The following is a 60,948-nucleotide window of genomic DNA, read 5'->3' on the forward strand; positions in this document are numbered from 1 at the left end:
CCATCAGAAATGACGATTAGATTCCCAGCGTAAATGCTGCTTTACCAAACTGAATTAATCACAGTGAGGGGGGGCCGGCTCTGCAGCTCAGTTGAGGAGCAGACAATAACTGTGTGTCCTCATGGAGTGGCCCCTGCCCTCACAGAGGTGGGAGACAGGCTCCGAGTCCTCTCTGGATGCCCCCCTTGTGGAACCTCAGTGGAGGTCACCGGCCTCACAGCTCTCTGCCCCCTGCAGCCTCACCCTTGTCCAGGGTCTAAGGAAGGAGGCAGCCGAGGGTCACTGCCTGTTAGAGCAAAATCAGGGACACAAGCCTGGCTCCTTCAGTTTGCAGAACGTCCAACCCAAAGTCTGACACTTTCTGGTCTACATGCAGGGCCAAAGCTCCTTCAGACTTGAGGCTTCAGAGCCCGGTGGACAGGGACCCTGGACCCATCCCCAACAAGGCCACCAAGAACCCAGGGCCATACGGCAGCTAAGACCACCTCTCTGTCCTTCCTCTCCCTTCCCCCACCCAACTACACCCAGTACCCCCTCCCCCATCCTCACAGCTGCTCTATGCCCTGCCCACACCCACGCCTGCTCCCAGCCCTCACAGCAAAGCTCAGATACAAACACAGCCACAGAGCCACCCCCCTGCTCTCACCTGACACCACTAAGCCTGGAGTGGTGGAGGGATGCCCTGCATGTAGACCAGAAACTGCCAAACTTTGGGTTGGACCCTCTGCAAACTGAAGGAGCCAGGCTTGTGTCCCTGATTTTGCTCTAACAGGCAGTGACCCTCGGCTGCCTCCTTCCTTAGGCCCGGGACAAGGGTAAGGCGGTCCCACCAGATTTCACCTCCCAGGCTCCACACCTCCAAGACTCTCTGCCCTTTCCCCTCAAGTTGTCCTCCCACTGGAAAGCCCACCCTGTCTTGACATCAAATTAGATGTCACCTCCTTAGAGAACCTTCTCTGGCCTCTGGCCTTCAGCCTAATTTATCTTCTTCCCCACAGGATTCTCACTCCAATCCTTTCCTTTCCATCAGAGCACTTAAGAGTAGTTACCCTACGTGAGACACATCCATACATCAGACCCAGTGGTCACACACTACAGTGCTGGCAATGGACGTTCAGGGACCCTCATATGCATAGATGTGGTCCTAGGACTAATCAGCCAAGATCTTGAATTCGACATCTCTGACTTAGTGCGCTGCATGAGACTACAAAGGCATGGCATGGTGCAGACAGAGGGTCAGTATGTTTTCTGCTATTAAGTTATCCTGTATGTCCTGACTCATCTTCAGGCTGAAGAGCAGAAGACACAGCCAAGGCTCCCACAGTGACAGGAGCAGCCTCCCATGTGCCTCCCTCCTTGCCTCCAGCTGACTCCTGCTCCACTCAGACAAGAGCAACCAAGCCAAGCAGTCACAGCCTTGCTGCTGAGTCCCTCATCCTTAGAGGAGGGCGCTCCTGGAAGACATATGTATGTATCAGGATGTGATACTTTTATAGCTGCTTTGACCTCTGATAATTATCAAAACTCATTTAACCTGACCTGAACACCGCAGGTCTTAGGGCTGGAGGCAGCATTTGATCAGAGTGGCATTGTTACAAAGACACACTGAGTCTATTTTTAATGTACCAAATCTTGTTTATAGCAAATTTTTCCATTATTTTAATAAAGTAGATTTATTTTATAGAAGATACTTGAAGCCAGTATTTAAGCTTTTAATGACAGTAATATTGGCATAGAAAAGAAATTAGCAATGTTTACTGTATCGGTTTCTAATGTTTACTCTATACAACTTCCTGTAATATATTTATATACTTTTCATGAAAATGGAGTTATCACATACCCATTTGTACCTCTGTCATCTCTTTTTAATACATCATCTCACTTGGTAAATAAAACTACACCTTAAATTTGGACAGCCAAAAAAAAAGAGTAGTTAGAACTATGTTTTTTATTCGTGGTTTTGAACAGACTGGTAAACAGTGAAGGGATTATTGACTCAGGTCTGGGATGTGATACCTAGGTGCTACAGACAATGAATGAATGAATGAGTGAATGAATGATGAATTAATGGTGAATAAATGAATGATGAGTGAATAAATGACAAATTCTTCCAGGTCCCAGACTAGACTCTAGAGCCAGGGAAGCCTCGGCTCCCGGAGGCTGGCAGACATAAACTCAGTGACAGGTGAGCTGGGCACACTGAACAGGGCAGAGGACGCAGAGGACTTGCCCCAGCTTCAAGGAGAACACAAAAACTTTGGTAGAAGGAACTGTGCAAAGGCTGGGATTCAAGTGGGAATGACAAGCTGAGTGAGGCTGAGCTATGGGGCAAGAGGCCTCTACCGTGTTAGGAAGGTTGGCAGAGGGCCAGCGAGACGGCTCAGTGGGTAAAGGGACTGGATACTAAGCCTGAGTTCAATACCCAGAACCCACATGGTGGGAAAGGAGAACTGATTCTTGCAAGCTGACTTCCACACATACACTGTGGTACCCTGCACACAAACACAGAGAGAGAGAGAGAGAGAGAGAGAGAGAGAGAGAGAGAGAGAGAGAGAGAGAGAGAGAGAGAGAACAAACAAATGTAATAAAATAAAACATTGGCAAGACCAGACCTGGAGGTCCCTAGAACTCCAGTCTAAGGCTTCCGGATGATGATGATGGTGGGGTGGTGATGATAATGATGATGATGATGACAGAGGAAGGGGTCTTTGGAGAATTTTAGGCAGGAGGATGTTCAGTTGACAGAGGGATGGTCAAGATGGAAAGATAAGGAGCAGGCCACTCTAGTGTCCTCTCCCTACCTGGAACCCATCTACATCACTGTCCAGAGCACTAGAGTCAATCCAAATGCCACTTGAAGCTAGGCAGCACTTTCCCGGACACAGTGGGAAGCCACCCCTCCCCCACCACCATCCAAAGTGCCTCTTTCAGCAGCTTGGATAGATCTGTTCTATAGACTTCAGAAGCCCAGGCCTTAAGGCGCATGGAAAGCCTGGTCCTCCGTTCATGCTGTGACCTTTTGCTGACTTCCCTGGTCCAGTCTGGGATAACACCCATGAACATTCCTGAACCCATGGTACCCAACACAGCCAGACTCAGGAGTGTCCTAGGAGAGGGGCAGAGGGAGAAACCCTGGAGCCCACATCAGGAAGCACGAGGACTCTGGAGACCACACTCATATCCTTGGGAGCTAGGAGTGCAGGACTTCAGCACACTTGCCCCAGGTGAGAATTGACAGCTAACCATGTCTCTGCCTGAAGACCAAGAATCTGGCAAGATGGGCATGGACCATGCTCAACCACTGTGGTATGTCAGGGAGACTTCTGGAAGGAGGTGGTGACTCTCCATCTCTGTCTCTGTGCCCAGCACAGGGTGTTTACTATGGTGGAAGTGGGGTTGGGGATGGGACAACCCACGCAGGTCCCTTTCCTTGCTCAACAGCTGAATTGGTCATTAACACCGCCATGCTGCAGACTATGTTCCAAAGCACCTACTGTGTGTTCTGCTTCATAAATTGTAACAAACAGGAGCTGGAGAGATGGCTCAGTGGCTAAAGACACTGGTTGTTCTTCCAGAAGATCCAAATTCCGTTCCCAGCACCCAGTTAGTGGCTCACAATCATCTGTAACTCCAGTTCTAGGGGATCCCACACCATCTTCTGACCCTCTTGGGCACTACACAGATATGGTACAGGCAGAACACACACATAAAATTGAAAGTGAAAAAAATTATAACAGCCAATGCTTGGCTCCTACTGGGCACTGGGCACAGGCTGAGCACCTTCCAGGCAAGATCTCATTTGTCTTCCACAGTGTCCCTAGGAACAGAGGCCCCCAGCAAACCCACTTCAGGGCCTAAGGTGTGGATAGAGGAGGGGTGCACCCAAGGTCCTCCTCAGCAGGCTCTGTGTACAGACCAACCTCAGAGCCTGTCCCTAACCCCTGAACCTATCTTCTGCAGATGGAGTAAGTCCCAGGTGGAAAGGAGGAAGACCGCAGTGCTCTTGATGACAAGAATACCTCATGCCACCCACCACCAGAAATGAAGTAGACATTAGCACCAGGGACACTTTAGGGACCTCTCCACCCTCCAAGGACAGAGCCAGCCCCTCACGATCTCTAGACTACAAGGCCAACAGCTGCCAGCAGAAGCAATGAGCAAGGGGCTGTCCCACTCATCCTAGGTGTCACTTTCCGCCTTGATTTGACTCTTCGCACTGTCCTTACCTGCATGACTCTCATGGGGAACATGAGCACTGGCTGGAGCCAGAAACTGAGGGTAAAGCAGGAAAAAAATAGACATCCCATGGGCATCCTCTGAACTGGAACCAAAACTTGGCATGCTAGTGAGCTCTCCAGGTGAGTCTATGTCCCAGGGGTGGGGAGCCCTGTCAGAAGGACCAGAAAGTCCCAGGCACCATTCCTGCTGGGTTATGGCCTTGGAAAACAGCTTCACACCTCTAAGCCTCAGTTTACCCCTTGGTACAATGAATGGCTTAGGCTTTCCCGGAACGTAGATGAGAAGGACCGAGTGATGATTTGATTGATGTCTCTCCCCTTGCTAGACTCTTACCTCCAGAGGGCTGCGACCATGCCACTGTCCATGGTAGCACAGCTTCCAGCATAGCGCAAAGAACATCGCTGGTGTCAGATGTTAGCTGAATGAATGAAGTCGGTGTTGAGACAAATAGACACATTCCTTATAGAAGATGAGCTTTCCCAGGGGCTCAGCAGTGAGGCAGAGTGACTACCCCTGCTGGTGCCGCTCTGGGTCCCTGTGTGCCCCACGGGGTCCTGCTGAGTCATTCACCCTGAAGCAGGAGTTAACTACCCAGCTATGCTCCTGGCTTCTCAAGGTCTCCCTGTTGACTGAACTCCACAATGAAGTCCTGCACAGATGCACAGGCTGGTGGACGATAAATGGGACCAGTCCTCACTCCCACCATCTTCAAAGTGACACAGGGCACGATGCTGTCTTATATGAGAAGGGGCCTGGCAGGGGAGGCAACAGCCCCAAGGCCACATAGAAGTTTGGTGATAGAGCTGAACTGAGTCCAGCTGAGGGTCGTGGCTCCATATTTCATAGCCTGAGCATTTCCTGTCCTTACTCCCACCCCTGGGGGAGTGCTGCCTGAACGACAGACCACCTCAGACTCAGCAGGTCAGCCCAGGCCCCACCTGCAGCCTCCTCTCAGGCCTGTGAATGACAGTGATCTTGGAAGAATCTGCAGAACACCTATAACCCAGCCTGCAGGGAGGAAGTGTGGACAGGTGTCTGAGCTCCTGCGGTTCACAATTCTCTGTTGACTCCTTACCCTGCCTCCCCACCTCCCACCATCCCCTGGATGCAGCAATGGAGAGAAAAGACACTGTCCTGTCTGCAGAGCCCACACATCGAGAAGGGTGATGACAGTGACATAAACAACTGGCCACTGGAGCAAGGATTCTTTGACTTCTTTGGTCATCACCCCCTCTGCCAATAAGTCTATTAAAATAAGCAAGCAACTGCAGGGGGCGGGGCGTCGTAGAAGCCAGAGGGGTGGAGGACACCAGGAGAACATGGCCCACAGAATCAACTAAGTAGGGCTCATAGGGGCTCACGAAGATTGAAGTAGCAATCATGGAGCCTGCATGGGTCTGCACTAGGTCCTCTGCATATACGTTATGGGTGTTAGCCCGTATCTATGACTCTTTCACCTGCGCTTGGAACCCTTTCCCTCCTACTGAGTTGCCCTGAGCAGCCTCGATATGAGGGCTTGTGCCTAATTTTATTGTAACTCACTATGCCATGTTTGGTTGATATCCCTGGGAGGCCTGCTCTTTTCTGAAGGGAAACGGAGGAGCACTGCATATGGGGGGGGGCAGGGGGATGGACAATGCTGGGAGGAGGGGAGGGAGGGGAATCTGTGGTCAGGATGTATTGTATGAGAGAAGTATAAAAAATTAGACATGATAGTGAGATGGGCATGCACATTTGTTATATAAAGAATTACATCTTGGCTGAATATTTGATGCTGCAGAACACAGAAAGTGTTCAGAGTTGATCGATATTTTGATACTATCATAGTCGATGCTGGGAATATTTTCTATTGTATATTTGTATCACAAAATGGCAGACATATGTTTATGGCCATTTCAGAAATTGTTAGAAATTTTGTTCCAATCTCAAACCAAAATTTATTTGATGACTGTGGTAGTTTGACTGTAATTGGCCCCCATAGTCTCATAGGGAGTGGCACTGTTAGGAGATGTGGCTTTGTTGGAATGGGTGTGGCCTTGTTGGAGGAAGTGAGTCACTGTGGGGGCAGGCTTTGAGGTGTCCTATGCTCAGGATACCGCCCAGTGTGTCAGTCGACTTCCTGTTGCCTGCAGAATGAGCACTCTCAGTCCCAGCACTACATTTGCCTGTACACCACCATGCTCCCTGTCATGATGATAGTGGACTGAACCTCTGAAACTACAAGCCACACCAATTAAATGTTTTCTTTTCTAGAGTTGTCATGGTCATGATATCTTTTCACAGCAATGGAAATCCTAACTAAGACAATGACTTTTTTTAAAACCTAAGTCAACCCCTCCAAGAGCAATTATTAGCATCAGCATTCTAGTACAATCCAATTCAAAATACACTAATGTGATGTTTGTGGGGTGAAAAATGATGGTAGGAAAATATTGTCTTTGTTTTCTGGAATTGAACACTGTGTTTCTGTAAGAGCAGATGGCTTTTATGTGGATGGTAGGACACACTGCCATTAATAACAGAATAGTCCCAAATCTGTGCTGGGGGCACTCAGTGTTCATTGATGCTGCATGGAGAGATGGTATGTGTTGCCCAAAGTGCCCATGTCGTGTGTTCAGGGCTGCAGTGAAGTCACACAATACAACATGGGAAAGTGCTACGGAAATGTCTCAGACTCATTATGTGCTTGAACTTGAATTTAACTTTTGATTATTTCATATTCAGAAACCCTTGTCCCTTGCCAAATTTTTCACACCCCTCACACTCAGTTAACTAACCTTATGTGGGCCCATGACCAACGTTGCAGAAGCTGTGAACTACAGGGTGAACATAGAGAAGACACGGATGATGCACAGTGATGGACAGTGAAGCAGGAACACTATGGGGAGGGACACTTTGGAGAGGTGACATCTGAACAGAGGTGGAGGAGCAAAGATGTCCAAAGCCCTGGGTGGGGTCAGGGCAGTGTGCCCATCACCCTCTGAAGGACTCCGGGTGGGAGAGCAGTCATAGGGTCATCTGTGTTAAGGATGTTATCTTGGTTCATATTAACGAATCTTAACTCAGATACTCAGCACAATGAGAGGTACCACCACCATCATCACTATTATCACCATCACCATCATTATCATGATCACTATTGTCCTAGTTAGCCTCAATAGTTAACTTGATACAGCCTAGAGTCATCCAAGAGGAAAGTCTCAATTGAGTAATTGCCCAGATCAGACTAATCCATGGGCATGTCTGTAGGGACTGTCTTAACTGTTCATTGATGTGGGACCAGCCTACTAAGGCAGCACCATTCACTAGGTAAGTAGCCCTGGACTTTGTAGGAAAGCTAGCTAAGCTTGAGTCTGGGAGCTAGACAGCAATCATTCCTCCATGACTTCTGCTGTACTTCCTTGGCTGTGAGTATGTCCTCTGATTGAAGGTAATGCTGCATGGAATAGCAATAGTGATCCTGCCTTCAAGTTCCTGCTTGAGTTCCTGCCCTGACTTTCCTGGATGATGAGCTGCAACCTGTATGCTGAAATAAACCCTTTCCTCTTTAAATTACTTTTGGTCAGAGTGTTTTATCACAGCAACAGAAATTAAACTACAACCACCACCACCATTGTCGGGATCAGCACAGCATCACCACCACCATCATCATCAAAACCATCACCACCTTCACCATCACCACCTTCACCATCAACACTTTAATCATCACCATCATCAAAACCATCACCACCTTCACCATCAACACTTTCATCATCATCACCATCATCACCATTACCATGACCACCATCATTATTATTTCCAGCGGCAGCAGCACTACACTTATAGATGTCATTCTCAACAGAGTGCCTCCCACTCACCTGTCCCCAGGTCTTCACCAAGAGGTGTAGAGATGAGCAATGCTTCTCCAATGGAGCTGCCCACACAAGGATCCCAGGACCAAGAAGCACCTGAGCTTCCAGTGGAAAGGGTTACACAATGTGGGGTCCGTCCAACCCCCTGACCTTCCCCCCATCCCTTTACAAAATCTCCACATGTGCCTCTGAAAGGACTTGGCAGCTCCTGCTGACAGACCATGTGTCAGGAACCTGAGGACGGTCTAATTAATTATAATTGTCCCCTTTGCAGATGTCTGCCATATGACGCCAACTCTGGTGACAAAAGGTTCCAGTAATTCTGTTTGAACAGTCCTTTCCAAGCATATGTTTGTCATTTGAGCCACTAGGAAAACAGTTCATTTCTGAGGCCACTGTGTGGAGTGGGCTGGCCGGGCTCAGAGGGAGCCAGAGTGAGGGACACAATGTAGAATCAGATCTTTGGAGCCAGAGTGAGGGACACAACCTTGGATCAGGTCTGTCTCTTCCGGGGTGTCTACCCAGAGCCAGCTCTCAGAGCCTGGGGCAGTTCATCTCACAATCCTCTTACCTCTGCCCTGATTTCCTCAGGCTCTGTGAATTCGCATCACTGGAGAGGAACCTCACCAGAATATAGTCCTACTCACCCCATTCCTTCTGCCCCATGCTTCCATCAAGCACGGCTCTTGGATCATTTTGTTCCTGATGTGACTCAAGCTGAGCCCTTCACGGGGTGAGACTCAAGTTTATGCTGATCAGTCAGAGCTAATGGCAGCACCCTGCTACGCTGTTCCCCAACATACCCCAACGGGATCAACTCACTGCTCACACAGCCCAGAGACACGGATGCTCAGCCTAACCGCTATCTTGAAGATGATTGAAGTCCTTGACCAAGGACACTTGAAGAATTGTAGATCTGAACCTGGAGCCAGGTGGCATTGTTTGGACTGGCTGGAGGTTGTCCCATGGAGCACAGCTTGTGTCTCAGCATCACGCTTGCCCTGGTGACTGGCAGGCCTGCAGATAGCAGGTGCACAGGCTCAGTTCTCATTGTCTCCTGGTTCCTGGGTTCTTTCCTATTACCCCTACAGAGCTCCCGTGTCCAAGATGCCTCCTCCACTCACATGGAGGAACCTGGGCTGGCAGGGCTTGGGTTGGTGGCCATCTCGCTGGCTGAGAAGTTTCTCTGGTGGCTTTAGGCTTCTTCATAGCTAGACACCGTGGAGCTGGCCCAGAGTGTCCCCAGAGATACGTAACACACCCTGGTTTGCATCCCATTGCTATGATAAATCCAGGACCAGAAGCAACTTGGGGAAGAAAGGGTTTATTTTATCTCATAGCTCCCAGGTCATAGTCTGTCACTGGGGCAAGAACTCAAACAGGGACAGGAACCTGGAGGCAGGAATTGAAGCAGAGGCCGTGGAAGCGTGCTGCTGACTGGCTTACTTGCTGTGGCTTGCTCAGCCTGATTTCTTATATACTCCAGGACCACTTACCCAAGGGTGGTACTACCCATAATTAGTCATTAACCAAGACAGTGCCCCACAGACTTGTCTATGGCTCCATCTGATGGAAGGATGTTCTCAATTGAAGATCAGATGACCTTGTGTCAAGTTGACAAAAAAAATATCTAACCAGGCTGGGCGGTGGTGGCGCACGCCTTTAATCCCAGCACTCGGGAGGCAGAGCCAGGCGGATCTCTGTGAGTTCGAGGCCAGCCTGGGCTACCAAGTGAGTTCCAGGAAAGGCGCAAAGCTACACAGAGAAACCCTGTCTCGAAAAACCAAAAAAAAAAAAAATCTAACCAGACCAAGGAGGCATAGACCCCCTCCCCTCTAGCCTGGAGGGGATCAGTCACACTGAGTCATCCGATATAAAACATGTGAATTAAACATTATCGGGAAATCAGTTTCCCCACCTGTCCCACTCTGCCTTCTTGATGGAAGTCTGTTCTCTCCACTTAATGATCTCCCATCTCCACACCTTGACCATCACCTCCTGGACACTTGGCCCACAGTGTCCTCCAGCTCCAGCCATCATCGATCCCCTGCCCTGCCCCCACTTGCTGAGATCCTGAGAGCCTACCTCTGGATTCCCAAAGTGGGGTCAGCAGCCACATGTAGCTCTCCTCCTTCTCTACTTCTCCAGACCCTCACTCAGAGTTTCCAGTCTCTCCAAGACCCGGACTGCACCCTCACTCACATCAGCTGCCTCTGAAGCCCTCAGCCCCATCCATGGAAGGTGGGTGAGACTCCAGGGCTCTGCTCTGGGAGTCCATGCATGGCTCCCTGTCCTTGTCCTGGACCCCATCCAGAGCCAAGGACACAGACAGCACAACCCCTGGAGGGTCCAGTGACCCTGACAAATCTCTCACACAGGTGCCCAGAAGCACCTAGAAACTGGGCTGTGGGTCCTTAGCCTCAGCTTTGGGAAGATTTCTCAGTCCTGATGTTTGCTGACCAGATCAGGCATTCATCACTCTGTCCACAGCCTCTCCATCCTCAGCAGGCTTTGATTTGAGTCACAGGATCTGTGTGAGTTCCGGCCACTCAGGCCAGACCAGTGACTTCCATTACTACTGCGCCCTCACTGTTGGGATGGACAGGTTCCATGTGTGGTTCTGTGAGAGGTAGAAAATTGCTGCAAATTTGTCTCTTACCTTTCCACTGCCAGACTAGAGTGTTGGAAAATTCCAGAACACCTGAGCCCAAGGTCTCTGAATAAGGTTGGGGTTTATTGAAAGCTAACTTTGTGCCAGGCACATGCCCATCATCTCCCTCACCCACCTTAACACTCAAAGCAGCCAAAAGGGTGTATTATTCTCTTCACCCATCAGTGAGGAAACCGAGGCAGAAGTTTGGCTTTGTCCACAAGGCAGGAGATGGGCTGTGACCCCCCTACCCCACTTCTGGTTCTACCCGGCTCCACAGCCTCAGGCTCCTGGGCACCAACCTCACCTGGGGCTATGATAAGAGTGAACCCTAGAAGAGAAACCAGGTTGGGTCCAACACCCACCTGCCTGCAGTGTGGGGCCCGCTCCATAGAAGCCCAGCCCTGAAGGAGCCACTAATCAGAGCCACGTGTCCTGTGGGAACCCTGCCGTGCACTCTAAGGATGGTCTAGTGCCTACTCTTTGCTCTGTAAATCTTCAAGGGGCCTTTGGCCAAAGCAATAACATTCCGACCTGGAAAGTTAAAAGGACTTTGAAATTATGAGCCCTGAGCCTGGCTCGAGCCCTGAGTGGGGACAAGACGACCATGGCCGCAGAGAGGAAAATGCAGTGAGGGAGCCAAGCAATTTCCCTTCCACCACAGCCTCAGGATTCCATTAACCTCCCTGCCCAGAGCCTGACGCTCTGAGAAGGAGCAGGTGGGAGGGGGCTGCACGGGCGCCATGGTCACCATGCCCTTGCCGAGTCCCAGCTTCCTCCAGCGGTGTCTTTTGTAGCGTGGGAGTCCAGACGTGGCCACCAACCCTGCCAAGGTCAAAATGATTCTCATTCTTTGGGGTTCACAGTATAGTGGAATTTTTGACAACGCACTCAAAGATATTCAAAGACTCGGCACCTGATCCATGCTTTCCACTCTCAGGTCTCAAAGGGCAAAGTGTCTTGATCCAGGTAAGCTTCAACAGAGGGTCGTCTGTGCCTGGCCACAGGAGGAAGGAGGAAGGGCAAAAAGGGGGAGCCAGAGGGAGGGCTGAGCTGGCAGCCCAGAGCCCAGCGCACCCAGCCAGAAGGTTGTAGAGGGAGGTGGGAAAGAGGAGGAGGGTCCTTGCCTGTATCTCTATACCAACCACGATATGGCAGTGTACTGGATAGTTTTATGTCACCTTGACACAAGCTAAGTCATCCGGGAGGAGGGAATCTCAACTAAGAAAATGCCTCCATAAGGTCAGGCTGTAGGCAAACCTATAGGGCGTTTTCTTAATTAGTGATTTGATGTGGGGGGAGGGCATTGTGGGTGATGCTATCCCTGGGCTGGTGGTCCTGGGTTCTATAAGAAAGCAGGCTAAGCAAGCCACGGGGAGCAAGCCAGTAAGCAGCGCTCCTCCATGGCCTCTGCATCGGCTCCGGCCTCCAGGTTCCTGCCCTGCCTGAGTTCCTGTCCTGACTTCCTTTGATAATGAGCAGTGGTACGGAAGTATAAGTCAAATAAAGCTTGTCCTCCCCACCTGGCTTTTCAGTCATGGTGTTTTGTCATGGCAAAAGAAACCCTAACTAAGACAGGAAGTAGAAGAGAAAGTGTGTGTGGGGCCCTGGCTTCGTGGCACAGTGGCCTCAGAACACAGTGGCATTGTCTATCATCCCTGTGACGTCACACCCGCTGTTCCTCTCCTAAGGGCGAAAATAAAACATGATGGGAATAAAAGGAAGAGATCCTCCCCCTGCCAATCACATGCAACAGCAGATCCATCTGCACCCCTTAGCACGCTCTATCCCAGACCCACTGCCCATGACACCCCCCCCGCCCCCCGCTTGAGCTGTGCTAACCTGCCAGTCAAGAAAAACAGGCAAGCCAGGCCAGCACAGATGAGGCCCACAGGACGCCCAGCCTGCTGGTAGACAACTCTTTTCCAGTACCCCCTAGCTGCTCGCTTTCACAGCCTACCCTGTCATGGGGTTTGCAGTGAGGCCTGCAAACCTTTCCTGCCAGGTAGCCTCACGTAGCCCCACCTAGCAGTGGGCAATGGGCAGGGGAGACATGTGACGGCAGATCCAAGGGCTCGGACCAGCTTCTGTTATTCCTGGCTCCGCTGTGCCCACTGTTTATGGTGAGCTTGTTCTGCGTCAACTCCGGCTCTCCCAGGTGCCTCTGGAGGAGGCCATGGCTGTGATAGCAGCTGCCGTTAATAACCCAGCATTTCAGGAAGTGCCTGGGCCATGGAACAGAAGGGTACAGAGATGATAATGGAGAGACAGTACAGGTCTCAGAACCGTGGCTGGCCACCTGGCCAGAGCGGCAAGCCTGAGCCCCAGAATGAATGACTGCTTCTGTTCCCACCCTTTATGTGACCTGTAGGCTGAAGATAAGATGTTAGATGGAGTTTCAGGGTGTCCATCCACTGTCTTCTCAGATGGCAACACTCTGTACAAAGTGCAGTTTAAAGACTCAATCCTTCATTGACCATTGCATCTGCGAGAGAGAGGGAACCATACACTCTGGTGCTCCAGCCACATGAGTCCTGGTGCCCAGGCTCACACTGGGTGCCAGCACTGAACATCACCTGCTGGCACCCAGAATGCCTCATCTCAACCCTTTCCCCCTGGGCTCTCTCTCTCTCTCTCTCTTAGTTACTTTTCTATTGCTGTGAAGAGATACCATGACCAAGTCAGTATATAGAAGCCAGATTTTAATGGGACTTACAGTTTTGAAGAGTGAGTCCATGACCTCCATGGAAGGGAGCAGGCAGGCAGGCAGGCTTGGCTCTGGAGCAGTATCTGAGAGCTCACATCTTGAGACAACAACCACAAGTTGAAGAGAGAGCTAACTGGGAATGGCATGGATTTTTGTTAACTCAAATCCCACCCCCAGTGGCACGCCTCCTCCAGCAAGGCCACACCTTCTAATCCTTCCCAAACAGCTCCACCAACTGAGGACCAAGATTTCGAATATATGAACCATTCTCATTCAAACCAATACATCCTCTTACCTTCCCATGTCTTTTGTTGTTGCTTCACTTTCATTTATTTAGTACGTATGTGTGCATATGTGTGTGTGTGTGTGTGTTTGAACGAGTGTGTCTGTGTGTATGTGTGCTTGGCAGCAAGCACCTTCACCCACTGAGCCATCTTGCCAAGCCTTCACCTGTACCAGGTACAAAGGTATCTCCCAGTACCCCACTTTGTCAAACACCAACCTTGACTTTCCTGAACAATGAACAATCTGACCAAAATTTTTAAAAAATAATAAATTTTTGTCATCGAAATTCTGAAGTATAGTATAAAATATTCAAACAATAATAATTACTCCCAAAGCACTCTGCAGGTGTACATGAAGCAACAGATAAGAAAAAATGAAATTACACATGCCATTCTTCATTTTAAACTCCTAGATACAATTTACTCCACTCGACATAACAAATGAAAATCGAGGTGAAAGAAATAAATATTAATTTCTGATAAATGATACTTCATATTTTTCTAAAAATACCTTCACAATAAGGAAGAAAAAACACTTAATGTAGGCATGGTAGCACACATCTGTAATCCCAGCATCCTGGGGGCTGAGATAGGGGCTTTTTATAAGGCATTACAGAGCAGCCTTGGCTATACAGACAGCCTGAGGCCAGCCTGGGATTCTTAACCAAAAACTGCCTAATGCATTTGTGATGTCTAATCTTACTTGTCAACTTGACTGGATCTGAAATCAATTAAGAGGCAAGCCACTGAGCACGCCCATGAGGGATTTTTCCCCATCAGGTTAACTAAAGTGAGAAGACTCATCTTCAATGTGGGTACCACCTTCCAGTGGCAGCACAGGTATGTAGGTGGAGTTTTCCTGTCTTTACCACCTGCTCTTAAATAACCGGCAGCTGCTTCCCCAATAACTGACTCAGAGACTTAATATAAATTATAAATGTTTGGTGGGTAGATCAGGCATGTTACTACCTAACTCTTACATTTATATTAACCTGTATTTCTTATCTACACTTTGCCATGTGGCTCATGGCTTGTTACCTCATTTTCTACGTGTCCTGCTTCCTTGGCCACTGGTTAGCGTCTCTTCTGACTTCACCCATCATTCTCTCTGTCCCAGAAATCTTAGCTATTGGTTTTATTAAACCAATTTGAGTGACAAATCTTTACAGTGTACAAAAGAATTTTTATACAGCACAGGTAGAATGAGGTCTGAGGGGAAGTGTTCACATTTTGCCTGCTACCTTGGCATCTCCCTGGGGAGTTCATCTACCCTGTTGCTGCCACCATCTGCCACTGCATCCAAAACCAGCTTCTTTGGCCTTCCAACGTGAACTGAACACCATAGCTCTCCAGGAGTCTTCCAGACTTTCAGCACCAGACCAAGACAGCTGAGGCATCCAACTTCGTAGTCTAAGCAAGCGACTGGTCCTCAACTTCTCCAGTATGAAGATGCCTGTTGTTAGGCCAACCACACGGTGTAAGCCAATCAAATAAATCCCTCCTTTAGAAGATTTGTTCTTATTTTACATGCATGAGTGTTTTGCCTGCATGTATATCTGTGCAACATGTTTGTGCCTGGTGGCTATAGAGACCAGAAGGAGTCAGATCCCCGGGCAAATGGAGCTACACATGGTTGCAAGCTGCCATTGGATCCTCTGAAAAAACAGCCAGTGCGCTTAACCACTGAACCACCTCTCCAGCTCCTAATAAATCAATCCCCTTTGCATATATATGAATCTAGCGTTCTATCCCTCTGGAGAACCTGACAGTCCAGTAGAAACTCCCTAGAAGTAAAGTCCACAAAGCTAGACAAATGCTGCCCCTTCTAGCCTTGTTATTACTGTGTCTGAGATAGGGGCATTCCATGGTGTCCTGGAAGCACAAATACAATGGCAATTCGGGACAGATGCCACAGGACATAGAACTGTTCCCAGCCCACCCTCCTGCGTTCTCTCTATCCCCTCCTCTCCTTCCTTCTTCTGTCTTCTGCTAAGACACGAAGATGTTTGGATGCACCTATTTTCCCCACATGGAGGCTTGATTGTATGTGTGTCTGTCTGTATGTGTGTCTGTATCTGTATCTATATGTGTGGGTGTCTGTATGTCTGTCTGTGTCTGTATGTGTGTCTGTGTGTGTATGTGTGTCTGTGTAATTCATGTGTCTGTGTGTATGTGTACACAGGTTCAAGTTCAACATTGAAAGTCATTTAAGGAGCCAGCAGTGCCTCTGGGGATGACAGGTGGGTCCTAGAGCTCTGAGCAGAGGATTATCCGTAAAGTCATCAGGTCTGGAGTATCTACTCGGGGTGTGTCTGTAAAACCTCAGCTTTCCTGTATGGAAAACATCTTAGGAGTGTATGCATGGATTCAATTTCCTCTGATTCTGGTCTACATTCCACAGTTTGGGAAGGAAACTTTCCGGATCTGTAGTTTGAAGCTGTGGTCATTTCTGTTTTCAATAAAAAATGAAGGGAAAACAAAACTAAACGAAACTCCCTGATGTGTTCTGCTTCTTGTCGTTACTACTTTCTGTTAACTTCCGAGAACAGAATCCAAGCAGCCGATGTCATCATTCTTAATCTGGAAATAAATGCCCTCTCACCCCCCTGTCTCTAACAAACTCCTGATGAGTGATCTAGGCTGTGACAGAGGGCAGGACAGTAGGGTAGCCTGGCTGACTAGACTCGGCACCTAAGCACAGTGCAGGCAGTCCTGCTGGTGCCCTCCTCTCCCTCACAGACAAATCCTGATACATAACCCCAAAATTTCTCTGACTTTGAGCTCCAGTGTATCCAAGACTTACCTGCTAAGTGCATAGCGCAACATTCACACCCCTGTGTATAGCTGGAAGTTTCTGTTCCACCAACAACTCCCAAATACCCAGCAGCCACTTCCCAAATTACCACACAGAAGCTTATATTAATTATAACTGCTCGGCCATTAGCTCAGGCTTATTGCTGACTAGCTCTTACACTTAACTCATGATTCTTATCTATGTTTAGCCACTTGGCTTGGTACCTTTTCTCAGTTTAACATTCTCATCTTGCTTCCTCTATGTCTGGCTGGCAACTCCTGACTCTGCTCTTCCTCTTCCCAGCATTCTCTTAGTCTGCTTGCCCCGCCTATACTTCCTACCTGGCTACTGGCCAATCAGCATTTTATTAAACCAATTCGAGTGACAAATTTTTACAGTGTACAAGAGCACTACCCCACAGCAACTGTGTCTGCAGCACTACCAGTGGCAGACATTACTAATCAATCACAGTGTTGGTTTTCCCCCTTCCTACATCTTTCTGCATTACATTATGAGAAGACTTAACCAATGGAATTCAATCTATTTACCATTTCATTGTTAGAGATTCATTGGTCACATCAGACCTTCACAAAGAAGTGAGAAAGTTCTAGGTTGACATTTAGATCTTCAGTTAGAGGCAGGAAGACTTCAGCCAAGACTCCTCTGAGTCTCAAACCAACCTCTAAAAACAGATTGTTGTTAATCCATGAAGTTATTGAAGGGAAGAGACACATAGGGCAAGGTGTGTTAGCCAGGCCTGGGTAATACTCCGCAGCAAGGAGCATCAGGCACGAAGCAATTGCTTGAGAGTCTCCAGGTCTGGACAGAATGTTCTCAGACAGTCATGCTCTTCTGTCTGTGGTTAGTTGGAGCTGGCTGGTCTTGGCTGGTATTTGTCTTAGTTAGGGTTTTTATCACTCTGAAGATATATCATGACCACAGCAGCTCTTACAAAGGAAAACATTTAATTGGGGCTGGCTTACAGTTTAGGAGTTTAGTCCATTATCATCACGGTGGGGAGCATGGTGGTATGTAGGCAAATGTGGTACTGGAGAAGTAGCTGAGAGTCTTACATCTTGCAGGCAATAGGAAGTCGACTGAGACACTGGGCAGTATCCCAAGCACAGCAAACCTCAAAGCCCACCCCCATAATGACACACTTCCTCCAACAAGGCTATACCCACTCCAACAAAGCCACGCCTCCTAATAGTACCACTCCCTATGAGATTATGGGGGCCAATTATATTCAAACTCCCATAGTTTCTTTTCAGTTGCTGCTATAAAAATACCTTGACACAAAGCAACTTAGGGGAAAAAGGACTTCAGCTTACAATTCAAAATTATAGTCCATCATTGTAGCAAAGACACAGTGGCAGGAGCCTGAGATGGCTGGTCATGGTCACAACTACAGTCAAGAATAGAGAGAAATGAACTCATACATGCTCACTTGCTAAGCTCAATTTCTCCACTCTTATACAGTTCAGCAGCCCCTGCCTAGGGAATGATGCCACCCATAGTGGTAAGTCTTCCCACATCAATTGACTTAAGACACTCCACCACAAACATGCCTCACAAGCCAACCCAATATGGGCAATGCCTCATTGAGATTCTCTTCCTGGGTAGTTCTAGGCTGTGTCAAGTTAAATTAAGTTAATCATCACAGATGGCCTTAGGCAGTGGATGAGTGGCTACTTGGTTATCATCTGGGGTGAGAGGATCCTCTCATTCTCAGCATGCTACCCTAGGGGCTTGTTTCCAGGAAGATGGTAGGATTCAAAGAGATGGGATGGGAGATTGTGTGGTCTCTGGGGGCTCAGGGCCAGAGATGCTGCATCATCATCTCTGCCCCATCCTGCTGGCTTAAAATGAGTCATTAGCTGACCAATGAGGTAGGGTGAGAGACTGAGGAGTGATGAAATGAGCTCTGAAGGGTTGGTCTATGGGGAGAAGTACAGAATGGTGCTTTGTGCTATGAGTCCACCATGGTGTGTCACATACTAACAACTGTCTATGGTGGGGATGCAAAAGTGGGTCTTAGAAAAACAGGAAATCCCCAATAGCCTCCTTTTCCTCTTGGATGGAGTTTAAAATTTTGTTTTTATTGTTGTTTTTATCGTTGTTGTTGGTGGTGGTGGTGGTGTGTATATGTGTGTAAATGCACTTGAGTGCATGCCACCAGGGAGGCCAGAAAAGAGAGTTAGAACCTTTGCAGCTGGAGTTAGAAGCAATTGTGAGCTGCCCAACACAGAAACAAACTTAAATCCTCTGCAAGAACAGTACCCAGTCTCATCCACTGAGACATCCCTCCAGCCTCATGGGTGGAGTTTGTACAGCCTGGGTAGGACAAGATTTCAGCTTGTGAATTAATTGAAGTGCTAAACAAAGGTGTGAGGCTTGGGGCACCTGGGTCAGCCCCCTGCGGGCTGCTGCATGGGATGGGAGGCAGTGATGAGCAGTGCATGGGGATCTGCACACATTGCTGTCCGTGAGGTCAGCACTTCCTCCAGCTCTCCCTGATGTTTCTGGTGGTCACACAGTTATCGAGGAAGAAGGCTCTTCTCTGACATTTCTGTCCACCTAATGACAATTTCATGGCTCACATTTTGTCACCAAATCTGATAGGAACAGGACTAATTGGTGCACTGTGAAGGCCACTGGGCATAACAGTCATGTGATCTTGGGCAAATGTCTTGCTTCCTGGGGATGGAGAAATGAATGAGGATTGTGTCTAACCTTGAAATCGGGGTTAGTCTATGAACTCTGAGATACAGAATGATTTTTTTTTCAGACAGTTTGCCATAAAGTCACCACACTGACACCTCCCCACACTCTCCACCCTTCCCAGTCTCCACAGCCAACTTTCTAGAAGGTCATTGGTTCCATGAGGTACATGGGTGCCTCTTCAGCTAATTTATGCAACTATGGCTGCCTTACTGTTCCGGAGTTCCTATTTCTTTGAACTTCAGAGCTACACAGTAATCCTTGCTCCCAGTCTCGTTTCTAATCCTGCAATTTCCACGGTGACAACAGTTATGACAACAGAATGATGCACAGGTATTCTGTGTCCTGCCTGTGAATTACACACAGCAGCAGAACGTATTAGGTTTGTCTTGTGGGTATTGAGGAGGACAGATCAGATGCAGCTCCAGACAAAAGGACAGGGTGGGTAGGAGAGTCCCAAGGTAGCAAGATTGTACCAAAGGGTCAGGGAGAGGCTGCAGGGGTCAGGGTGGTTCCAGGCAGGCAAAAGGCCTGCTGGGGTGACTTGCAGGGTATAAGAAACAAGGACTTTGGATTCTACTTGGGTTCCTGGGGGTTCAGGTTAAATGGGTTAACTTCTGAATGTTTCTGTTTCCCCTGGATAGGAAGATGGTCACCATGCATGGTCCTGCAACTGTTATTTAGAACGGAGGAAAGGCTCCCCAATTCCTAGCTTCCCTAGAGGAGTCGACAGACACCCCTTTCCCACAGAAGTGCCATTCTCAGGAGCATCAGGATACCTGCCACTCTTCCCATCATAGTCCAGAGCCTGGGGGCATACACAGCTGCCCTCCATCTGGCTCTTCTCCTCTGGAGTCCACAGCAGCCTCCACACCCACTACAGTTACTCCAGGGGGTTCAGCAAGCCTCTGTGGAACCCTCCCTGTCCAGTCCCGAGGTCCACAGGGGTCCACATTCTCCCAGGCATGAACATATCCCCCCAAGAACCTCAGCTCTATCAATGCAGAAGGGAGCGTGGCACCCAGTCCTGGTGTCCAAATCCTGCCATTGGACTTGGGAAGAAAAACAGTGGGTCTGTTAAGCCCCTGGGCATCAATGTTATTGTTTCAGAATTTGACCAGTGTCAGGCCATAGTGGAGGAAGAAGGGATCCCAGGCCTGTGGTATGAAGTGGGGAGCAGCATTAACGGCCCCCCAGGCTCTTGCTGATATCTTTGGGGCCAGGTGGATGATATCTGTCGGGGGATTGAGCTGCCACAGAAACCAGGTTTAAGGGACAAAGATGAGGAGCAAAGGTGAAGAGTTCAGTACAGCTTGGACATGGGTACAGCAGAAGCACAGTCTGAGCATCGTTCAGACCCCAGTACCATCCTGGATCTGCCCCTCACAAGCTCCCAGCATGGAGCAAATCCCTCGGCTTTCCAGACATGTCTGGAAAATGGTACAACAGGCTGAGAGAGCCATGGGGTTTAGATGGTACATCTCACATCTCGACCATGGTCCTCAAGGTGTGAGCTAGCATCTTGTTCACAGCTGAGCAGATACCTGCTGCTGGTACAGGTTCCTCAGTGCTCAGTTTCGGTCCTCCTTCCCTACATATCCATAGCATTGCCTCCTGCCACTTACCACCCCATGTCTGCCCAGGCCTCCGAGGAAGCAGGAGCATGCCCTTCTCGATTCTCTCCCCAGTTCTCCAATGCCCAGTATAGGTTAGATGCTCGGTAAATATTGTGACAGGGAAGAATTTTATCACCAAACCATAGGACAGATGTCATGAGATGAATTGTGTCCCTCCCCCAAATGCACATATTCAAGTCCTAATGCCCAGTAAACTTGGGATGTTCCCCCATTCAGAGATAAGCTCTTAAAAGGTGATTAAGTCAGAACACTGTCTTTAGAGTGGACAGGGGATTCTTTAATATAAGAAGAGAAAATTCAGGAGCTAGGAATGTGGCTCAGTTGATAGAGTGCTTGCCTAGCATGCAAAAAACCCTAGGTTCGGTTCCAAGCTCTACAATATAACCCAGTGTGGGGACACACTCCTGTAATCTCAGCATTTACAAAGTGAAGGCAGGAAGATCGGAAGTTCAAAGCAGTATCAGCTATGCAGCAAGTTCAAGGCCAGCCTGGGCTATGTGAAAGCCTATCTCAATCAACCAACAGAAAAGAGGGAGAGAGAGAGCAAGAGAGAGAGAGAGAAAGAAAGAGAGAGAGAGAGAGAGAGAGAGAGAGAGAGAGAGAGAGAGAGAGAGAGAGAGAGGAAGAAGCAGGAGGAGGAAATTCAAACACAGACAAGTGCAGTAGAGGACAGAGAGTAGGACACCAGGGGCCTCAGAGGAGAGCAGCCCACCCACCTTGGTCCTGGATTTTCAGCCTTCAGAACTGTGGGGAGATCCTGTTTTACTGTAGGATCTTGTTATGGCAGCACACTTAGAGGGATTCCCAAAGGCATGACCCTGAACTCTATCACCAGAGTGAGTCCAGGTCGAGTGACAGTGGGAACTGTATGTAAGGAACCAGCTGGGGATCCAGGAAATCAAGTCATGGAGCATTAGAAGAGGAGGGGGGTTAATCAGAAGTCCTGGAAAAAGGCCTCCAATGCCATTTCTGAAAGCCTAGTAGCTGTTAGTCTGAGATCTGGAACTATTTCCCCTGAACATAATCACTGTCCAAACTGTCACATCTGGTCCTTCAGGAAACCGGAAGAGAGGCGGCACTATCATCTAGGTGACACTGAGGCACAGAGCGGTTAGGTCCGAGGTTGTGGGCAGGAGTGACGGGAGAGGGATTTGAACCACCATTCTCAACACCCGGTGACTGTGTTCATAGCCACAGTGCTATCAGGACACAGTCAGACTGAATTCTGGAAAGGCTCCTCTGGTGGCCAACCTAGAAGATTAAATTGGGAGCAAAGGTAAAGCCTGGTGACAGGTTTGGAAGCGCACAGCCTGGTGCGGAAGGGGACAGTGCCATGGGACCATGACCAAGATTCTGAGCCCTAATTCATCCAGAACAAAGACAGCCCTGGAGAGGATGCCACACCTCCATGAGGCCACCTTCTCCTCCGGCTGACAGATAGCTGGGTTCCCACCTTTCTCTGGTGATGACAGGAAGGGCAAGTAGGGACAAAGTGGAGTGGGGGTTGGAGTCCCGAGGCCGCCTCATTAGTGAGAAGGAGCCAGGTGTGAGCGCTGAGGGAGGTGATGGATGACAGGGAGACAGTGAGGCCAGGCTGGGAGCCTGCATTCGGCGTGACAGCAGAGAAGCCTTGTGTTTCCTCTCCTGAGGGATGTCATGTCTCAGGGTGAACAGGCCACCTTCCCAGGAAGCTTCAGGTGCCAGGAGACCGAAGGCAGAGTCATGAGCCGGGAAGGGACCCTGAGTGGAGCATCCTGGCTCCTGCTTAGCCAGCCTGGTTTCACCTTCCTGTGTCAGCATGCTGCTCAGGGCCGGTGTATGCTGGAACTGGGGAGGAAGGCCACAGTGTCCCATGTGTGATGAGAAAACCCAGCCACAGAGAGGACCGTGCCTGGTCTGGGGTCACACAGCTGGGGTGGGGTGGGGGAGGCATGGTCTCACCAGCTTTATTCTCTCTGCCCCTCGCCAGACACCCAGAGAATCAAGGACAGGGACACTGAATGCAGTCAGTGACAGCGGCCACTCCACCCTCAAGAGACACTGTTCTGCAGTGACACCCAGAGTTTCTCCAGCCCGGTCACTATGTTGAGTGGCAAGGCCAGCGGCCACCCCATCAGCAGTTTGTCACTCAGCCTTGTGTCCCCTGGGTTCAGCGGAGGCTCTACCTATGTACTCTGCTGTAAGGGACCCAGGGAAGGACATGGCCACCCTCTGGCACCTTTGCTGTCATTGCAATGGATGGACAGAGAACTCTGGGGGTCTCACAGCAATCCGTGCTCCAACACAGCAATGACAAGCAGGAGGTTCACCCTGCCTTGGCAATGACGGGACTGGGACCAGCAGCCCTCAGACTCCCTCCAGGACGCCCACAGAACAGCAGGTCACAAAGCCCAAGTGGGGAGCACAGTTGACAGGAAGGAAAGGATGAGATCTTTCATTGAGACAGGGACTCACGAGGTTCCTCCACAGCAGCGTTAGGGTCAGTAATGCACACGCAGGCATCTGTGTGACTGTGTGTATATGGCACACATACATGAGTATAGAACCCACAACACATACAGTACATTACACATACATATGGGGCATGCATGTGTGTGTTGTCTAATTAAATCATTACAACAAACGTCTGTAGTAGATATCGTTGCCCCATGTCCAGCTGGATTTTCAGAGCATCTCTGTCCATCAGGCTGTGCTCTGGACACCAAGGAGGAACTTCACCACAGAGCAGATGACAACTGGTAACAAAATAGACAGAGACATGTCAGATCCGTGCACACACCACCAAGAGTCAGCATAGTGAAGGGATCCATAGGCAGGAATGTGATGGGCCCTGTGTGGTGGCCTCTGTGTAACATGAATTGCTAAACAGTCCTATTAATAAAAAAAAAAAAACCTGGAGCCAGATACTGGGGTGAAAACTGAAAGATCAGAGAAGCAGAACAAGCCACAGCCAACCTCACCTCACCAACTCCTCAGCCAATCCTGTTCCCACGAATCCTCAAGACTGAAAGCCTCTGAGTCCTGAGGGTCTCAACTGAACTGCTTAAAAGCTTCTAGTTCCTGGTCCTCACGCTTTATATACTTTTCTGCTTCCTGCCATCACTTCCTGGGATTAAAGGGGTATGTCCTTCCCAAGCAAAAACATGAGATCTCAAGTGCTGGGATTAAAGGTGTGTGCCACCACCCTTGGCTCTGTTTCCAGTGTGGCCTTGAACTCACAGAGATCCAGACAGATCTCTGTCTCCCAAGTGATAGGATTAAAGGCATGTGTGGTACCACTGTCTGTCCTCTATGTCTAATCTAGTGGCTGTTCTGTTTTCTGATCCCCAGATAAGTTTTATTTGTTAGAGCACAAATAAAATATCACATTTCTGAGCAGACCTGTGTTGTGGAATAGAATATTTTTAACTATGTAAAGATGTGATCCATTTGTTTGTGTTGCAGAATAATTGTTTAACTGTGTAAAAATGTGTTGCTTTTGTTTATGCTACATTTGTTTAATTATGTAAAAACATGTTGCTGTTTTACCTTGCCTGCCTAAGGCACCTGATTGGTCTAATAAGCTAAATGGCCAATAGCTAGGCAGAGAAGGGACAGTCAGGGATGGCAGGCAGAGAGAAAAGGGGAGCCAGCCAGGGGACAGACAGACAGACATGGAGGAAGCAGGAAAGCAAGATGGACAGTACATAGATGAGGTAAATGAGCTGCAGGGCAGCACATAGATTAATAGAAATGGATTAATTTAAGTTTAAAAAAAAAGCTAGCTAGAAACAAGCCTAAGCTAAGGCTGAGCATTCATAATTAGTAAGTCTTGGTATCATGATTTGGGGGCTGGTGGTCTGAGAAAGCCTACTACAGTCCTGAGTGGGGAGCCTGTGGAGCTGAGATGCACAGACCTGTAGGACAGATGAGAGCAAGGTCCTGGGTGGGAAGAGCAGGGAACCACAGAGCCAAAGGTCGGTGTGGTAAGGCACAGTGTGAGGACAGGACAGAGAGGAGGTCATAGAAATAGGGAACAGGCCACGTCAAGGCTTTGCAACCCGTAGAGGGGCTTTGGTGTTCATCTGGGAGAAAGGTGACCTGGAGGGCTAAGTGGAGACTGGGGTGACCTGGAGAGCTGAGCTGGGACTGGGGTGACCTCAGCAGTATGTTGTTAGCTCCAGGAAGTTCTCCTCATCTATACCTCTGTCCCTCAGCAGGTGCACATGAACAAGTGACTTCTACTCTGAGCCTCAGTTTCCCCATCCTCAGGGGTGACAGCTACACCTTCCATGTGACATTCAGTTGAAGACAAAGAGGTAAGATGCTCAGTCCGGGGCCCAGCACACAGTAGGTGCTCAGGGCAGGACACCACTGGGCCACCTCTCCAGACCCCACTCTGTGTGTCCTAACCTTGTCTTCTCCCTCCTGTCTGCAGAATGATCCCTTTCATGCTGGCTCCAGCAGGTGCCAATCCCTGGCAATGTTCAGCCTGGTATAGATCAGGAAGCCTGGGGCCTGAGGCTGTCCAAAACAACAGCCCAGACAGCAAGTGAGCATGCCTGTTCACCCACCACTACCTTACCATGCTCCCTCACAGGTGGGCGGCCCGTGGTGGCCAGGCTGCTCTGAAGAATAGCACGTGTCTGCTAGCAAAATATTCGAGAAACTGAGACAAGCCAGAGTCTGCTGCTACTTCCGTGTACACGTGGACCCCGGAAGCAAGCCCAGGTCTGCACACAGCAGTGGTGCCAGGGAATGTTCTCTAGGATTTGCGGGGGCAGCCAGAGCAGGAACTAGAGAACAGACACTCAGCAGTTGTGTGAACTGCACACTGAGCCACACTGCCCCTCTCCCAAGCACCATGCCCACCTCTGCACAGTCCAGAAGGTAAAAGATTGATTTCCCATCCCTGTCCCCACAGTCTCCCTTTTGATTGCTCGGTGTTCTTGGTCTAATAAATATTTTTAATATCACTCTTACTATTTTATAGCAGGTACGTGTGCATGCCTTTATGCCTGAGCGTGTATGTGCGTGTGTGTGTGCGTGTGTGTGTGTGTGTGTGTGTGTGTGTGTGTGTGTGTGTCTTACTGGCCTAAGGCTTGCCCAGTGAGCTAGCCAGCACCTCCAGAGTGCCTGTCTCTTCCCTCCCCCCGTGCTTGAATTACAAGTGCACACCACCATATGCAGCAGGGTTTTCATGGACCCAGGGGATCAAACTCTGGTCTTCACACTTGCATGGCAAACACTTGGCAGATGAACCCGAACCCAATGCCCTCTAGTGGTCTGTGAGGAAAGCTGCAAGAGAAGCAAATAGGCCGTGGTCCAGACGTGATTGGCAGATTCTTAACTCACTTGTGGGGCCAATCTAATTTGAGGTGCCCAAATTGCCAAAATCTCTGCAATTTCCTGGAGTCCCCACCATTCACCCTCCAGAATAGTCCTGTTATCTGGCTTGGCAAGGCACAGGCTGGGTGCCAGCCCAAGCAGGAGCCAAGGTACAGAAGGTAATTTTCATCCCTCCTGATTCCTAGATTGCACCCCCTCATCTGCCACCAGGGCTCTCAGGTGAGGCATGGGGGTCCACAGCTCTAATCAATCCTGACAAGCCATCTTCCTAGAGCACAGGAGAGTGTGGCTAGCAATCTCCACAGGAGCGAAAATGGTCCTCTTCCCCCCACTCCCTGGGACTCTAGCCTGGAGTCACTGGAACCTGTGAAGGTGTGACGAGGCCTATATATGCTGTGGAATTCCCTGCATGCCCCGCTCTGTACGTGCCCTTTCAGACTCATATTTGCTCATGGGTTGAGGGCCAAAGGTTCAAATGAAGAAGAGATCATGCTCCCTAATCCATACCATTATCTGTTGGTCCTTCTTCACAGTGAGCCCCTTAAAGGCAGGACATAGGTGTCAGAACCAGTAGCCATGAGAGACTTTCTAAGAACGAGTTAAAAGACTAAATAGATGAAAAGTAACTAACCAATCTTGGTGGTGCACACCTGTAATCCCAGCACTCAGAATGTGGAGACCAGTAAGACCAGGTGTTTAAGGCCTTCATTTCAAGGCTAGCCTGAGCTACATGATACCCTGCCTCAAAGAATAAAAATTATCAGAAATCCTTAGTTCCCAAGTGTGGAAACTGAGGCAGACAGAGAACACAGCCCATGTATAGTCTGAATTTGGGGATAGCCTCTACCAACCATAGAGTGACTGAGCCTACATGTGTCCCAGTTCCCTCGGGACAGACCAGTCAGAGCCTGCTGCTCTGGTGGAGCCATTAACAGTGCCTCTTTTTGGCATCCATCTGGACAGTAATTCCAGGGTCACCTAGGAGGGTGGGTTCTGGAAAGGACAGATTAAATTAAATAGTATTAAATACAGGAAGCTTGCCACCTACATCCTGTGTGGCCTCCCCATCCATAGGCAGTGAGGATGCTCCCGGCAGGTGCTCTACAGCACTGGTTCTCAACCTTCCTAAGGCTGCGACCCTTTAATACAGTTCCTCATGTTGTCGTGACCCCCAACCAGAAAATTATTTTTATTGCTACTTTGTAACTGTAATTTTGCTACTGTTATGGATCGTAATGTAAATATCTCATATGCAGGATATCTGTTATGTAATCCCTGTGAAAGGGTCATTCGACCCCCACACCGCCATCACCACGGGTTGAGAATCACAGCTGTGGAAGACAGACGCAGCGTAATGGTGAAGGAAGAAGCACCTTGAAGAAGCACCTTGTGTGGGATCGCTCTTCAAACCGTTTATCTGATGTTCGTTCTTTTACTAAACAGGTAGTTTACGCCACCTCTGAGCTTTACGAAGTTAACGGGGGTACTAGGGGTGGGGCGGAGACTCCGCACAGAATTTTATAATACTACAGAGGAGAAGAAGCTCAGAATAGATGACTTCTGCTCAGTCAAGCAAGGCAGATGTTTTGATTATGTAAACACAAGTTCTAAGCTCAGTGTGGGGGTGGCTGGAGCTGGGGAGAAAAGCACAGGCATAAGGAGGTGATGGATAAAAATCGAACAGGAAATAAAAACCACAGGAAGCAGCGATCAGGAGCGCCCACCCCCCACCCCCAAGCGTGGGGAATCTCTGGGCCTCTTGGAGGATCTGCTGAGATTTTCAGGGTGGGTGAGATGAAACTCAAACTGGTTAATGGGGCATTAAAGGAGAAGGTAATGATAGAAGCTGGCTGCCTCGGGGCAGCCTGGCTTAAGTTTCTGAGTCCTGGGTGTTCTGAGACCACTTCTGAGCCTGCAATGTGTCCCCCACTCCTCACTCCCTGCCTGCTTTATACCACGTGACGTGCAGAGCACAGAGCACGGAACAGCCCGGTTCCTTCCCTGTTGACTGTAGACTTGGCCACAAAACCTGCTTTAACCAACACAAGGTGGGTACAAGAGACAGTGGCTGTTCCAGACTGAGGCTGGGGGCAGCAAAAGAGCCCTTGGGAGCCAGAGTGGTGCATCAGCTGTGAGTGGAGACCTGAGCTCACCAGCAAGCTGAGCGTAGGAGCAGCTGGAGGCTTGGAATGCCGAGTCACCGTGCAGTGTGTTCCAGGACACACACTACGGGCTCTGTATCAATACCACCAAGATCCTGACAACTGAACAGAAGCTAAAGCCACAGCCCCCAGAGGCCGGGTCAGGGCCCACAGCCTGGACATTATGGGTCAGATGCTTGCTTAGATAAAAAACAAGAACATTCTCTGCAAAATATTAACAGAACCCAGCATTTCAAAATGTCCCAAGTGTAATTCAAAATTGTTCAATATTCAAAGAATCAGGAAATGTCAACAAGATGTGATGGAAAAGATAACCAAATAACAGAAGCCTTGAAATTGTCAAAAAAAAAAAATATTTAAGGTTCCAAGAGATAAAGGCAAATGTTCTTAAAACAAATGGAAATGTAAAAATTCTCAACAAAGCAGCACATGCCGTTAACAAAGAATCAAATGGAAGCTTGAGAACAGAACTTAAAAAAAAAAACAAAATTTGAATTTTCACCACATAGACTCAGTAAAGAACCACACACAACAGAGGAATGAGTCAGAAAGCTTAGAGATAAATATAAATTATCCAATCTGAACAAGAGAAGAAAAATGATACACAGAGCCTCAGGAGACCGGGGCAGAGTTGAAGAGTCTAGAATTGGGCCTGGAGGGATGGCTCAGAGTTAAGAACACTTGCTGGCCTTGCAGAGGACCAGAGTCCAATTCCCAGCACCCATATGGCAACTTAACAGCTAACTATAACTCCAGATCTGAGGTCCCCTTCTGACCTCCATGGACACCCAGCATGCACATGTACGTGTATGCATGTGCACACACACGTAAAAATAAAATAATGATGCCGGGTGATGGTGGCACACACCTTTAATCCCAGCACTCGGTGGAGGCAGAGCCAGGCAGACCTCCGTGAGTTCAAGGCCAGCCTGGGCTACAGAGTGAGTTCCAGGAAAGGCGCAAGGCTACACAGAGAAACCCTGTCTCGAAAATCCAAATAAAATAAAATAAAATAAAAATAAAAATACTTTTTAACCCTTTTGGAGGGGTTCAAGACAGGGTTTGTTTGTGTAACTACCCTGGCTGTCCTGGAACTTGCTCTGTAGACCAGGTTGGCCTCTGAACTCACAGAGATCCCCCTGCCTCTGCCTCCCAAGTGCTGGGATTAAAGGTGTGCGCCACCACATCGGCTTCTTTTTAACCCTTTTAAAGAAAAGCCTCACATCGCCCCACTCGTGGTGGTGCACATCTATATTTCCCCCCTTTGGACACTAAGGCAGGAGGTTTTGTAGTTCAAACCAAGCCTAGGACTCAGACCACAACCTTGTCACAAACAAACCAAAAGAAAAAAGCCTTACATTTGTGCCTTGGGGACTCTCAGGAAATTAACAGGTTGATGCAAAAGCTTGTTTGAAGACCTGATGGATATAAAAACTCTCCAAATTTGGGGAAAGATGTCATTTTAGAGATTAAAGGGTCTAAGCAACCCCAAACCAAATTAACTCAAAGAAAATCATCCCTGGGCTTATTGTGATCAAGGTGCTAAAGATCAAACATAAAGAAACATCTTTAAAATAGCCCAGGTAAGGAATAGCATGTTCCGTCCAGTGGGGAAATGGCACAATGATTGCCAAGTTCTAACCAGAACCTAGAACCCAGAGAGCTAGAAGACAGTGGGAGATTTTTAAGGCAGCGAAAAAAAATGACTGTCGGCACAGAATGCTATGTCTAGAATGTTCCTGAAGGGTGAAAAGCATTCTTCAGGAAGGAAGGCAAAATCAACAGGATCTCAGAAGGAGGCTCTCTGAGGGAGCTTGTCACAGACCTCCTTAAAATGAGTGCCAAGGGGAACTCTTCAGCTAACTGGGAAATGACGGCAGTGAGAAGCTCAGACCCGAGGGGAGTCTGGGTCTGTTCTTCATCACTATAATGAAATACTTGAAGCAAGGTGACTTCATAAACAAAAGAGGTATGTTCAGCTCACAGTTTTAGAAGTTGAAAGTTCAAAGAGCGTGGTAGAGGCTCTGGTAAGGGTCCCACCACCATGGCTGACAATTCATGGAAGACGATGATATCAAGAACATGTAAAGGCAGAAACCATAGGGCCAAATGGGAAGCCAGTCAGGGACCAGGGGTCAGCTTTAAGCATGAGAGAGCTTACTCTAGGAGACCAGTATTCCCCACCCCACAAATCCCCAAGACTGTGCCTCTTCAAGATCTCCTCATCAGATGGTCATAATGGCCATGCCTGTAAGCCCAGCATTCATGAAGCTGGGGCAGGAGGATTGGAAGACCAAGTACAGCATGGGCTACAAGGTAAGACCCTTCCCCAGAACAAGAATCCCTTGACCCTCTATTTTTGCCAATGGGACCGACACACCCACCTTTGGGTGACACTCAAAGTGTTTCCAAACCACAGCAGGAAAGCAGAAAGACAAATAACAGTTGTGTGAAAACAGGCATTTTAAATAGAGACGAGAGTTGAATGTAAAAGTTACAGTATCTAGCAGGTTGTCAATGTGCATGTTTATAAATCATCTGACAATCCCACAGAGAGGGGAGGGGAAAGTACTCACAGGATTGTGAAGCTTTTAAGTTGGAATCAAGGAACAGAACACTGATGTTAATAGGCTGTTGATGGTCTACAATGTATTATCCTGAACAACCCCTTCCTTTTTCCTTGGCGGAGATTTTATCAGACTGATGAGAACATGAACTAATCCAATAGTCTTAAATCCAGCTATATCAATTACGCAACTAAATGCAAAAAGCCTAAACACGCCATTTAAAAGACAGACTCAGACTGCAGAGGTAGCTCAGTGGTTAAGCAGCAGGTTCTCTGGGCTCTTCAGTTACTGATTTAATTCTGATTTCAATGAGAGACCCTGTCCCAAAGGAGTAAAGCCTCTGAACTTCGAGTGTGTGCATGTGTGCACTGCACATATATGTGTGCATACACCACACACACACACACACACACACACACACACACACACACACACACACATGCTCCAATAAAACGTAAGAGGCTAGATAGATGGCCCAGCAGTTAACAGCACTTACTGTTTTTACAGAGGTCTCAGTTTGGGTTCCCAGTATCTACATGACAACTAACAACAGTACAATTCCAGTTACATGGATCTGACTTCCTATTCTGACCTCCACAGGCACTGCATAGACGTGATGCACATACATGCACTCAGGTGTACACACATACACATGAAATGACATAAATGGTTTTTAAAAATAAAAATAAAAAAGAGGGCCCATGAGACAGCTTAGCAGGCATGGTGGTTCAATGAGAACGGTCTCCATGGGCTCATATGCTTTAATACTTGGTCCCCAGTTAGTGGAACTGTTTGGGAAGGATGAGGAGGTCTGGCCTTGTTGGAGGAGGTGTGTCACTGGGCTGTGAGGTTTAAAAAGCCCATTCCAGCCACCCCCACCCCCACCTGAAACTTGAGGATCAGATGTGACCCTCTGTCACATCTGAAGAAGTAGCCTTGTCTCAGCTACTTCTCCAGCCAATGCCTATCTGCTACCATGTTCCCCGCCACAATGATCATGAACTAACCCTTTGAAACTGTAAACAATTCCCAAATTAAATGCTTTCTTCTAAAAGTTGCCTTGGTTGCAGTGTCTCTTCAGAGCAATAGAACAGTGACTAAGACAGAAGTTGCTACCAGGAGTGGGGTTTACTATAACAAGCCTGACCATGCAGCTTGCTGAAAAAATACAGGAAACTTGGGGGCTTTGGACTAGAGACGTGGTTAAATGCTTTAAGATGCTTTAAGCAGGGTTTAATGGGCCATCCTAGCAGAAGCCTGGAAGACAGTAGTGCTGACAGCAGTGTGGACTGCTCAGGAGGTTTTAGAGAGGGAGAATGCTCGAGACTCTTCTTGAGATATTTTGGCAAAGAATGTGGCTGCTCTCTGCCCTTGTCCTGAAAAATGTAAGATGCAGCAGATGTAAGTCTTGGAAGGACCAGTTTACAGCCTCAGCAGGCAGCAGAACTTGGCAGCGTTGGCCACGTGGTTCTGGATTTAGAGTCAAGAAGGATACAGGAAAGGGGTTGTGGAATCTTCTCCCATGGTTAAGGGGAGCCACTGAGGCCAGGTGTATGGCAGGAGGTCCATGCATGGAGACCTGGAGAGGCCATTGTATGAAGTTGTGAAGGTGAAGCCTGGACTGTGGTAGAGACCTCAGGATGTTGGAGATGCCAGGGGCTTGGGATGCATAACCAAGGAGAGATGCACACAGGAAGTGGAAACAGCCCAAGAGAGAAAAGTGTGTTGTAACCAACAAAGCTGAAAGGAATGAGGGATTGGAGGAGACATCTTAGGACAGAATTTAGAGTTTGTCCTGCTGGGCTTCAGTCTTGCTTTGGTCTAATGTTTCCTCAGTGTGCTTCCTTTTCTCACTCTGGGAATGGTCATGTATATTCCATGCCATTGTATGTTGGAAGTATATGATCTGCTTTTATTTATTTTATAGAGGGTTACAGTTAGGAGGTTGCCTTGAGTCTCACAAGAGACTTTGGGCTTATAAACAGTGTTGAGACTGTGATAAACTACGAGGAGTTCTAAAGTTGGACTAAATGCATTTTGTGAAGCTGGACTAAATGCATTTTGTGAAGTTGGACTAAATGCATTTTGTGAAGTTGGATTAAATGCATTTTGTGAAGTTGGACTAAATGCATTTTGTGAAGTTGGACTGAATGCATTTTGCATTATGGTATGACTACAAGCCTATGGGGGCTAGGGAGTAGAATGTGGTGGTTTGAGTGAGCGTGGTCCATACAGGCTCATATGTTTGAATGCGTGGTCCCCAGTTAGTGGGACTGTTTGGGAAGGATTAGGAGGTGTGGCCATGTTGGAGTGTGTCACTGGGGGTGGGTTTTTAGGTTTTAAAAGCCCATACCAGGCCCAGTCCCTGTTTGGCTGCAACTTATAGATCAGATGTGAGCTCTCAGCCACCTCTCTGTCACCTGCCTTCCTGCCACCACAGGCCACCACATTCCCTAACAGGATGGTATTGAACTAACCCTCTGGAACTATGAGCAAACCCCTCAATAAAATGCTTTCTTTTGTACATTTCCTTGGTCATGGCATCTCCTCACAGCATAGAACAGTGGCTAAGACAGCAGGTAAAGGTGTTTACTGCCAAGCCTGAGGACCTGAGTTCAATCCCCGGGACCCTCATGGTGGAAGAAGTGAATTGACTACCACAGGATGTCCTATGACTTCTGTAAGCGAGCCATGATGTACACACACACACACACACACACACACACACACACACACACACACACTCACACTCACACTCAAACAAATAAATAAATGCAATTATTTTAATTAGAAAGATGATGAGTTTCAAACAGTGGGAAGGTAAGCAGGCTAGCTCCTAACCTGCAGATCACCAAGGACCCTAGCTGGATGTGGTGTCCCATGCCCACAATCACAGCTCATAGGAAGCAGGAGCAGGAAAGATCCATTAGCCTCAGCTTAGGCTATGCTTCATAATGAGATCCTGTCTCAAAAAAAAAACAGTTATCTAAAGATAAGTTTCAAAAACATGTTTAATTTAGCAAAAGTAAGATTAAGGCCAGGAGTGGCAACACACACTTGTGGTCCCAGCACTCAGGAGGCTGAGGCAGGAGGATTGCAAGTTCAAGACCATCCTAGGCTACATAGCAAGGCCCTGCCTCAGAAAAAAACAAAGTTTTAAAAGTAAAGTAAAATTAAGCACAGAATACAGCTGTGTGTGTAGGGTATTCTGTGTTATGGGAAAAAGCTCTCAAACCAATAATCTAAACTTTTGCAGCAAGAAAGCCGAAAACAAAGAGCAAAATAAAGCAATGAGAGCAGGAAGATGGGGATGATGAAATTGGAAACACAAAACCATAGGGAAAAAAACACAACCATGCGTTTGTACACTGAAAATATCAATAACATTGATATACTTCAGCCCAGACCTACCAAGAAAAAAAAGAGACAACAGAATTATCAACATCAATGAAAGCACTCTTGGCCCTACAGATACTAAATGAGAATAAATATGTACTATGAATAATTCCAAACCCATAAATCTGACAACCTCAATGAAATGGACCAAGTCCTTGAAAGAAACAGAGTAACCAAGTTCACTCAAGAAGAAATTGATGACCTGAGTAGCCCTATAGCTATTAAGAAATTAAATTTAAGAGTTGGAAAAAAAAAACTCCCAAAAAGGAAAGTTCCAGGAACAGATGGTTTTACTGGCAAATTCTACCAACATCGAAGGGACAGAATAATACCAATTCCAGAATTTAGAAGGGAGTAAAGACTTCCTGGCATACTTTATGGGTCATTATTACCATGAGAAAAAAAAGTCAGATATATAGATATAGATATAGATATATCATGCACACACACATATATATAACATGCACGCACGCACACACACACACACACATATATATATATATATATATATGTATATATATGTAAAAGCTACTTCAGGCATGGTGGCACACGTCTCTAATCCTAGCACTCAGGAAGCTAGCTATGGCAGGAGGCTGATGAGTTCAAGGCCAAGCTGGGCTACAGAGCAATACTCTGTCTCAAAAAAGCAAAAGAAAAGAAATGAAAACTAAATATTAATATTCTTTGTGAACATATGTGTAAAAGTTCTCAAAGAAACAGCACTGAACTAAATGCAAAAATATTTAATCAGAATAATTTGTCAGGGGCAAATTTATTTCAGTACTGTGAGAACTTATTGAAACTTAAGAATGAACGAATGTAGCATCCTAATAGCATCCACAGGAGAAAAATGCATGAGTATAGATCCATGGATACAGGAAAGACATTTGACAAACAATGTTTTCCAGGACTGGGCTATAGATCAGTGGTAGAGTGCTTGCCTAGTATACAAAAAGCTCTATATTTAATATCCAGCTCCAAAATGTAGAACAATACTAATAATTTATTAAATATTTGCTCGTAATCATTTTTTAAATTCTCAACAAACTATGAATAGAATGAACTTGGTGGCAAGCTCCTATAGAAAACTTAGAGCTGTGGCTGGGGAGACGGTGCAGCAGGTGAGGATGCTTGCTGCCAGGCCTGCCAACCTGAGTTCAATCCTGAGGACTCCCACTGTGCAAGGCGAGAACCAGCTGCTTCAGGCTGTACACACACACACACACACACACACACACACACACACACACACACACACACAAAAATGTAAAAAAGAAAAAATTATCTGGGTGTGGTGGTGCACACCTTTAATCTCAGCACTCAGGAAGGAGAGGCAGGTGGATCTCTGTGAGCTCAATGCCAGCCTGGACTACAGAGTGAGTTCCAGGACAGCCAGGGCTACACAGAGAAATCTTGTCATGAAAAAAACAAAAAGGGGAAATGGAGCTACCATCACTGTTTATAGAAAAACACTGAAGGCATTTCTGCCAAACTGGAGAGTAAATAAAGATGGCCACCCTCACTACCTCACTATTCTTACCCATAACTATACAAAAAGCCCAACTATTACATGCAGTTGTTTGTTTGTTTGTTTGTTTGTTTGTTTGTTTGTTTTTTATTCTTTGGGGACCCACCACTCAGCTCCCAAATAAATACACGGAGACTTATTCTTACTTATGAATGCCAGCCTTAGCTTGACTTGATTCCAGCCAGCTTGTCTAACTTAAATTAACCTGTTTCTCTTCTTCTATATTTTGCCTCTGGGCTCTTTACCTTTCCCTATGGTATATACCTTTTTTTCCTTCTCTCTCCGTGGCTGATTGTGTGGCCGGGTGGCTGGCCCCTGAAGTCCTCCTCTCCTCCTTTTCTCGCTTCTCCCTCTTCTCTCTTCTCTCAAGCCCAGAATTCCCCCCCCCTATTTATTCTCTCTGCACACCAGCCCCACCTATCCTTTACCCTGTCTAGCTATTGCCTGTTCAGCTCTTTCTTAGACCAATCAGGTGTTTAGACAGGCCAAGTAACACAGCTCTACAGAGTTAAACATAAAAGAATGCAACACATGTTTACATCATTAAACAAATATTTCACAGCATAAACAAATGTAACACATCTTAAACTAATATTCCACAACAAAATAAGGATTTTTTATTTGTTTGTTTCTTCAGTATTTTAAGGTTTGTATTACAGAGGTCTTTTACGTCCTTAGCTAGGTTTATTCCAGGGTATGTTTTAGACTATTATGAATGGGAATATTTCCCTGATATTTTCTTTGTAGAAAGACACCAGAAGATGGAAAGACCTCCCGTGCCCATGAGTGGCAGAATCAATATTGTGAAAATGGCTATCTTACTAAAAGCAACCTATAGATTTGATTGCAGTCCCTATCAAAATTCCAGTGACATTCTTCATAGAAATAGAGCAAAAAAATCTTCAAATTCATATGGAAGCACAAAAAATCTTGGGTGGAAAAAAAAACCAATAACACTAGCACTGAGGAAATAAACTGCCATTATTGCCAGTGACATAACTGTCCATCTAAGAAATGCCAAGTCATCTATGAAAATAGCTCCTAGAACTAAGAAATTCTGTCAGAGCCATAGGCGACAGGCTCATCATACAAAGGTCTCTGTGAACTACAATGACTTACTGGAAATCAGAATTTTAAAAGAAAGACTGGTGAGAATATCTCTAAAAGTTAGAAATCCTTAAGTATCAATCTTTTTAAAAAATATTTACAGGATCTCCATGCCAAACACAACAACAAAAGTGATGAAGGAATCAAAGACCTGACCCAGAAGAAAGGCGTACCATGTTCATGGATCAGGAGAGCCAATAATGATAAGGGTGCAGGCTTAGGGAAGAGGGAATTAACAAGTACAAGGGAATTTAGCTGCTGCAATAGTAGAGCCCTCCCATAAGCCCTCCCATCCCTGTGCTTCCAGAACTTTCTCTTACACTAATCCTTTCTTCTCCATGGATGGATGGGGCAGATACCAATAAGCCTGATACTAGTGAAAGGCCATTTGAACTTCAGCATTTATCTTTACAATTCATGGAATCCTGTGAGATGATACATGTGTATGAAAGAGACTAAAGGTGATATAGATAAAGATAATAGAGGTGGTATAGGTATCGACAATATAGATATAAACGATATATAAATATATAGAAATGATACAGAAATGGATAAGTGTAAGTGATATAGATATATAGATATAAATATATCTTGGATTAATAAAGATGCTTTGTATTTGCCATGGGGAAGAGGAATGTTTTTATCTGCTTATTCACACCCCTTTGTCATAGTGCATATCCCAGGGGTAAGCATGCCCTAGACTGAGAGTCCCAGAAGTACATGCCCTGTCACCTTTGGGGATGAATGGAGAATGTATCAGAGGGATGAGATGAGACTGATGAGCCTGCTCTTAGAGGTTCTGGAGAATTAAATGTGGGGGAACAGAGGGTGTCAGCTTCCAGAACAAGTAGAGACCATAGAATACAACTAGAAATGCAAGGAATATAGGCTTTATAGATGGGGAAACTGAGGCACAGGGAGAAAGGGTGATGTGTCCAAAGTTATCCTGGTAAGTGGAAGCAGAATCTAGGCAGAATTTGGCTTCCCTATACCTAGTCTGAGAATCTCCCTTTCACGGAATCCTGTAAGCAGAGGCCCGGAGCCTCCTCCCTCCCCACCTCCCAGGCTAGGCCATGGTACCTTGCGGGTATTGACCAGAAGTGGGCAGTTATGGGCTCTGATCCCTGAGAACTCACAAGTCAGGAGTGGAGAGGGAGAGGTGGGGACAATGGCAGCCCACCCCCCCCCCAGCTCTGCTCGGCCTCTCCCTCCAGTGTAACTTAAGGCAGTGCTAACCTTTCCAAGCCTGGGTCTCATTATCGCAGAAACAGTTACGTGTGGTGGGAGCCAGCGAGGAGAGCCAGGTGTAGGCCACTCTGCATGGGTCACCCATACCATCACGTGTGACTTTGTCTGGGCCTGCTAAGAGCTTTAGAACCTATGAGGCCTCACCTGGCCGACGCCGTCTTCATGAAGGAGGCTGCATCTGCTTTGGCTCTGATTACTCTAGGTGAGGTGAGAATCTACAACCTCTGGGGCTGAGGGCAGAGGAATGCCACAGATAGCAAATGCTTTGCTCTTAAATATGGTGGGGTGGGCAAGGCACTGCCAGGGAACCAGTGGGGAGGCCACCATGTCCCAAGGTTGGGCCAGTCCCTGTCACACATGGACTGTGATCCCTGCTACTCACATGAGGAAATGGAGGTCCAGAGAGAGGAGACTTCGATTTTATACAACTGAGAGTAGGTCTACTTGCCTCTTGGTTTGTTTCTCTGGTGAGAAATCCTAAATTTTCTGCATTCTCAGAAACTGCGGGCAGGCAGCATGAAGTGGCGTCACTGTATTTGACACCCACAGAGTAATAAAAACTTAGACATTTCATCAAAATACTTCTAATTTCTTTTAGAAAAATCAGAAAAGTGAGGCTATGCATGCAAAAGTCCAACAGAGCAACAATTGCCAGAAGTCTAGTTCATCTTCAAGAACAACACAGGCTTTGGAACCAGATGCTTGAGTGACCTCAGCAAGTGGCATGCACCCCACTCGTTCCCATCCCACAGGGTTGGCCTGAGCAGTAAAGGAGCTTAGTATACATAGGGTCCCATTGTGGTTGCATTTCTGCTGCTGTGACCAGATGCCCTGAAGAGAGAAAGAGGTTTACTTCAACTTTCAGTCCATGATTGTTGAGAAGTCGAGGCAGGAAATTAGCAGCTAGTCACATCACAGGCACAGCCAAGAGCAGAGAGAAATTAACACACTTATACTCACTCGTCTGTTCACTTTCTTGTGCTTAGTTAAATGTTTCAATCCTTATACAACTCAGGTCCTGCACCCTCCCATTACCCAGGCCCCTCATCTGTCTTTCATTTCACTGTCTCACCCACATGATCTGCTCATCCACCCCAACCTCACCCCCCAGCCACTATAGTGAGTGATTCATGTGTTTCCAGGGACACTTCTTAGATGTCGATCAGGCTAAAAAAAAACGGGGGGGGGGGGGGGGCGGGCAGGGCTCAGAAGGGAACATAAGTGTGCAAGCCAGAATGTCCCCAGCCTGAGTTCTAAAACAGGTTCTCCTCGGGTCTATCGGAAACCGCACACCTACAAATCAATGCTCTCACACAACCAGCCATCTATTCACATGTAGCAGGTAGGGCCCCGGGGTCCCAGGGCAAAGAGAAAGGTGTAAGGAGGCAGGGGTCCTGAAAGCACCCACTTATGTCCTGAATGACATAGATGTAGTCAGGAACATCACCTCCTGCAGCCTTGCAAGGTCCATGACTGCTCCCCGAGATGCTCTCCCCAGGCCTGGAGAAGAAGAAGCCCCTAGCCCCACCTCCATCCCAGAAAGCATCTGTAAGCACCAACGGTGGGAGCCATCCATCAGCTCCCATGGACATTGTCAGCCCAGATGAGCAGTGAGGCTGGCGAACTTGGAGAAAGAGAAAGATTGATCTTCCGATTATCTCCCAATCTATACTTGTCAAGCAAGAAAAAAGACCTAAAGAATCATGAAATTAGAGCAAATGAGCTTCGGGATGCTGATCATCTCTTCCTCTCCCACCCCTGGGGAGAGGGGATAGAGGAGATCTTTCCATACAACCCCCACGCCCTGCCCGGGTTTGCGCATGTACACACCCAGCCCTCCCACCACCGGGCCAAGAAGACCAGAAGCCTAAGAACAACTTCTACCCTGGGCTGCATGCCAGGATTCCACTCTGTCCTCAGCACATGGTGGCCCCTGATCAGGTCAGTCCTGATACAGAGGCAGAGGAGAGAGTTCTGAGGTGAGAGCTGCAGCCTCACCTTATCAGGGTAGCCTCAGCAATCAGGGTAGCCTCGGCAAACAGGTTCCTTCTCCACCCTCACTTTCTCCATTTGCAAAATAGGATGATGATGGTTACCTGGAGAGAGGGAGAGAGAGAAGGACCAATGAGAGAGCAGAGCATCTGGTTCATTTGTTTGTTTATCCAGTGTTTACAGAGCACTTGCTTAGAGCTGAAGCCAGGAGACACATGGCCCGGAGCAAGGCGAGCCTGGCAGACCTCAGAGGCTGACTAAGATATAAGGTGCCAGATGCTGTGACATGCTGATGCATGTGACGTGAGATACATGGACCAAAGAGTGAGGATAGGAACTAGTCTACTGCATTTCCTCTACTCCGCTGTTTTGGCCAAGTCACACTATGAATGCCAATTGGCCTAGAACTCATTACACATCCCAGTCTTGGCCTGTGCCCTCAGCCCCCGCTTCCCCCCACCCACCCCCATGTCCTGGACTTAGAGGTGTGAGCCTCAACGCCTGGCTAGAAGCTGACATTTTAGACGCAGACGTCAGTTTTCTTAAGGCTCTAACAGCGGGAGCAAAGACCTGGAGTAGACCAGCCAAAATGAGTTCTCTCCTCTTGTGGCCTCCAGTATCCAGTGCCTAGCTAGGCCCTGTGACCCTGCTGCACTCCAGTCCCTGCAACCCAGCAGACCCAGACCTAAATCCTGCTTTGACTCTGCCCTACTCTGGGTGTTGGCCTGCCTGGCACAGTCGCCTCCCCTTTGAGCATCAGCGTTCTCCTCTGTACACGGGCCTCCCTGCCCTCCCCAGAGGCTCCCTGGTGAATCGATATGAGCTCATGCCCAGCACAGCAGTGTCGATGGGGGCACAGAGATCCTCAGATTGAGAAGCCCCCGGGCAGCATGTATTCAGGGCAACTGGCCAGAGGAAGAATGTCCTGACTGCCCAGAAACAGAGTTATTTGGCCCTTTCCAGGAAATGCCTCTCCGGAGATCCAGGCTCTTAATACTGGAGTCAAACTGCCCTGCAAAGCTGCACCAGTTTGTCCTCTCAGCCCCCAGGCAAGTTTGAAATGCCAGCACCAGCAGTCAGGAGGAAGCCCCCAAGAGCTCCGGCTACCCTGAATGGCCTTTGGAGCAGGGAGGAGCCAGGAGCCAGCGCGTGCAGTCCGAGGCGTTTATAGCTTGTAGTCATCAGCGTTACTGACATTTGCGAAGACATACAGGCAGATTTTCCAAGCCTCACCCATCTCCCCTGACGTCACTTTCCCGTCTCTCTCTGCTCCAGGTGGCAGCTCCAGCCCCATGGCTGGAAACTTCTGGAACCGAGGGTGCGGAGCTTCAGAGGCCAGAGTGTAGTGATTATGTTCTTGGACTTGGAGCCAGCAGGACCTGGCTGAGCACAGCTCTGCCTCTCTCTAGCCGAGTACTCCCAGGAACAGAATTTATCATGTGTAGAGCATTTCTTTTCCACTGAGCAGTAAAATTGACTCTTAGAGTGTCCAGATCCAGGTATTTTGACTCTTGTATACATTTGTAATAACCATCACCCTCAGGATAAAGAAAAGTTCTTTGGGCCTCAACGAACCCCACCCCCTCTGTCCCTTCTACTCACCCTTCTACTCACAGCCTCTCCCACACCAGACCGCTTCCCTGTTAGCCTCCTTCTAGTCACTTTAGTCTCTTCTTCTCAAAACTGAGCTCTGAAGGGGGCCACGTGAGCCCCAGCCAGGCAAATGCAGTTCTCAGCCCTCACCGAAGAAACCTCTTTTTGAAGCAGGTGGAGACGATCACAGAAATCCACAATTCATCAAAACTCAAAAAGCGAGTGACTGTGTCCCAGTTGACAATGCAGCCCCAACACTTAAGGCTCGAGGAACGACGTGGAAGAGGGGGGTCAGAAAGGCTGTGAGCGCCAGAGGGCCAGGAACCTGCTGCTAGTCTGTGTCTTCTAGACATGACAGGGAAGCTGTGCCCAGGAAAACGTAACAACAGAAGACCTCCATGATAGCCACATCAGGGCACGTGTCTATGTGGATGTGGGATATTGCACAAGGACCCATCCCCCAGATGAAGAGCTACAGGCAATCAATGGCTGCTGAGAGGGGGAGAATCAGTCTTCTCCAGATAACAGCTTCAAAATAGTTTATCCAGCCCCAAGAGGCCAGGGTTAAGCTCATGTAAGCCATACTAAATGGACTAGGGGGGAGGGGGCGCGCGTGTGTGTGTGTGTGTGTGTGTGTGTGTGTGTGTGTGTGTGTGTGTGTGTAACAATAATAATTAGAGAATAAGAGGTCATGAATTTGAAGGGGTGCATAGGAGGAATTGGAGGGAAGGTTAGAAATGATGTAAATACATTACTCATGTATGAAATTCTCAAAACAATAAAAATAATCTTTGAGGAGTCACATAACAACACTTTGAAACCAGTTCCTGTTCTCAGCCTCACGCTAGTGAGATTTATCTGCCTTGTAACTCAGCTAACCGCCACATCTCTACTGCTAAAAACTGCTTTCCCGCCTGCTCAGCCTCATCCTCCTCAGATCCTAAGCGTGAACCTTCCTATCGCCATGTGCCATAAAACATTTGGCCTCTGCATGCACAAAATCTGATGCTTGAACAAGAGGAACTGTGAACTCTGGGTCCCCTAAAAGGTCACCCCAGTGTTTAAGAATCTGCAGAGTGTTGTTCGAATCTTAAATGGTCTTATAATAAAAAACCCAGTACCAGATATTGGGATGAGCACTGACAGATCAGAGAAGCAGAGCAAGCCACAGCCAGCCTCACCTCGCCAACTCCTCAGCCGATCCTGTTTCCATGAATCCTCAGACTGAAAGCCTCTGAGTCCTCACACAAAAGGCCTCCACCAAAAAGAGCCTTCAGCTTCTGTTTTCCCACACCTTGTATACCTTTCTCTGCCCTACCATATTACTTCCTGGTACAAAAGATTTGTGCGCTTCCCAAGCAAAGTCATGAGATCACAAGTGATGGGATTAAAGGTGTGTGCCACCACTTCCTGGCTTCTGTGTTTAATCTAGTGACTTGTTCTGTTCTCTGATCTTCAGGAAATTTTATTAGGGTACACAATATATCACCATAGCAGACTGACTGCTTAGAAGTTGTGACTATCATGTGGCCTCTTCCATAGTGGAGTGTGTGGCTTGGGCCACCAATCCTTGTTTCTAGCCCATGGACATTCATAGTTAGTTCAGAACAAACTACTTCTTACTCCCTTTGTGGGGGAAAAATGCATAAATAGCATGTTTCTTTTGATTACTGAGTAACACACCATTGTATTGATATTTGTCAGTCTCTCATACAAGCATTTGAATTCAAGGCACTTGAGCGGATTTAACCATTAAGAATGGATCTTGGCCGGGCGTTGGTGGCGCACGCCTTTAATCCCAGCACTCGGGAGGCAGAGGCAGGTGGATCTCTGTGAGTTCGAGGCCAGCCTGGGCTACCAAGTGAGTTCCAGGAAAGGCGCAAAGCTACACAGAGAAACCCTGTCTCGAAAAACCAAAAAAAAAAAAAAAAAAAAAAAAAAAAAAAAAAAAAGAATGGATCTTGACGAGCGGTGGTGGCGCACGCCTTTAATCCCAGCACTCGGGAAGCAAAGCCAGGCAGATCTCTGTGAGTTCGAGGTCAGCCTGGTCTACAGAGTGAGATCCAGGACAGGCACCAAAACTACAAAGAGAAACCCTGTCTCAAAAAACCAAAAAAAAAAAAAAGAATGGGTCTTGAGGTTCTGAGGTCAGGCATGATGGCACACACCTTTACTCCCAGCACTCAGGAGGCAGAAGCAGGCAGATCTCTCTGAGTTTAAGGCCAGCCTGGTCTACATAGCAAGTCTAGACCAGCCAAGGCTACACAATGAGACCTGAGGTTCTGTCTCAAGATAGATAGATAGATAGATAGATAGATAGATAGATAGATAGATAGATAGATAGATAGATAGACAGACAGATAACAGAATGGAACTTCATCCTAAGGAGTGGCCAAAGCACGCTGCAGAATGACTGTCCCCTTTTCTTCCCCTCCCACAATGACTGAGAGATGCTCCTACATCCTCAACAGTTGCCCCATCTCCCTGACAGCACACATTATTGTCAGGAACTCTTCTTTAGCCATTCTGATCAGCTCACATTGCACCCACTGCAGCTTCAACGCACATTTCCCTCTCGGCAGTGGTGGGAGCGGCTTTCTATTTACCACGATTCGCCACTCCTTTGCATTCCTGTGTGTCTCTCCGAGTCCATATTTCCCAGTTATATCTTTTCCCTGCTGATTTTTAAAAATCTCTTTGCATATTTTAGACAGAAATCCTTTACTGGATATTGTAATCTCAGATTTTTTTTATCCCAGTCTGTGGCTTATCTCTGTGTTCCCTTAATAACGCTTTTTACACAGAAGAAAAGAAATCATCTTGAAGTGTAATTTATCATTGTTTTATTCCGTTGTGTTTTATGGATCTTGTTGTTTGGTGCCGTGTGTAAAAGCTCTCTGTCTAAACCCAAGTCGGGAGAGGCTCTCTCCGGCCTTGCCTGCGCTTTTGGAAGTTTGAGCTTCACACCCAGATCTGTGAGCAATCTCGTTCGACTTTTGCATGAAGTCTGACACTTAGATGGAGATTCCCTTTTTGCCTGTGGACATGTGACAACTCCAGCACCATTTGTGGGAAGAACTTGAAGCGTTTCCGCTTCTCTGAGCCTCGGTCTCTTCTCTGGAGGGTGGGTTGATAACCAGAGCACTGGGTTCGTCAACCCGCCCTCTCCCCTCCTGGCTTGGAGAGACATGGAAGTTGGGTGTGGGGGGTTTTAGTTTTCTCCCCGTTGGTTGCTCTCCTTACTGCTAAGATCAAAGACTGACAAGAAGCAGGTGGGAGGGGGAAGCTCTCCGGGAGGTTTTTGTTTTGTTTTGTTTGTTTTTGTTTTTGTTTTTGTTTTTTGGCTCACAGCTGGAGAGGACTCACTGCAGTGAAGATGGAAGGAGCTGTCAGCAGTGTCGGGAGAAGTACAGCTGACCCCTCACATCTGGGCACACCTGGAACAGGAAGTGGGGCCGGGCTGTGCGCCTTAAGTCCTGCCCTCCAGTGACTCACTTCCTCCACTGAGGCCCCACCTCCTAAAAGTACCATAACCTCTCAAAACATGCTACCAGCTGGGGGTCAAGTGTTCCAACAGACAGGCCGGTGGGGGCCACTCACATCCCAACCAGAGTGGTCCTGTCTACCCCACAGCAAGTGTGCACAGCAGCCTGTTTTCTCACCCGGAGAGCATGGAAGGAAAAAGCTCCTTCGTGGAGCATCCAGGACAGTGCCTGGTTTACAGTGTGTGGCCTGTGCTGGTGGTCATTTATGACGACTGCATGCATTTCCAGACACTGGGGCCCCAGCCTCCTACCCATGACCAGTGCCAGGGAAGGCAGTCTCAGCTCCCTCTTATCCTTCCCTAGAAGGTGAGGAAATGTTAGTGGAAAAGGGGACTCAGAGCTTGAACTTGCCTCAGAGATGGCACCTGTCAAATCACACGCATGGCGATGTGCATATATATGCACGTGTGGCTACATATGTGCATGCATACACACGTTGGCAGCAGCTAGCTTCCCCAGCATTGCTTGGGCAAATCCCCCTGCTGCTGTGCATCATTAAATAATCACAGGTCAGCACAATGGGCAGGATGGAATTCCCAGCCACATCTCTCTGTTCTCCACCCACTGCATCAAGATACTGTAACAAGTTCTTCAGACGCGGCCCTGCCGGCCTTTCAAGTCCCTTGTTCCCACCTCTCTGCTTGACGGCTCTTCATTTCTCTCCTTTATTTTTAACATGTGTTCACTTAGAGTCGGGGGAGGTATGCACACATGCAAGCAAAGTCACATGTGTGGAACTCAGAGGACAACTCGCGGGGGTCAGTCCTCTCCTTCCACCACGTGGATTCTGGTGGCAGAGTCAACCACCATCTTTGCCTATTGGGCTATCTCGCCGGCCTGCTGTTCATGTCTTAAAGATGCCCCTGATCCCCACCAGAGAATTCCAGAGACACCTCATGGCTTCTAAGACAGACCGTCCCAGCAGAAGTTCAACATTTAGTGAAAATCTTCAAAGCCACTTTTGCCAGCTTGGATGACTGAGAGATGAGAGAGACAGACGGACAGACAGACAGGCAGACAGGACATGGTGTGCACAGAAGGCACCATGGCAGGAAGTGGGCCGCAGTGCTTCGAGGCTCATCCCTAAGGCTCGAGGTGACAGCCACTGCGCCTTTACGATTTCACTGCTTTCCACGGAGGTGAATGTTGCTTTCATAATCATCTCGAAGCAAGCCGCACTGGGTGACAGCTGACGGCATGTGTGAAGGTGACTGCCGACACCTATAATCCCCGTGCTCAGGAGGCTGAGGTTGGAAGGTTGTGGGTTTGATCTCGGCATGGCATTTACGACCACACCCCCCAACCTCACCATTACCGGGATTACCAGCTCCCTTTTAACAACGAAGGAGCCAGGGCTCAGAGGGGTTGTGATGCCAGCATCTTTGTATCACGTGAGTAGTAGCAGCAGAGCCTACACTCAGCCTCCAGTCAAAGTGACTGTAGTGCCCACCCTATGGCCAGAGGACACCAGCCTGGGCTACACAGTAAATCTGAGGCCAGCAAAGCTGCATAGAGAGACAATTTGAGGCCAGCCTGATCTATCCCAAATTCCTTCACCGAGTCGTATACTCCCCAGCCTCTGTCAGCACCTGGAGTGACAGTTACTTGCCTCAGCTCCTTGTCCGTTGCCTTGGACTTGGGAAAAGACATCAGAGGTCACCTCTGAGATCCAGGGCTGGCTTCAGAATCATCTGTGAGTCTCCCAGGTCCCTCAGAAGGCTCAGAAACTAGAACAGGGTAAAAATACAATAATTTAACCCTTCTGTGGGGGCAGGGATCCACGGACCACGTGGCATGACATTTGCTACCTCCCTAAGCTTCATCATTACCGGTGTGACCAGCCCCATCTTAACAATGAAGGGACCGGGTTGTGACATCCATGTGTCACGTGAGCAGTAGCAGAGCCTACATTCTGCCTCCAGCCAAAGTGACTTTAGTGCCCATCCTATGGCCAGAGGACACCAGCAGCCAATGTCATGCTCTCAGTATCCTGGGAGTTGGGGACCAGGCAGGAAAGTCATGACCAGGCCTCAGGAGGCCCATGTCTGGTCCCCAAGCTTGTTGGCTTCCTGAATTGGAGCCTCGGGCATGGCATTCTTTCAGCAAAGCCATAAAATCAGAATGAAACGTATTCCTTTGTTTTCCCTAAGCTGGTCTCCGGGTTCAGGTTGCAGAGGAATCCCATGGGGATGAGAAGAGGGAGGAAGGGATCTGTCTAAAGTGGAAGTTCCCACCCAAGATCCTGACAGTTCTGACGGTATATCTGGGAGGGGGCCAAGGAGCCTGATGTTTGTTTATGGAGTACTGGGGATGACCCACCGAGGCCCGTCTAGGCACTATGTGGACATCTTACAGCCTAATGTTTAAGATCAAAAATTCTGTATCCATCTGTTCTAGAGCCAAGGAGCAGTTCTTCCCCTCAGACCTTCCCAAGGCCCATCAAGTCCAGCACTTAGAGTAAGGCCTGTGTGACCTGAGGCCTCATGACAACAGCCCCCTAAAAGGACCTAGAACCTAGAGATAGCACTCCACAGGGAAGGAGCATGGCACAGAGGTCAAGAAACTGCCCGAGGACACACAGCTAGTGAGCGGCAGGGCAAAGATCCACACTCTTCTCTGTCCGTGGAGAACTCAACACTCCTAACCTCTAGGCTACCCACACAGCATAACTCCCTGCTCCTGCAGAATTGTGCCACACTGGAGGGAGCTGGGAGAGGCCACCAGATCCTGGGCATGTTTTAACTACAAACACTACACATCTTCACTGATTCTGCCACCGAGGCTAGCCTGTGGCTCCAAGCAGCATCCTTTTTTGCCCCAGACACATTGAGCATCATTGGATCCACTGTATCCTAAGGCCAAGGGACAGAGCGGTTTGACCTCAGCCTCGAAGTGGTAGACAGACTTTGCTTCTGTCCTCCGCTCAAAGCTGGTGGTGGATGCGCGGCTGCTGAGTGGAAGCGACACACTCAAAGGCGCTGTGACGTCATCTCCGGTCCAAAATGCTTGCCAAGCACCGGTTCTCTTTTGTTGCTGCAGCATGAGATGCAGACAACAATCTTTCCGCCCGGGGGAACTCCACAAATTGCTGACTGTCAAAGCCTAGAAACTGCATGGAGGCGGTAGACTCAGGACTCAGTGCGTGGAGGAATTACCTCCCACCCCTTAGGTAGCTATTTTCTTCTTACCCAATCCAATCCATACAAGGTCATCAACACCATGGGCCAGTGTTGCTTTCTGTACAGGTTCGAGAAATCAGAGATCTCCAGATTGTGTGTGTGTACTGTTGCTGAGAGACAGTGAGAGACCTGTCACTTGGCCTGAGGTAGTGGTGTGTGTGTGTGGGGGGGGGGGGGGGTCAGGGAAGGACAGAGGGCAAGGGCAAGGGTTGTTCTTCAGACAATATCCACCTGATTTTTTTTTTTTTTTGAGGTAGGGTCTCTCACTGACCCAGAACTCATATTAAGCAGGCTGAGTGGCTGGTGATCCCAGAAATCCACGGTTACAATCCACTGGATTACAAGCACATGCTGTGCACACCCCCCACTGATTTTATGCAGGTGCTGGGGATCAAACTCGATTCCTTATGATTGCAAATCAAGTGCTTTACTGAGCCATCTCCCCAGGCCCGTTAGGTGACATTCTGACAATGCACTGTCTGGGTGACATTCTGACAATGCACTGCCATCGGCCCCTTCAGACAGAAGGAAACTGCCTCCTGTCATACTTACAAAACAGAATAAGAGAGACACTAGCAATTCAACAGTTGTGTGCACGATACCTGCTGCCAACGAGGCTGCACTGTGGAGACCGTGTGTCTGGGACAGGAACCGTGGTAGCCGTCACCTGCTCACGTTCACTGCAGTCTTCCTGGTCCCTTGAGCCTCCGTTGATCAGGTTGGTAAGCACCCCTCTTTGACAGCCCCCAGCTTCTTTGAATTTTAGGGTCAGCATTCGTCTTTACAAACTCCCCTTGCTCGGGGAGCATTACCTGATCTACTATGTTCTCGGGAATAGAAAGGAAGCTTGGGGATGCCTACTTAGCCTTCCTACCACCATGGCATCACCCCATGGACCATCAGGCTCCAGTGAGGCCCCAGTTTTGTGTTTAGCTATTCAAGTGACATTTCAGAAAAATCAGAGAATTGCTGCCTTGGCTTTCAGTGTGATGAATTTGAACTAAGACTCCATCTGCTGCCTGGCCATTTTGCATCCCCACCGCCTGGCCATTGTGTCCCCATGTTGACTAGCAGCCACAGTGGTGTGTCGGATGCCCCAATTTATCATCATCCCACAGCCACACTCAGGAATCCCTGAAAAGCCCAGTGCTCATTTTCTTCTCTCTGGCAGACAGTCACTCCACCCCAGGAATTGGCTAATTGTGGCTGGTGAGCCAAATTTGGCCTGTGGCTTTTATTTTTGCATGTCCTATGAGATGTTGAGAATGATTTTTATGTTAAAAAAAAATCTTTGTAGGCACAGTGGCGCATGCCTATGATCCCAGCTCTGAGGAGGCTGAAGACAGAGGGTTATTGAAGGCAAGGCCAACCCAGGCAACATGGTAAGACCCTGTCTCAACAATAACCACAACAAAATCAAACACACCTCTGCTGAGCTATTCCCTGGGCCAATTCCAATTATGTTCTGTATTGTTGGTAGGCTGGTAGACTATTTTAATCTTTTTTTTTTTCTTTTTTTGAGACAGAGTCTCACAATGTAGCCCAGGCTGGCCTTTCAAACCCCCAATCCTCCTGCCTTAGCCTCCTGAGTGCTAGATTACAGGTGTGCATACCTGGCCCCAATACAAATTCTGGATCAGTCAGGATATAGTCAGAAGACAGGATCACACGGTAATTTAATCAAGGAAAGTTTAATATAAAGGGTTATTAACTACTAATGGGATTAATTACTGCAGACTAAAGAGAATCCTAAATGAAACCGAAATGGGCAATATATGGAGTGGAGGCAGAGTACCCAAGGGAAAAACAAATGAGAAAGATTCTCCCCGTGTCCTACCCGGGCAGCCCGCTCTGTGATCCCGGTCTCCCTGCAGAAGTGGTAGGCACAGCAGAGAAACTGTTGCCTCTCAGGTTGAGGTTAGCCAGCAGGAAGCCGCTCTCTGTGGTGCAAACAAGCTTGCCGCTTTCTGCTCCCTGGGGAGCCGGACGCCTGCTGGGCGATCCCCCTCTGTGCGGGCAGAACTCAATCCACTAGCGCAGTTATGAGAGTTAAACAGTTCCTATGGAGGATAGGCTGAACAAACGGAGTTTTCCTATTGTGCTGATGTGGAGTTCAGGCCTCTGTTACGACTCTCATCTTTTCTTTACTGTTATCTGCCTGCTCTCCTGGGGGAAGGAACAGAAAGGGCATGACTAAGGCTGACCCCAGAGCTCACCCACACCGTGGTCCGTGCCCTAGCCTGGTGGTACCAAGATGCTCTTCCCACTGGCATCAGGCAAGAAGCCACTCCTCCTGATCCCTCATCAGATACACAGGGAAACTGGTCCAGAGATACGCCTGGGGTTCCACACAAGAGGGACAGAGCCTAGTCCTGGTCTCCCCGGCAGCCTTCTCCAGGCAGAAGCCTGACAAGGGTGGTCACACAAGCAGAGCGACCCTGTGTGATAACACCGCGTCGCCGGCAGCTTCCCATCTCGGTCCCTTTCCTCCCCTTGTCTGAAGCGGGTGTGATCTGTGTTTTTATGGTTAATCATTTCACAGTAAATCTCCACTTACTCTCCCACTGGGTCGCGCAAGCTGGCTCTTTATTGTTAAGTAAATAATGCAGGCACTTTGTGCCACTCTGTGGCCAGCCCTGAGGACCCAGGCAGTGGGAGGAGCCTGGAGGAGCCATAGGCTCTGTAGACAGAGAATAATCACAAGCCGACAGGTGTGTGGGCACGGCTCCCGCAAGACGGAGCGCTGTAATGAAATCGGCTTTTCCTCCCAAGCTCTAGGTGAGATTTTAAATGAAAGGGATAAACTCGGGGGCCGTGGCTGGGCTCAGGGACAAGAACTTAACTGAATCTCTGCACTGCTGCTTGACAACGAGCCACAGCAACCTCAATTTTGGCCCAGGCTAGTCAAGCCTACTTGGTTGATGAGGTCCTTCCCAAGGAAGTGTTGCACAGAGATGCACAGAGATGCCTGGGGTGATGGCCCCAGGGGAAACCGGATTGCACCTGCCTCCAGCTTCCTTCTTCTCTGGCTGCCTAAGACAGAAAAGGCAGTGGGCAAGAAACCAGGTGCTCAGCCCATTGTGGACAGGATTTTCTGCATGACCTTGGACCAAAGTCCTCCCCTTGTGAGGTCTTTCTTGTCTTTAAACTCAGGGATGCTGGGTGCCAATGTTTTGTTCCTGGGGCTGGGATCTGTGCCATGGGAGCAGTGGTTCCCAACCTTCCTAATGCTGTGACCCTTTAATACAGTTCCTCACGTTCTGGTGAACCCCCACCACCATCACCACCACAAAATTATTTGTGTTGTACTTCATAACTGTAATTTTGCTACTGTTATGAATCATAATGTAAATATGTGATATGCAACTCCTGTGAAAGGATAATTCAGCCCCAAAGGGGTCGCAGCCCACTGAGAACCACTGTGCAGGAGGGAGGTGTAGGGTTTGGAGGGTTTCTCATCACACCTCCCTCCCCGCTCCCCTGGCCTGCACCATCACTCTTCCTGCTCCCCAGACACTTCCAGGCATCTCTGCAAGACGCAGAGGCCTGAGCCACTGCCTCCAGATGGCGGTGTGCCTTCCTGCACCAAGCCTTAAACTTAAGCACAGCACGACAGAGACAGGAAGCCCAAAGCCCCAACCACTCCCTCTCCCCACGTCATCCTGAAACTTGGGGTTCAAAAAGCCATGCTAAACAGTGACAGCGGCATCCACATGCTGGGTTTCTTAATCCTCCCCCATCTACATCCCAGGCACCAACGCCCATCGAAGCGCCAGGCACAAAGTCCACCTGCATCATGCATCATGTGTACTGCTCACAGAGAACCAAAGAAAAAGAAACCACAGGGGATCCTCAACTTACAATGGGATTACTTTCTCATCCATCCATCGTACACTGAAAATACTGCAAGGCTAACTATCATAACTTAGGGGTTATCTGCATCCTCCTCCTTTTATAATCAGGAAACTGAGGCACCAATAAGATCAGATAACCAGTAACAGCTGAGCAAGGACTAGACCTAGTACTCTGAACTTGAGTCCTCAGAATGACCTACATTTCCAGTTTCTTGTACCTCTCATGGGCTCATCCAGGGAAGCTGTGGTGACCAGATCCTACTTGCACAGAGGGAAAGGCTTGCTCCCATTGGCCCTTTCCTGAAGTCTCCAGAGGGTCCCCCAGAGCTGTCCCCACAGAGTGAACCACAAAGAGTGAGACCTCTTCAGGCCAGAGTGCTGCCACCCAAGGGAGGGTCTGTGAGCAACTGGTGTGTATAAAGAGGGACCTGCAGCTGCTTGGAAACTTCAGAAGCTGGGAAAGAATGCCACCAAGATTAATGACTTGTAACCAAGGGAGCTGCCAAGGCTTTCAGCTTTCCAGATCAGAGAAAGTTCTGGAGTTTGGACTCCCTCCTGAGGGGAAGTCAGATGTCAAGCCTTTATCTTCTTTCCCACGAGTGTTGAAGCTTAGAGTGGGCCACCAGCTTCCTTCCTGTTACCCAGATTGTCACTGCCTGACAGATAAAGCACACATCTGATTTTAGAGCCCCTGGGACCAAAAGCCACCTGAGGTCAAGACTCCTGGGAGGTGGGGTACACTGTGGCCAGAGACAATTCACTTGCAGCCTCCAAGATCTTCCTTGTTGCCAGTGGCAACAGTGACCAGCTTCACAGGTATCTGAGGCACACCCCACCCCTAGTCACCTCTTGGCTCTCAGTGCAGTATTGGTGACCTGGGTGGGAGGGGTTACCAGCCAGTGAGAAGGAACAGGAAACATTTCAAAGTCAAACATTCAGCAGGCCTTGGCTTGAAACCATCTCAGGTTCAGGACCAGGTCAGGCAGCTCCTGCTGAGTCCGGGCTCTCCAAGCCCCTGGCTCCTCACGTAAGGCTCCACCTTAGTTCCTGAACCTGGGCCATGGCACAGCAGAAACCTGGGAGCTGGCCAGTGTGCGTGCAGCATTCAAACAGCAGCAGAGAGGAGTGTGTGTGTGTGTGTGTGTGTGTGTGTGTGTGTGTGTGTGTGTACATGCGCCATTCTCATGCATTCAGGGGGGCGGGGGAGGGAGCTGCAGACAGACAAACACCCAAGGTAAACCTAGCCTGTCCCTCCCACTTCCACATATGGCCTTGGCCGCATCCTGAGCCCCCAGTTTCCTCCCCTGGGGATAGACATGAGTCCTATTCTGGGGACTGTGGAGGGTTGAGAGAGGTGGCCTGTAAAGGGACTTCTGGGCACATGGCTTAAGCCAGCCTCCTCCTTCTCTATTCCAACAGACACGCTGGAGCCTGGTGTCCCTGGACCCAAGATGACTCTGTCTTAGGGCACACTGACCCCTGCCCCTCCTCCCCCCCACTGTTCTGGACCCAACTGGCCAGGATCTGGGACCGCCAGTCCATTGTGTTCTTCACAGCAAGACATCAACATGTGCCTTGTCTCCACCAAAGTTGGGGTGAACCGGAAGTCACCCTCCCCAGCTGTTTTGCCTCGTCTCAGAAGCAGCCACAGGCCCACCTGACACAAGACTTTCAGTTCTAGACCAAAATCGTACTGCCTCTGTCACCGCTTATGTCGCTCCCATGAAAGGTTCTTCACCCAGTGAGCTCCGTCTGCCTCCAGCCACACGGGGGCAGCATGGGTCTTGGCTCAGCGATCTTTTATTTACTGTGACCCACATGGTAGACTGGGCCTCATTTGGTCCTTACAACAGCCTCCCACACTAGTGAGGAAACGGGTTCAGAGAGGTTAAGCAACTTGACCAAGGTCACACAGGAAGCAGAAGAGGCAGGATTTGCGCTCCGCTGACCTACCATTCCCTCTGGTGTGTTTCCCACTGGGTCTAGGCAAGGTGACTCAGGCCCCCTTGGAGTCTGCAGCATGTTCCTTCCTGGGAACCAACTGGAAGCAGCCTGCTGCCCCCCAAACTGGCATATGCTTCTTTGGAAGCAGAGGGCCCAGTCTGGGTTGCCAGATGTCCATGTTGGTGCCAGCAGCCAAGACCAGGAAGGAGAACAGCAAGTGAGAGGAAGATGGATTAATTCACCGAGAAATGGAGACAGGGACACTGGGAGGGGAGTGTGCAACACCCGAAGCAGGAGACTCATCTGCACACTTGCACACACACACGCACAAACACACACATACGTTCCCACATAGACGGAAAGAACACACAGATGGTGAGAGATGTGGGGTGGTTTGGAAATGAACTACATAATAAAGAGAGAGAAAGAAGGAGAAAGCGACTCACACAGACAAGGAATACCTGGAGAGAGACAAAAATAGAAAATATGAACACAGACTGAAAGAGAGAGGGGGAGAGGGGAGAGGTTACAGGAGACAAAATTAGAGAGAGGAACAGTCTGGGGAAAGAGACGAACAGCCCATCGCCCCCGCCCCGCTCAGAGATGGAGACAGACGCAGGGAGACACAGAGACGCGCTGTGGCAGGCAGAAGGGTAGAGGAGCAAGGACGGGGAGATGGGAAAGGCCGTCTCGGGACAGAGAGGAGGCGAGCATGCTACCCTGAGATAAAGAGAAACCGGGAGCGGAGCTGCAGAAAGCTGGAGACAGGCAGGAGGAAGACGGCCCCTGCAGTGCCCCAGGCTGCCCCTCCTCTTCAGTCCAAAGCACCACCCAAGACGCTCATTCTACCACCCAGCCACCAGACACGCTCTGTGTCCCACCTGAGCTCCAGCAGGGACAACGGTGATGGGCATCCATCTGCAGGCAGCGCAGGGCTCTTCTTCATGCTGCCACAGACAGGGAAACGGAGGCCCAGAGATGAAACAACTTGTCCAAACTCACCCAGTTGGCAAGTGTCCAACCTGGCATTGGAATCTAGGCCTGGATGCCCTGGGGACCCCTTCTTTGCCCAGCTGTAGATCAGCTCATCAAAAGTTTGCTTTCCTAACAGCTGAAGTCCCCGAAACAAAGCCCAGGCAGGAGGGTAAGGAGCAGGGTCAGTGTGGGGCACCAGGGTGGGCAGGAGGGTAAGGAGCAGGGTCAGTCTGGGCACCAGGGTGGGCAAGGAGGACTCACTTTCAGAGTTCAAAGATAGGGACCTGGCCCCAAGTGCTAAGTCCTTTATGATGAGGTACAAGAGAATTTCCCATGAGTCTCCAGGAGTTAGAACTGGGATTACTGATCTGAGTTTTATGTAAAATAGGGTGAGGTTTGGTGTCTTGGTTAGGGTTACTACTGCTGTGATAAAACACAATGACCAAGAGCAATCTGGAAAGGAAAAGGATTTATTTCACTCACAGCTCTGTATAACAGTTCATCACGAAAAGCAGTCAGAACAGGAACTCAATCAAGGCAGGAACCTGGAAGCAGTAGCTGATGCAGAGGCCATGGAGGGCTGCTGCTTACTGGCTTGCTCCCCAAGGCTTGCTCAGCCTGCTTTCTTATAGAACCTAGGACCACCAGCCCAGGAGTGGCCCCACCCACAATAGGCTGGACTCTCCCACATCAATCACTAATTAAGAAAATTCCCTTCAGGCTTGCCTATAGTCCAGTCTTACTGAAGCATTTTCTCAATTGAGGTTCCCTCCTCTCCAATGACTTGACTTTGTGTCAAGTTGGCATAAAACTAGCCAGTACACTTAGGGAGACCAAGCCCATGAAATTGGGGGGTTAAATGTCACAGACATATGTGCACGTAAGTGATACAAATGATAATTCTATTCCCACACACCTCTCAGGAGTGAGGACTGCCCAAGGAGGCCTTTCATTCTCTTGGGCATCTGGATGTATTTAGATATTCTAGGGTGGAAGCAAAGAGCTGGTGCTGCCAATGGCCACCAGCAAAGAGGATCAGGGGAAAGGAACTGTAATCAAGGGAACTACCACCTTTATCACCAATTAGGGTCACAGCGTATGAAATCAGCAGTGCTAAAATCTACATGACTCCTAGGTCTGAGGAGGGGGGCAAGATAGTAGCCCAAATGTAATGGTTCTATGCATTTTGCTCGAGAGAAGATCTAGGGTTTTCACTAGATTATCAAAAAGGTCTGTATCAGTCAGTATGGGAATAGCATCCTGCTGAAGTAACAAACAGCCCCAAATCTCGCTGGCTGTGGCTCCATGTCTCTGTCTCACAAGCTGCACTGTGGGTCAGGTGACTCTCCAAGGCTGCTCTCCTCTGTGTGGGACCCAGTGATCCATGCTGCTTTGATCTTGAGCCACAATTGTCCCAGGTTGCCACCTTCAAGATCAACAAGGCGCTGCGGAGATGGCTTGGTAGGTAAAGTGCTTGGGGATCTGAATTCAGATACCCAGAACCCATGTAAAGCTGGGCGTAGCACTGAGTATCTATAACCCTGGTAATCCTGCAGCAAGTGCTCATGTGCACACGTGCGCATGCACACACGATGATAGATGATAGATTAGATAGATAGATGGATGGATAGATAGATAGATAGATAGATAGATAGATAGATAGATAGATAGATAGATAGATAGATAGATAGATAGACAGATAGATAGTTAGACAGACAGATAGATCTCAAACAAAGAAGAGGAAGCTGGACAATGGAGAAGAGACACATCAGTGTTTCTGCCCAACAGCAACTCAACATCACTCTGCTCACCATCCATTGGTCAAAACTAGTCACATGGTCCACCTAACTGCAAGGCAAGCTGGGAAATACAGACTTCCATGTACCCAGGAAAGAGAGAACAGGATATTGATAAACACTGCTTATGTCTACAACACTTCTCCAAAAGAGAGGTAGGGATGTTAGAGCTGCAGGGCTAAGTCCCAGCTCTGATTTGCAAACTGGCTTTAATGGAGTGCCCTTGAGTCTCTGGGGAAATCCGGGTGCCCCAGCCACCCACCTGGAGAGTGGCCATCTGCAGTCCGGGAAATCTGTAAATTTGTGTCTCAAAGTTGTTCTGAGCAAGTTTGGCTAGAGTAAAGAGCCCTCCAGTCACAGAGCTTGAAGCTGCCTCAGAGATCTGGCCTCTCCTACACCTGTCTTCATACTGTCAGATATAATCACAGAACTTCCATCAAGGTTTGATGGCGGTCATCACCCATTTTACTGATGGAACAACCGAGGCACAGAAGGCCACACTGGATCTGGGATGAATGACAGCCACCCTAGACAATGTGTTATTGTGGAAAAGGCAAATGCCCAGCTTCAACACCCCAAATGACACCCCAGGAGATCTAAATTCCTGGTACTCTCCACAGCTGTGGACCGTTACAACACAAGGTACTAAGAAGTCCCCCTAACACATCTGGCCAGCTCTCTCTGCCACCATTGTTTAATTCCTCCTGGGAAGCAAGATTGGGAAGACAATGCTAATTTAATTTGCCAGAATGAATAAGCATAAGACAGTAATGGGGGGTGATGAAGTGCTATGAACCCTTAATTCACATCCCGACATCCCGGCTCTTCCATCACTAAGTCCCTCCTCACCTCGAGCTGATTAAGCCCGAATGATGGCAGTTAATTATCATCTTCTGTCACAGGAAGGAAGCCTGGCAGAGGACATGAGGAGGTGTGATGGACGGATCAGATTAAACGGAGGAGAGAAGAGGCTGGTGAGCCCTCGGGGGAGGGGGGGCGGCTCACTGGTCCTCTTTGTGCAGACAGGGGCACATGGAGGGCATGTTCATGGGTGAGGAGGTGTCAGCCTGCCGTCACTAAAGCACACGCCCGAGATGGACCCACTTACAGAGAAGAAAGGTTCAGTATGGCTCTGAGATGGAGATCTCAGCTCTCTGTTGATCATCCCTTTTGGGATACTTTGGGCCAATGGGCCTCATGGTAGGAATGCAGAAAGAAGCAAAACCTTTCACCCCCGCAGCCAGGAAACAGAACAGGGAGAAAGGTAAGGTAGCCCTTCTCCCTACAAGGACACATCCCTGATGACTTCAGGTCCTCCCAGCAGGACCCAACCCTTAAAGGTGCCACCCCGACCCAATACTGTCCTCCTAGGGAACAAGCCTATAACATGGATAGATGACTCTGGGGTGCATCCCAGATCCAAACTGAACTTACAGAGGTTCAGCAACTGACCCCATGGTCTCTGCGACCCAGAAGTCCTAGAAGATGCTTATGGGTATTTCTGAGGTGAGGCTCCACATCGCTGGGCCCACAACAGGGGTTCTGGCCAGGAGAGCACAGAGAAGCATCTGGAGTGTGGACAGACTCCACATCGCCAACACTCACAGGCCATCCCTGTGCACAGAAGGCTTTTACACAGGCCTCATGAGCAAAGTGAGAATTTCCTCGGAGTGTGTTGAGCCCTCACTGATATGAGGACCCTGATCTGGCGTGCGTGCGCATGCACGCGCACACACACACACACACACACACAGTATCCAGCAGTTAGAAACATCCAAATACCAATGTACTGGGTATTTGTCACTGTCCCAGTGCCAATGAGTGAATGAGGCTTCTCTATGGGATTATACTGGACTCACCTCATCAGTTCCACTGAAGATTAAAAGCTGGAGCAAGGAATTGCTGAACTCTGTCCCACCCTGAGGAATTGCTGAGTGACCGTGAGCTAGGTTTTCACATTGATCACGTGGCTTCTCCTTCCCAGGTGAAGATGGGGAACATGTTGGATGATGCATATGGGCAAGGCCTCCCTAGGTGGCTCACACCATGTGATGCATCTGCAGAAGGGAAGGACCTTTCTGTCACACTCAAGGTGCCATTCTGTCTTCCTTTGTGGCTCAGACAATGGACCATGGCTCCTGGCTGCCAGGGAGGGAAAGCCGGTGACAAGCCGGTCCTCCAGAGCCAGAGGATCTGACTTTATGCAGAGCTCAAGACCTACTTCACTGGAACTGAAAGCAATTTGCAGCCACACAAAAGGATGCATTAGAGAGAGCCTGAGCGCAGCGGTAGGCGGCTGGAGGCTGAGGGAGAGAAGCCAGGAACTGGCCTGGGGATGAACAATTTAACACAGCCAAAGCAGGGGCTGGGGTCCCTTCATGTGGCAGGACCCATGAGGTGGGTGCCTGGCCCTGCTGATGAGGAGGGCCAGCTTCATCCCTTCAGGTGCCGGCTAGGTGGGCTGGCTCTTACTTCTGTTTTCTTGGTGAAGTCTGGAATGAGGCATGCAGTGTTTGGGCCTGGGATGAGGAGAGACGCTCAGGGCTGATGAGGTCTGGATTTTCTCTAGAGGTGAAGGAGAAACCAGAATCCCAACAAACAAGAAGAGAGTCGGGACTATGACGTCTGTGCCAGTTTGGGAGTGAACTTGGCTGTAAGTGACAGAGTTTTGGGGGAGCGGTAAGGACTGAATCAGCAGGGGGAGCCCCAAGAGAAGACTCAGCACTGGGGTTGTGACAGGGGGAACAGTCAGACACAGGTCTGGGAAACGGATAAGAGCTTGGATCTTCACGCCCATCCTATGTCCCAGCTCACAGTGGGGGTCTTGGGTCTTCAGACACCAGGGCAGCCCTGGAATAACCCCATAGTCACAGGGCTGGGGAAACAGAATTGGGGTGGGAAGTACTTGGATGTAACCCAATCCCATAACCAGACCCAAGGAATCCCAAGAGGGAGTGGGCTGCCCGAAGGGCCCAGGCGGTGTGAGCTCTTTTCCCACAGACCTGCTGCCCCCTGACCTTGAGGCTTGGTGTTTTGCTTTTTATTTTTGTTTTTGTTTTTGTTTTCTCCACCCTCCCATGAAGAGCTTGGCTGGCTGATGCCTGCAGGACAAAAGACCGTGGGTATACACAAAGCCATGCCCGTTCTGGCCCACGCCCTCAGGCGGCAGCACCTGTGCATGCGAGGCCCTCAGTGCTTGCACCAATTCGACCTGGAAGAACACATCACTTGGAGTCTGTGCTGCACAGAGGATGAGGCCGTCTAGCCCAGACCTAGAGTGGAATGGCCCTGGCTGACCCGCAGACCCACTAGTGAGGGGAGAAAGTGCATGAAGCTGCTGTGCTTGGGGTGGCATTCTACACAGCCCTGAGAGGGCGATGGCTGCAGACACAGTCACACAGCACATCCAGGACTGGAGTGGCTTGGATGTGACCTCCCCCCACACACACACCTCACAAAGGTTAAAAGGTGTAGTGGAGGAGTTCCCTAGAGGAGCGGGACAGACAGAATGAAGATATGTGAAAAGATTTGTTGCACAGTATGGCCTATATGATGAGGTTAATCAGAGTACTCCAATGATGGCTGTCTCACACCAGAAAGGCCAAGAACCCAGTACTTGCTCAGTCCACAATGCTGGATGCCTCAGCTGTCCCAGTCTGGAACTGAAGGCTCGAAGGATTCCTGGAGAGCAGCTGGTCTTCAGTCCATGTTGGAAGCCCAAAGAGGCTGGTTCTAGTGTCAATGGAGGAAGCAGCAGCAGCAGCAACAAAGCAGATGAGCTTGCCAGCAAGAGTGAAGGCAAGCAGGCAAAAAGCAAAGGGCTTTCTTCTTCCATCTCCTTTCATCTGGGC

General features: G+C 48.8%; 3 long non-coding RNA genes across 3 annotated transcripts; 2 read left to right on the plus strand and 1 right to left on the minus strand.

Moving 5' to 3' along the window:
- Window positions 1-23,290: 23,290 nt before the first annotated feature.
- LOC143271698 (uncharacterized) lies at window positions 23,291-38,742 on the minus strand. The gene is made up of 2 exons (XR_013048889.1): window positions 38,602-38,742; window positions 23,291-23,618 (listed from the first exon to the last, which is right to left on the minus strand). It is a non-coding gene; the product is annotated as an uncharacterized LOC143271698 (long non-coding RNA).
- Window positions 38,743-51,168: 12,426 nt separating this feature from the next.
- LOC143272003 (uncharacterized) lies at window positions 51,169-54,070 on the plus strand. The gene is made up of 2 exons (XR_013049362.1): window positions 51,169-51,306; window positions 53,802-54,070. It is a non-coding gene; the product is annotated as an uncharacterized LOC143272003 (long non-coding RNA).
- An 8-nt stretch (window positions 54,071-54,078) lies between these two features.
- Window positions 54,079-60,562, plus strand: LOC143272004 (uncharacterized). The gene is made up of 3 exons (XR_013049363.1): window positions 54,079-57,739; window positions 58,000-58,071; window positions 59,219-60,562. It is a non-coding gene; the product is annotated as an uncharacterized LOC143272004 (long non-coding RNA).
- Window positions 60,563-60,948: the final 386 nt, after the last annotated feature.

Source organism: Peromyscus maniculatus, chromosome 2 (genome assembly GCF_049852395.1).
Source record: "Peromyscus maniculatus bairdii isolate BWxNUB_F1_BW_parent chromosome 2, HU_Pman_BW_mat_3.1, whole genome shotgun sequence".
In the NCBI taxonomy this organism is placed as follows: Eukaryota; Metazoa; Chordata; class Mammalia; order Rodentia; family Cricetidae; genus Peromyscus; species Peromyscus maniculatus.